Source organism: Coregonus lavaretus, assembly GCF_964263955.1.
Source record: "Coregonus lavaretus genome assembly, chromosome: 33".
Classification (NCBI taxonomy): Eukaryota; Metazoa; Chordata; class Actinopteri; order Salmoniformes; family Salmonidae; genus Coregonus; species Coregonus lavaretus.
In genome coordinates, this window is record NC_140020.1 from 19,412,644 (window position 1) to 19,484,732 (window position 72,089).

Sequence of the window (72,089 nt, forward strand, 5' to 3'; positions counted from 1 at the left end):
TGAATGCTGATTTAAGTCAATACTGTAACTAGGCCACTCAGGAACATTCATTGTCTTCTTGGTAAGCAACTCCAGTGTATATTTGGCCTTGTGTTTTAGGGTTATTGTCCTGTTGAAAAGAAACTGAACATGGTTTTCCTCTAGGATTTTGCCTGTACATAGCTCTATTCCGTTTCTTTTTATCTTATTGAACTCCCTAGTCCTTGCCGATGACAAACATATCCATAATATGATGCAGCCACCACATTGCTTGAAAATATGAAGTGGTACTCAGTGATGTGTTGTGTTAAATTTGTCCCAAACATAACACTTTGTATTCAGGATATAAAGTTAATTTCTTTGCCACATTTTTTGCAGCTCGACTGAGTGACCTTACAGAAAATTGTATGTTTGGGGTACAGAGATGTGGTAGTCATTCACAAATCATGTTAAACACTATTATTACACACAGAGCGAGTCCATGCAACTCATTATGTGACTTGTTAAGCAAATGTTTTACTCCTGAACGTATTTAGGCTTGCCATAGCAAAGGGGTTGAATACTTATTGACTCAAGACATTTCAGCTTTTCATTTTAAATGAATTTGTAAAAACATTCTAAAAACATAATTCCAATTTGACATTATGAGTTATTGTGTGTAAGCCAGTGACACAAAATCTCAATTTAATCCATTTTAAATTCAGGCTGTAAAACAACAAGATGTGAATAAAGTCAAGGGGTGTGAATACTTTCTGAAAGCACTGTATTTACTTGGGACCAGATTCTGACATTTGTCATTTATAGAAGCATGGCGACGTCCCGTGTATGTGCTACACAAAAACCAATTGAATTTTCTGTTCACAGACACCCCTTGTCACGATCGTCTAAGGAAGCGGACCAAGGCGCAGCGTGTTTAGCGAACATGTTGACTTTATTAAATTAAAGCAACCACGAAAACAACAAAACAAATGACGATAGTGAAGTCCACAGTGACAATGACTGAACATGGAACAAAAACCCACAACCACAAGGTGAACACAGGCAGTTTAAATATGGCTCCCAATCAGAGATAACGAGCCGACAGCTGACACTCGTTACCTCCGATTGGGAGTCACTGACCAAACACGGAAAACAAAACCAATACCAAACACAACAAATGAACACACCCTATACCCAACACAACCAAATGAATACACCCTGGCTCAAACAACACAGTCCCGGAGCCAGAGCGTGACACCCCTCGCTAGCACCAGTCACTACTCACGATTTAAATCTTGTAGTGGATAGTGGTTGCTGATCACAGGAGAGTACATTTTTCATGTTCTTAGGCTGCGTTTACACAGGCAGCCCAATCCATTTTTTTCTCCCAATTATTGGCAAAATATCAGATCTGATTGGTGAAAAGACCAATAAGTTGGCAAAATATCAGAATTAGGCTGCCTGTGTAAACGTAGCCCTAGTGTGTACTGTAGTGAGTGGTCTGAATGTTCAGAGTCTCCAGCTGTACATCTATGAAGTCACCACTGAGGGACATAATGTAAAACACCCCTAACTGTAACTGGTAAGACTCAAGTGTGTAAATACAAAACAGACCAACATGAATGTCAGCTGTGCGCAGTAGATCAATTGCTGGGTGTCGACGAACAGTGGCCATTCAACATGTAGAATCATTGGGAAATTATCAGAAATGACTGCCTATATTCTGTGGTCTGAGGCTGCGCAACCACTGTGCAAGGCTGATGTACAGTGGGGAAAAAAAGTATTTAGTCAGCCACCAATTGTGCAAGTTCTCCCACTTAAAAAGATGAGAGAGGCCTGTAATTTTCATCATAGGTACACGTCAACTATGACAGACAAATTGAGGAAAAGAAATCCAGAAAATCACATTATAGGATTTTTTATGAATTTATTTGCAAATTATGGTGGAAAATAAGTATTTGGTCACCTACAAACAAGCAAGATTTCTGGCTCTCACAGACCTGTAACTTCTTCTTTAAGAGGCTCCTCTGTCCTCCACTCGTTACCTGTATTAATGGCACCTGTTTGAACTTGTTATCAGTATAAAATACACCTGTCCACAACCTCAAACAGTCACTCTCCAAACTCCACTACGGCCAAGACCAAACAGCTGTCAAAGGACACCAGAAACACAATTGTAGACCTGCACCAGGCTGGGAAGACTGAATCTGCATTAGGTAAGCAGCTTGGTTTGAAGAAATCAACTGTGGGAGCAATTATTAGGAAATGGAAGACATACAAGACCACTGATAATCTCCCTCGATCTGGGGCTCCACGCAAGATCTCACCCCGTGGGGTCAAAATGATCACAAGAATGGTGAGCAAAAATCCCAGAACCACACGGGGGGACCTAGTGAATGACCGGCAGAGAGCTGGGACCAAACTGACAAAGCCTACCATCAGTAACACACTACGCCGCCAGGGACACAAATCCTGCAGTGCCAGACGTTTCCCCCTGCTTAAGCCAGTACATGTCCAGGCCCGTCTGAAGTTTGCTAGAGTGCATTTGGATGATCCAGAAGAGGATTGGGAGAATGTCAGATGAAACCAAAATATATTTTTGGTAAAAACTCAACTTGTCGTGTTTGGAGGACAAAGAATGCTGAGTTGCATCCAAAGAACACCATACCTACTGTGAAGCATGGGGGTGGAAACATCATGCTTTGGGGCTGTTTTTCTGCAAAGGGACCAGGACGACTAATCTGTGTAAAGGAAAGAATGAATGGGGCCATGTATCGTGAGATTTTGAGTGAAAACCTCCTTCCATCAGCAAGGGCATTGAAGATGAAACGTGGCTGGGTCTTTCAGCATGACAATGATCCCAAACACACCGCCCGGGCAACGAAGGAGAGGCTTCGTAAAAAGCATTTCAAGGTCCTGGAGTGGCCTAGCCAGTCTCCAGATCTCAACCCCATAGAAAATCTTTGGAGGGAGTTGAAAGTCTGTGTTGCCCAGCGACAGCCCCAAAACATCACTGCTCTAGAGGAGATCTGCATGGAGGAATGGGCCAAAATACCAGCAACAGTGTGTGAAAACCTTGTGAAGACTTACAGAAAACGTTTGACCTGTGTCATTGCCAACAAAGGGTATATAACAAAGTATTGAGAAACTTTTGTTATTGACCAAATACTTATTTTCCACCATAATTTGCAAATAAATTCATAAAAAATCCTACAATGTGATTTTCTGGAAAAAAAAATCTCATTTTGTCTGTCATAGTTGACGTGTACCTATGATGAAAATTACAGGCCTCTCTCATCTTTTTAAGTGGGAGAACTTGCACAATTGGTGGCTGACTAAATACTTTTTTTCTCCACTGTAAGTGATGGTCTGTCATGTCCTTAATAGGGAACAAAGTATGATGATACAAGCCATCATCTTCAGCAGTGCATTTGTTGTCAAAGATCTAATTGAACCAGAAGAGGCTGGTGGGAGGAGCTACAGGAGGATGGGCTCATTGTAAAGGCTGGAATTGAATAAATGGAACAGTATCAAACGCATCAAACATATGAAAACCACGTTTGACTCCGTTTCATTTATTCCATTCCAGCCATTACAATAGCCCATCCTCCTATAGCTCCTTCCACCACCCTCCTCTGAATTGAACATTGCCTCCACAGTACTACTATCAGAACACAATAAGAGTTAAATAAGAGTTAAAGTGTAACCCATTTCACCAGGAGGAAAATGTAAACAGGGGGAATCTTTTGTAGTGTTTGTAAGAGAACTGATCTCCCCACAGCAAAGGCAGGAAGTCCTCAGGGTGGTCTGGGTTTGGGGCTAGGACATAAGCCTGGAGAGAGGCACAACAGGACATATGAACATAAGTGGTGTAAGGGGATAGGATAGGATTGTAATCCAGATATTTTTCATGATTCTAGAAAGAGATGTTTCTTCACCTCACAAAATGGTCAGATTTTTTTATGGTTGTCTTGTAATTGTTGTTATTGTCTTGTCTGTATTTCATTTAATATACAGTATGTGTTTTTTTATTGTAAAAACAACTTTACCAACCATGTTCACATAAAAATACAACTGCTCTGCTCTCTATAAAACAAAGATAAAAACCCTCTGCCCTAATATAGTTGGTTTCTAGCATCTTGTCTAAAGGAGAGGATACCTACCCTCTGATTGTTCTCTGCTCTCTCATGGAGACTAGTCATTCCCCCTTCACTCCCACCTGCCTCGTCCCCTCCCTCCTCAACTAGGGAGCTGCAGGCTGCCAAAGTTGAACTCCTGACGGGAAGTGATGTCATTGGCAGACCTGCGCAGACTGGAGAAATGGCTGTCCTCTTCCTCCACAGACTCCCCCTTCTTGTTCTAGTGGATGAATTGCCAGATATGAATAAGAATAGAAACACATCAACTTTAACACAACTAAATGCCAAAATGTTTATCCATTTATGGTTCCTGCCTAAGATCAGGTTCTGCAGCTCTAATCTGAAGGGGCCACTCACCTCAATGCGTTTGGAATTGTGTATTATCGTGTCCTTAGATGGCACCATGCTGTCTGGTTTACGGAGGTTAAACTCCTGCAGGGAGTTTAACGTCCAGACATCTCCATTGCAACCTGGACCACCACCTCCCCCTCCACCTCTGATGGTCTGTGATGAATGGGAGGCATATATAATACACACATTACCACTACTAAAAATAGAATTATACACCTGTTGCACTGTGCATCTTCCCGGTATCGATCAATGTTATTACCTCCAAAAATGGGTGTGCGCGTTGTACCCCCGCTCCCATCTATCTCCTGTGTGTGTGTGTGGGGGTGTTTGTGTGTGTGTTGACTCACTGATTCTCCACCTCCATCTCCACTGGCTGTTGGCCGCTCTCAGGTGGGATGCCTCCTGAATCAGGCATCACCTCCAAACCCAACATCACTACAGAGGAGACAGTAACCATGCTAAACCATCCATCACATCACTAGGGTTTATAATAACAAATTATCAAAAACATATGTTTACTTTAGTAACTTATCTCCATGTGGTACTCACCCCATGGCCATAGGGTATTGAACAGAGCCCCACGGCCCCATCTCTTCTCCTCAGGGGAGATGCCTCTGAAAGACAGGAAAACAACTTTACATTTACCATGTGGTAAACAATGATGACACCAAGTGTACCAATCTCATTTGGAAGATTGATAAGCACTCACGTTCCACTGTGGTATTCGTATTCTCTCTTGCCCCTCAGGTTGAAGCTACCTGTAGTATCCATGTTTCTCTATCCTCCTCCTCTTCCCCCACCCTCCCTCGGACCCGTCCGTCAGAGTCTGCGTATTAGGCTGGCCTGTGGAGAACATCAGTGGGGGTAGAGTTATTCACTGTCTTACTGATGGTCCATATAATAAGACCTTTTTACAAGGCGATGAACAATAAAACGTTTGGCTTGAGCACGAAAGTGGTTGGTCCTGCGTTCCCCGAGGATGGCTCGCCTTGTGACCCTCTCAGCATTCTCTCACCCCTCAACTCTCATTCTGGACCGCTCCCCATCGGACAGAACGTTTACCACCTAATAAACATGGAAATTGAAATGGAATAGAGTCAAATAACTTGTTGTCCATGCATCTACAGATAGAGTGCCTTCAGAAAGTATTCACACCCCTTGAATTTTTCCAATTTTTTTTGTGTTACAGCCTGAATTATTAATGGATTAAGTTGAGGTTTTGTGTCATTGGCCTACACACAATACCCCATAATATCAAAGTTGAATTATGTTTTTTGAATTTTTTACAAATTAATTAAAAATGAAAAGCTGAAATGTCTTGAGTCAATAAGTATTCAAACCCTTTGTTATGGCAAACCTAAATAAGTTCAGGAGAAAAATGTGCTTAACAAGTCACATAATAAGTTGCATGGACTCACTCTGTGTGCAATAACAGAGTTTAACAAGATTTTAGAATGACTACCTCATCTCTGTACCCCACACATACAATTATCTGTATGGTCCCTCAGTCGAGCAGTGAATTTCAAAAACAGATTCAACCACAAAGACCTGGGAGGTTTTCCAATGCCTCGCAAAAAAGGGCATCTATTGGTAGATGGGTAAAATAAAAGCAGACATTGAATATCCATTTGAGCATAGTGAAGTTATTACACTTTGGATGGTGTATCAATACACCCAGTCACTACAAAGCTACAGACTTTCTTCCTAACTCAGTTGCCGGAGAGGAAGGAAACCGTTCAGTTATTTCACCATGAGGCCAATGGTGACTTTAAAACAATTACAGCGTTGAATGGTTGTGATAGGAGTAAACTGAGGATGGATCAGCAACATTGTAGTTACTCCACAATACTAACCTAAATGACAGAGTGAAAAGAAGGAAGCCTGTACAGGATAAAAAATATTCCAAAACATGGCACTAAAGTAAAACTGCAAAAAATGTGGCAAAGACAGGAACTTTATGTCCTGAATACATTTTGCATTTACGTCATTTAGCAGACGCTCTTATCCAGAGCGACTTACAGTTAGTGAGTGCATACATTTTCATACTGGCCCCCCGTGGGAAACGAACCCAAAACCCTGGTGTTGCAAGCGCCATGCTCTACCAACGGAGCTACAGGGGACATATACAAAGTGTTATGTTTGGGGCAAACACAACACAATACATCACTGAGTACCACTCTTCATATTTTCAAGCGTGGTGGTGGCTTCATCATGTTATAGGTATGCTTGTCATCGGCAAGGACTAGGGAGTTGTTTAGGATAAAAAGAAACGGAATAGGGCTAAGCACAGGCAAAATCCTAGAGGAACACCTGGTTCAGTCTGCTTTCCAAGAGACACTGGGAAACAATTTCACCTTTCAGCAGGACAATAACCTAAAACACAAGACGACATTGAATGTTCCAGGCCAAGTTACAGTTTTGACTTAAATCGGCTTGAAATTCTATGGCAAGACTTAAAAATGGCTGTCTAGCAATGATCAACAACTAAGTTGACAGAGCTTGAAGAATATTATAAAGAATAATGTTCAAATAGTGTACAATCCTGGTGTGCAAACCTCTGGTGTGCAAAAGATGACTCAGGGGTGTGAATACTTATGTAAATGAGATATTTCTGTATTTCATTTTCAATAGATTTGCTAGAATGTCTAAAACATATTTTCACTTTATCATGATGTGGTATTGTGTGTAGATGGGTGAGAAAAAAAATAGATTTAATCCATTTTTAATTCAGGCTGTAACACAACAAAATGTAGAATAAGTCAAGGGGTATGAATACTTTCTGAAGGCACTGTAAATGCATCTACTGTAAATGTGCCTTCTCAAATGGCTTATCATGTTTTTATGCACCACTTTGACATTCGGTCCTCTGCTGAACTAGTCAGGCGTGTCACAATCACACCTGTATCTGTTTCCTCATTGGGGGGAATTTGTCCTACAATTTTTTGTGCAAGTATCAAACACACACAAAACTCTCCATGACAGAAACATATTTTATGGCATCACAGTACATTCAAAACTCCCAATGGGCTGTCACTGATGGCCATTCTGAGCCGTCTAGAACTATGACTATAACCTCATAAGAGTAAGACTATACTGAAATCTCTTGAGCTTCCACTGTTCTACTCATAGTTTGAAACTGCAAGTGAAACAGAGTCGAAGCTCACGAGTTCAGGGTGGCCATGTGAGGCTACTATGACTATGAATTTGAGAGCGGTAAACATTTATCCAACCTCATCCTTCAGCATTATGTGTCAGGGCTACCGCTATGTATATACAGTTGAAGTCAGAAGTTTACATACACCTTAGCCAAATACATTTAAACTCAGTTTTTCACAATTCCTGACATTGAATCCTAGTGGAAATTCCCTGTCTTAGGTCAGTTAGGATCACCACTTTATTTTAAGAATGTGAAATGTCAGAATAATAGTAGAGAGAATGATTTATGTCAGCTTTTATTTATTTAATCACATTCCCAATGGGTCAATTAGTATTTGGTAGCATTGCCTTTAAATTGTTTAACTTGGGTCAAACGTTTCGGGTAGTCTTCCACAAGCTTCCCACAAGAAGTTGGGTGAATTCTGGGCCATTCCTCCTGACAGAGCTGGTGTAACTGAGTCAGGTTTGTAGGCCTCCTTGCTTGCACACGCCTTTTCAGTTCTGCCAACTAAATTTCTATAGGATTGAGGTCAGGGCTTTGTGATGGCCACTCCAATACCTTGACTTTGTTGTCCTTAAGCCATTTTGCCACAACTTTGGAAGTATGCTTGGGGTCATTGTCCATTTGGAAGACCCATTTGCGACCAAGCTTTAACTTCCTGACTTGAGATGTTGCTTCAATATATCCACATAATTTTCCTTCCTCATGATGCCATCTATTTTGTGAAGTGCACCAGTCCCTCCTGCAGCAAAGCACCCCCACAGCATGATGCTGCCACCCCCGTGCTTCACGGTTGGGATGGTGTTCTTCGGCTTGCAAGCGTTCTCCTTTTTCCTCCAAACATAACGATGGTCATTATGGACAAACAGTTCTATTTTTGTTTCATCAGACCAGAGGACATTTCTCCAAAAAGTACGATCTTTGTACCCATGTGCAGTTGAAAACCGTAGTCTGTCTTTTTTATGGCGGTTTTGGAGCAGTGGCTTCTTCCTTGCTGAGTGGCCTTTCAGGTTATGTCGATATAGGACTTGTTTTACTGTGGATATAGATACTTTTGTACCTGTTTCCTCCAGCATCTTCACAAGGTCCTTTGCTGTTGTTCTGGGATTTATTTGCACTTTTCGCACCAATGTACGTTCAACTCTAGGAGACAGAACGCGTCTCCTTCCTGAGCGGTATGACGGCTGCATGGTCCCATGGTGTTTATACTTGCGTACTATTGTTTGTACAGATGAACTTGGTACCTTCAGGCATTTGGAAATTGCTCCCAAGGATGAACCAGACTTGTGGAGGTCTACAATTATTTTTCTGAGGTCTTGGCTGATTTCTTTTGATTTTCCCATGATGTCGAGCAAAGAGGCACTGAGTTTGAAGGTAGGCCTTGAAATACATCCACAGGTACACCTCCAATTACCTCAAATGATGTCAATTAGCCTATCAGAAGCTTCTAAAGCTATGACATCATTTTCTGGAATTTTCCAAGCTGTTTAATGGCACAGTCAACTTAGTGTATGTAAACTTCTGACCCACTGGAATTGTGACAGAGTGAATTATAAGTGTGACTTGTGTCATGCACAAAGTAAATGTCCTAACCGACTTGCCAAAACTATAGTTTGTTAACAAGAAATGTGTGGAGTGGTTGAAAAACAAGTTTTAATGACTCCAACCTAAGTGTATGTAAACTTCCGGCTTTAACTGTATTAGGACTAAGGAGTGCACCATTAAGTTGAAACAATATTATGTTACACAATATCAGATGCATAACTTACTGTACTGCAATGCTTCAGAGACACCATTCCTCTTTTCACAGCATTCCTTGCTGATGGATCCCTAACATTTCCCCCTGTCTTGTCTTATTAGCCAATGGTGTACAGTTAGGATTTTAGACCCTTCTTACTATTTCTTGTTATGCTTACCTTTTTTGGACTAATTGAACTTTTCAATTGCTTCCAAATTGCAATCACTATAGTCCCATGTAAACCAATTAGCCTGGCAATTAGCCTGGCAAGAATGTTCATATGTAAATATTTCAATTAATAATTGTGACGCTGAATTTTGAAAGGAGGCTGTCAGATAGTTTCATGACACTTACTTGTGTACTTGTGTTTCATGACACTTACTTGAACCAGCAAAGGAACACTGCAGACTGTGGGACGACTGATTTGATTGCCTTTATTTCTTTCATGTCACAGTCAACCATAACACATCTATAAGACAAAAACAAAAACATTTGTGAAACAAAGTAGTACATCCAATCATTGATTGAATAAAGACTACAATTAAGGTCAGTTAGCAGTCTTGACCCCATTCATATTGATAGACATACAATTTGCTCATGAAACAACCAACAAGGCAGCATCCTGACTTATGAGCCTCTGAGGCTGCTATTGAATCTGATCAGCTTGGCAGGAATAGAGCTCACCCACTGGATCATATGCATCAGCCTATAAGACACTTTGACTGCTAATATGCCTGTGAGGAGCTTTGTTCATGAAATAGCCTACAAGGCAGCATCCTGACTTATCAGCCTCTAAGGCTGCTATTGAATCTGATCAAGCTCTGAGGCTGAAAGCTAATCTGATCAGCCTGTAAATGTAAATATTATCCATAAAACATGTAGTGTCCCTTATAATTATACATATATCAGTTATCCAAGCTAACAACCAGCATAGATAACTAGCTAGCTTGCTAGCTAGCTAATAATACTACATAGCTAACTACAGTACCAGTCAAAAGTTTGGACACACCTACTCATTCAAGGGTTTTTCTTTATTTTTACTATTTTCTACATTGTAGAATAATAGTGAAGACATCAATACTATGAAATAACACATATGGAATCATGTAGTAACCAAAAAATTGTTAAACAAATCAAAATATATTTTATATTTGAGATTCTTCAAAGTAGCCACCCTTTGCCTTGATGACAGCTTTGCACACTCTTGGCATGCTAAGCAGCCCTTCTAGCAAGCTATCTAACAAACACAAAAAGATTGCTTATCTACAACAAATCAATCTGATTTAATATCAGTGATATATCAGTATAAAGTTGCTTTAATTTTGAAAGTTCCTGGCTATATTAACTTTTTTCCTTTAGGCTTCAGCTTTCTGGCTCTGTTTGTGTGTGGCTTAATGGCTAGTTGTTCCTTGCATGTGATTGACTCTGGTCTTGGGGGCGGCATGCAGCCTGGAAGACAGAGCTGCCTGTCAGGCTCTGTTCGTGGCTTAAACGCCCCACGAGCGAAGTGACTGTTGCTGTCCTGGTGCTGAACTTCCGAATTCCGATTGCGTTGCTGTCCACTTCAGTGGTGCTGAATCGCATCTATTAGGTAGTTTGTTTATTATTTAACATCGGCGATTGACAATACTTGTTGTGAGGCATCAAAAATTCCCAACAACGCAAATACTTACAATAGATAAATGCTGCATTGGTGTAGGACCTAGGCTACTGTAGAAATGTGACCCCAGACGATGACTTGAGGACCTCTGTTATTGAATCCCAAAAGATAAAAGTGAGCTAGCCTACTGTAACCCTATGATGTCATTGACAGTATTGTCCCAGGTTGGGTGGCAGGTGTAAACAAGTGTCACATTGAGAGGCAATATAGTGTGTCTTTACTTGACTTTGAAGCATAAACCTCCTGAGGTGCAAAAAGTATATCAGTAAACTCCCCATGACTTTGAAAGGCTTCGTAGGACCCGCTGTCTCCCTCTCTCAAGAGGCTAACCTAGGTTACTGGCTATTAGCTTTGCGCGCAACTGTATTACATTTACGTCATTTAGCAGACGCTCTTATCCAGAGCGACTTACAAACTGTATGGTTTCCCCATTCATGAGGTGGGAGTGATTTCAGGAAGTGCATTTGGCCATTGTGCCACCAATGAATATTTCACGACTCTCATATGGCTATTGCGCGTGTTTCTAAAATAACCCATCATCAGCATTACCCCGTCTTCCCCCTTCATCCCAGCACATGGTTACAGTCAAGTAGGCTATATAAGTCAGGCGCCACGGATAGTGTAGTTAGAACTAGGCACACATGCACATCAGACGGCCAAGGTTTGCTGCTATTGCAGCAGGAGCAATAGGAATAGTCACGGGTCCGCTGTTAGTAAAGGGGAGGAATGGCTTGAAATGAAACAAAAAAAAGCAACGACATGATAAGTATCTGACAGTTCTTGTTGCAAATTGCTGCAGTGCTCTTTTTATAGGTGTAGTGTATTCTCATACGGATTGACTAAACTGGGCAACGGAGCCTCATGTCACATGTGCTTCATAGGAAGAAACTGGGCATCTGCAAGCTGGATCTGGAGGAGGATGCTGCGGCAAATGATACACAGAGGGCTCAAAGCTTCTTTCTACTGGCTGGGCTTATTTGTTAGTAGGCATCCGGTTTTTTTCCTCACCGTTCCTGCAGTCTTAACCATCATTTTTGGATCTACCGTGCTGAGCAGATTCAAGCCCGAAACGGACATCGAGATACTGGTTGCCCCGACCCACAGCTTTGCTAAAGTAGAGCGGAGTCTTGCGAACAGCCTTTTCCCCATCGACCAGTCAAAAAACAAGCTGTATTCCGACCTGCACACTCCCGGCAGATATGGCAGACTGATTCTGCTGGCCAAATCTGGGGGAAATATACTGGAGCTAGCCGACCAGGTCCTGCAGGTTCACAAGCAGGTGCTGGATTTGCGGGTTAATTACAAGGGATTCAATTACACTTTCGCTCATCTCTGTGTCCTGAGCCATCGGGATAAGCGATGCCTCTTGGATGATATAATTACGATATTCGAAGATATCCGCTTAGCCATTCTATCAAATCACACTTTTTCAAAGGTGCCCGTGACCTATCCAAATACAACATTAAAGGTAAGACGGCGAGGATTTTGTTTTATAACACGATAGTCTACAACGTTTCTGCCGGCCGCGGGCATCAATTACCGATTTGAGTATCGTATGTGGCAGTTACCCTTAAAGAGAACATGACCGACGTACTTTGCTACCCCAAACACCGAATGACCTGGATTAGCAGTGGGACAATGTATCTGCAATGAGACCATAACCTACTGTCTGAAGACTGCATTCATTTCTCAATGAGCAGTGGTTGTATTCGCTCAGCCTATTATGTAGGCTGCAGATTTCTTCATATATCAGGCAGGCAACGCAAGGAAATACTCAGAATGGATTGAACAGCCGGTGTAGGCTAGTTATTAGCTGCAGGTTGTGAATTGGCTGCATAGCCTTGCACTGCTCCAATATAGAGGGAATGTTCCCCTTCCTATTCTGATGCAGTGTAGTTCTCCCTCTCCTGCACATATAGAATAACATAGCTGATAGACTAGTATGGATCCTGCATCCTCTCATCACCTGTAAGATGTTGCTATGCCTCCTAAGTGTGTGCTGTGGTTGCAGCCCTCTGCAGATGTATAGCTAGGCTGCTAGGCTACCTCTGCTCATGTCATTTTAGACAGTAGGCTATAAATTAGGTTCATGTTTTAATCAGATGTTACACAATTACAACAGGTAGCCTAATTTTACAACAGGTGACCAGATCTGTTGATATTACCATGACACATTGAGCACATGTGATGAATGAGTGTAGAAAGTAGAATATTCTGTATGATCTGCCTTGAGGAAGACTCACTATAGTGGGTCGTTACTGAGTTGAAAACGGTTCTGTACTAAGTTAGGCCTATGCTTCACAGAGAATCTTAAATTGCAAGGCATATATCTAGCTAGTGTTGTATATCCTCCAATAAGAACATATCTTGTGTCAGATAGCTAATCCTCCCGCACCAGGCCTAGCTGTGAGTAATGCACTGGGGCCTGCTCTGTTCATTCATCCTGGGCTGTCCCTAAATCACTTCTAGATAGCACATCCTACCACTGTTCATTACTCTACATCCAAGGCCACTGTGTTCACTCACTCCGATTGCAGGCAGTTGCTTTATACCCTTTGACTCTGGCCCTTGCGCCCCTTGACGCCAAGCCCTCCCGCCTCATGCGGGAAAAGAAGTTCCCGCTTTAAGGTTAGAATAAACGGACCTTCTTTTACACCCCTCTTGGCAGATACTTCTACAGCGCCGTTCGTCGTGTTGTGTCGCCTGCATCATTGATATTCTCTGTCTGTTTGTGCAGATTGTCTTGACACATTTTTTTGCTTTTCATTCAGTGCTTTGATGTCAGCTGGCAGCTTTCTTCATGTGTTTACAGCACTGTACTACTAATGTTAAATCCCTGGATGGTATGTCAGAATTTCATGGCTTCTGCTTAAATGAGGAGTCCTTGTGGTGAATGTTCTACTATGAATGTTCAAGCCCATTGTTACTGAATATATCAATTTACATGATAATAGGGAAGGAATGGTAATAATATCATGCAATTCCATATTCTGCTAACAGTGCAAGTGATATGTAATTACATTATCCCATGGAATCCTTCATTTGCTGACATTACAGTTGTACAATCAACATAAAACATTGCATTGAAGAGATCCAGGATTGGCTGTACAGTACAGCAGGCTACAGTACAGTGCAGTAGCTACAAACATTGATCAAATCAGACCAGCTAGGGCCCTTGTCTGAAATGAACAAACAAGGCTTCATTAAATTTGCATAATTTCACTATTGGCTGACAAGTTAACTGTTCATCCACTTGTCTAGGAGATCCATCTTCTCTGGAGGGCAGTCAAGTGTTGTCATATATCTCATCTCCACATATCAGTCACCTTCTGGGGGAATTAATGTCACTGCATCCCTATACTAGTGGAGCTCCGATCTGATAGGATACCTACAATATACCTGTCTGAAAACAACTAGGCAGACAGTGATTGGTTTAATGCATTTTTTATTCAACAGTGTTTTAGTGATCATACACTACAGTGCATGTGGTCTGATTCTTTAGTAGCCGTAGTAATGGGATATTCTCAAGCATGAATCCAAGATACACAGTTCAATTTACTATAGTAGAAATAATGGGAATAGCTTGCCATAGCACACATTTACTATTGCTTGGCAAATATGATATAGCATTTATCTTAACGTAAAATGTATCAAATATGGGAATTCATGCATATTGCAATGGTTGATTGTCGGGTCACAGTGTTCAAATCATTTACAAGATATAACCATAATCCACAATAAACTACAAATTACAACCGTTGCTAATATCAGGTAACAGTAACCAAACAGCATATCTCCAGCTATGCTCTGTAGGGACTTGAGATCCCTCTCTCAATGTGTCTGATAGTAACCTGTCTGCTGTGCTCCCTCCCCCAGGACGGTCGTGTATCCTTCATCGGCCACCAGCTGGGTGGAGTGGCCTTCTCGCCCAACAGCCGAGACCAGCAGGTGAAGTTTGCTCGGGCCGTCCAGATCACCTACTACCTCCGCAACCATGGCCCCGTGGTGCAGGACGTCATCGCAGAGAAGTGGGAGAATGCCTTCTGCACCCTCATCACACACCTGTCCACGCTCAGCGAGGACCTGCACATCCAGTCTCTCACCTCCTTCAGCCTGTGGAGGGACTTCCACCAGACGGGCGTGCTGGCTAAAGGGGAGGTGCTGGTCAGCCTAGTGCTCCTTCTGCTGGCGGCCACCATCTCCAGCTCCATGAGGGACTGCCTGAGGGGAAAGCCCTTCCTGGGTCTGCTGGGCGTGCTCACCATAGCCATCGCCAACGTGACCTCCGCTGGCATCTTCTTCATCTCCGACGGGAAGTTTAACTCCACGCTGCTGGGGATCCCATTCTTCTCCATGGGTGAGTGTGGAGCTGCTTAGCCTTATCAGCGGCGGCCATGTTGCCAATTGGGGAGGGGATTAGGGTAATTGGCTGCTGTGGGCTTCCTCAAAGAGGGGCGCCCCGTCCTACGCTGATTGTTTTCGGTTTGTTGTGGCAGTGTGTTGGAAATGTGCAAGTGTGTGTGTGCCTGCATATGTGTATGTCTTACAGCACGTCCTTCAGGACAGTACAACAATGCTTGATATTTCCCAAATAATCAGAAAGCTTCTCATGGACACCATCTTCAGCACCTAGCACTCCGTACAATCACTGCTATCATCCTCAGAGTTTCATCAGTACCTAGGCATTCAATTGTCAATCAATGTATTACGTTTTAATCAATATTCTTATTATTTCTGGCCAACACACAAAATACATACCTAGGGAAGCATGCCATGGGAGAAGGGAAACGGTATCAGTGGTTATGGGCAACCTTGCCATAAACATACCCACAATCCATTGTCATCACTTTGGTCTAGGCCACGGTCGCCACACCCGTCCTCCCAAGGCATGCCAGCCTACACATAGTAGGGGGATCCCCTGAATGAAACAGACAAGCATTTATACATTGGGCTAGGCCCTTAATTACAATGAGGCAAACCTGGGACTTGCAGAGAGGAAAATACGTTCAAGAACAACACATTTCAACAGTTCCAATCCGTTACATCTACAAACATCACCACCATAATTGTCCCATTGTCGGTGGAGGATATGAACGTTTCCCGGCAGAGTTGTCCTCTAATTTCTACTCAAACCATTCTAAGCCACAGTATCACAAGGAGATCTCCTGAGTATGTGGCTTACTGCCCTATAACCTATTTTCCCAGTCTGAAAGGTTCAGAGGTCAGTCAAGCCCTGGAGGCTGAGACTACTCTAGTGTGAAGTAAATCAAGTTTAAGTAAGAAGCAGGAACAGGAGGCAAAGGCATCTTGGTGACCTCGGTTGTGGCTCACCAGGGAAAAGGAGGAGGAGAGACAGAGTCAGGGAGGAATGGAGGAGAACGAACATAGGCAGGGAGGAACATAAATACATGTGACAGGTCCTCAGAGACAACAGATGTCCACCACCCACCTCCTGGGATGACACTGTAGTGTAAAGACTGTACTTGAGTCCATCCTGTAGTTATCCTCAAAATGAATGAAACATAATTATCACCAAATTATATTTTATTTCTGTAATATTAAATCATCTGACAAATCATACTTGAACCAATTTCACTTTCAGACTTCAACTATTCAACAATACTTTTTTGGACTGGGATAAAATCTGCAGGTGGGCAGTTAACTCTCACCATGTCAGTGGACAACCGTAAGATGAGACAGCCGGACAGAGTCTTAACACAGTGAACCTTTTCATGTCTTTCCCCAACTATGTATATCTGGGATGTCATCTTAGTGAAGCCAATTACTGTAGCGCTGAGCTTGTCAGTTCTCCTCTCCCTGGGTAGCTGGAGGAAAACAGGAAGAGAGAGGGCTTTGTGCCAGGACTAATGAAACATACATGACACAGACACATTGGCAGGACACTGCCTGCCATTCTCTCTCTCTGCTCCAAATGAGCTGTGGATATCGACCTCGCCTACTGTATACTCTACCCCTCTCACACACTATGTACTTTACAGCACTGTAAATGAGTACTTACTTTCTGCAGTTCTTCTAATGATTCCTCTGTGTTGGAAAATATGGAATTCTTTATCCTAGAAAGAGTTGACTCACACTCCAAGAACATAAATCATGTCAAGAAATTGTTTTTAATGGACCAAATTAAAATGTGCTGACGCTTTGTGTTTGCAAAACATAATGGTTCTTCAGGCAGGCACAGTGGCCTTCGTGGGAGTTTCACTCTATTTCAAAGTGATTTCTCCTGTTTCGTGACTACTGAACACCACCCTGGAAAAACTGGGCCTTAGTAAAAGCCTATACCTAGTACTTGTATCTAGGGCCGTTACGGTGACTGTATAACCGCCACACTGGCAGCCACGAGTCATGACCGCAGTCAAATTCCATGTGACCGTTTAGTCACGATAACTAGGCTTTTCCAAGCTCTGATGCTGCTGATGGTCATTAGTAGCCTACCAAACTTGATAACTGCCTGGTACTCAGCACTCTGTTGTTCCTCTAATCACTCTGACGTCAATGCAAATGTTTTCGAAAATCAAATCAAACACTTAATGAGAGCCAATGAGCTCATGTTGTGCAACATTTCTATAGGCTATGCAATTGCATAAGAAAACAGAGGTTTGATGGCCTCTATTAAAAAGAGGATCCCATCAGCTTTCTATAGGCTTTGCCTACTATATTTATTGATCAACTCAATTATTAAGCACAGTGCTTCGCTTTACAACAGGAATATAGCCTACCTGGATGGCATGAAAATGATCCACGGGAAAAGCGCCTACATTTCGTTATTTAAGTGCATAGATGTATTTTTTTTCCAATGCCCCTGTTCCGAGACAGGTGCATGATAATGGTCCATTCTAAATCAAAACTAATTTCACACATACAGTAGCAGTCAAAAGTTTGGACACACCTACTAATTCAATGGTTTTTCTTTATTTTTACTATTTTCTACATTGTAGAATAATAGTGAAGACATCAAAAATATGAAATAACACATATGGAATACTGTAGTAACCAAAAACGTGTTAAACAAATCAAAATATTTTTTAGATTTTAGATTATTCAAAGTAGCCACCCTTTTCCTTGATGACAGCTTTGCACACTCATGGCATTCTCTCAACCAGATTCATGAGGAATGCTTTTTCAACAGCCTTGAAGGAGTTCCCACATGTGCTGAGCACTTGTTGGCTGCTTTTCCTTCACTCTGCGGTCCAACATCTCAATTGGGTTGAGTTTGGGTGATTGTGGAGGCCAGGTCATCTGATGCAGCACTCCATCACTATCCTTGGTCAAAAAGCCCTTACACAGCCTGGAGGTCTGTTTTGGGTCATTGTCCTGTTGAAAAACAAATGATAGTACCACTAAGTGCAAACCAGATGGGATGTCGTATCGCTGCAGAATGCTGTGGTTGCCATGCTGGTTAAGTGTGCCTTGAATTCTAAATAAATCACAGACAGTGTCACCAGCAAAGCACACCCACACCATCACACCTCCTCCTCCATGCTTCACGGTGGGAACCACACATGCGGAGATCATCCGTTCACCTACTCTGCGTCTCACAAAGACACGACGGTTGGAACCAAAAATCTCACATTTGGACTCATCAGACCAAAGGACAGATTTCCACCGGTCTAATGTCCATTGCTCGTGTTTCTTGATCCAAGCAAGTCTCTTCTTATTATTGGTGTCCTTTAGTAGTGGTTTCTTTGCAGCAATTCGACCATGAAGGCTTGATTCACGCAGTCTCCTCTGAACAGTTGATGTTGAGATGTGTCTGTTACTTGAACTCTGTGAAGCATTTATTTGGGCTGCAATCTGAGGTGCAGTTAACTCTGATGAACTTATCCTCTGCAGCAGAGGTACCTCTGGGTCTTCCTTTCCTGTGGCGGTCCTCATGAGAGCCAGTTTCATCATAGCGCTTGATGGTTTTTGCGACTGCACTTGACGAAACTTTCAAAGTTCTTGAAATTTTCCGTATTGACTGACCTTCATGTCTTAAAGTAATGATGAATTGTCGTTTCTCTTTGATTATTTGAGCTGTTCTTGCCAAAATATGGACTTGGTCTTTTATCAAATAGGGCTATTTTCTGTATACCACCCTACCTTGTCACAATACAACTGATTGGCTCAAACGCATTAAGAAGGAAAGAAATTACACAAATTAACTTTTAACAAGGCACACCTGTTAATTGAAATGCATTCCAGGTGACTACCTCATGAAGCTGGTTGAGAGAATGCCAAGAGTGTGCAAAGCTGTCATCAAGGCAAAGGGTGGTTACTTTGAAGAATCTCAAATATAAAATATATTTTTGATTTGTTTAACACTCTTTTGGTTACTACATGATTCCATATATGTTATTTCATAGTTTTGATGTCTTCACTATTATTCTACAAATAAAGAAGAACCCTTGAATGAGTAGGTGTGTCCAAACTTTTGACTGGTACTGTATATTATTTAGTATAGACAACATTCAATTAAGAATAGTCTGATGGGTAACAATATTAGCCTAGAACTTGTGAAATATGTATTAGCACTTGTGAATGATAACCTTTGTGTGCAGTAAGGCAAGAAAGAGCGCATGCCTTTTTTTTCAACTTTTTCTAATCGTATTTGCACACCTCATATACCCTAGCCCATAGACCTATATGTTTTGATAAGGTTTGTATCACAACTAAAGTGGCCAAATAACTTCTTGAAATTAAGCACATTAATCTGCTTTACAACCGGTGTAGAGCCTAACTGGCATACATAGGAGACGCGTGAGTTTCAAGTTTGGGGAAGATAATTTTCACCATAAAAATGCACCAAAGCATTAAATGTGTAATCGCATTTGTTTTCCCGCTATTTGATCGCATTTTGGAACATTTGTGCTTATTGCCTGCTGCCATGTGTGCATTGCTGCGCTTACAATGTGAAGAAATAGCCTAATAGTATATCAACATTTTAAGCTAAACTTTCTGATCTGTTGCATCAGCCTCATTGCTTTTAAAAGGTTTTTGATGCGAGTGGTTGTATTAATTTGGGATCTATCGCATATCACAACTGTTCCAGCCTACGTTTGGAATATTTACTTCTTGCACAGAAGGAAAAGTTGACCAATAGAATAGGTCAACCTTTGTACTATAGGGGATAGTAGATTGACATAGGCTAGTGCTTTTGCTGTTCGTTAGACCTACTCATCTTGTTGGCTGACGAAAAGTAGGCAAAATGTGGACAGTTCTTCTAATATCTTCAATATGCACCTCGGAATTCGATAAGAGGGACACGCGCAGTTGCATCCCTGATGTGTCTGTCTTCACTTGTAGCCTATTTCTTAGCTGTGAGAAGGACCCGATCACGTGATGGGCATTGGCTAATAAGAATTTAGATATCTGAGAGAGCCATGTGAGTGAGAGGTGCTTCAGAGCACAGCAGCCGGCAGAAGGGAATTATAATTATTATATTCAGCTCAAGGGCACAACGGCCACCTTGGCCGCAAAAGACATGGATTTTTTATGGGGCATTACGCCACACAAGGGGCATGCCGCTGGGAAACTCGAGGCCTAGTGAGAATATTATCAAGTGCTTGTCAAATTGTGAATGAAAGTCTGATGAAGTGTGTGCAGCCTGCACAAGAAACAAATCAGAACTCATGCCTTTCGTGCAACTTTTTTCAAATCATCATTAGAGTCGCATCATGCAGCCTTAGAATGTATTAAATATCAAAACATGTAGCCCAACATTTGTATCACAACTAAAGTTGCATAAATAACTTTAAATTAAGCATATAGGAGGACCTGTTTCTTTGTTAACCGCTCAACACAGAATAGCCACATGTAGGCACTTCCTTGGAAATCGTTTGGAGAAAATATACTTTCTATTTTATTCATGTTCAATTGAATTGTTCATCCTATAAAATAAAACAAAATTATGCCACGGAATTCAAAGCAAATCTTGTCTGCTAAATGAACTAGTGTAGCCCACAGCCATATGGCATCGCCAGATCAGGGCCTAACGTAAGGACAACTCAGAGTATGCTATTCTGTTCTTCTGAAATAGAACGTAAACATAATTGTTTTTATCAAAATGCATTTTTTGGCAGAAATGCCTTCTGGAACAAGTGAACGTTCATGTGCCTTAGTAACAAACTTGTATTCCATCCATAAATACGAATACAATTTTTAAGTTAGAAGCCTAGTTGGTTTAGCCATGGAAAAAGACAGGAACCTTCCTGCTAGCCATGATTGGCTGAGATAATGGATGGGCTGGACATGCCAGGAGATGAGTTTGGATTGGTCTGCCAGGTAGCATGCTTCTGTCTATAACGTGAGCTGTTCAGTATGTGTTGACAGTCCTTTCTACCGCACCGTTTTTGAAAGATATAACGTTAGCCATCGAGAACTACAAAAGTTTTGCTACTTTTCTCAACAACATTGATGTTCTGAATTTAGCAGGCGCTATCGACTTGACACAACGCTGATGGGCTACTTTCTGCATATGCCACGGTCAGTGTGAACTGGAGTGACTTGACACAACGTTGGCCCAAACAAGATGTAACTACAAACAAAACAGAGTTAAATGGTTCCAGTCTGTCGTGAAGCGTTCATCCATGTATACGGGTAAGAGTCTAGCTACATTTTCAGATATACAGTGGGGAAAAAAAGTATTTAGTCAGCCACCAATTGTGCAAGTTCTCCCACTTAAAAAGATGAGAGAGGCCTGTAATTTTCATCATAGGTACACGTCAACTATGACAGACAAAATGAGGAAAAAATATCCAGAAAATCACATTGTAGGATTTTTTATGAATTTATTTGCAAATTATGGTGGAAAATAAGTATTTGGTCACTTACAAACAAGCGAGATTTCTGGCTCTCACAGACCTGTAACTTCTTCTTTAAGAGGCGTGTACCTATGATGAAAATTACAGGCCTCTTTTTTCCCCCACTGTAGGTTTCTAATTTTGTCAGAAAGTCGTTTTTATTGCAAGTTAAAGCGTAATGTTAGTTACCTAGCTAACATTACGTGTATGATCTGTGTAGTAATATTATTTGAATCAGAAAACCATTTGCATTGCTAGTTATAGCCTAATGTTAGCTAGTGTTGTGGAAAATAATCACTATACTTTATTTAAAATCAAAGTTCTTCCAGGGTTTTTGTAGAATCAAGATTGACTTTATTACAATTCAACAAAGCCGAGCTGGTCTGCAGAGTAGCTCCCCTCTTCCTCTCCGCTCTCCGTCTATATAGTCCCATTCCCACACATCCCAGCTCAAAGCCCCTCCCTCTTAAGTTCTCCTACCATTATCTTCAGTTTCCTGCTCTCTACCGCTCCGCCCACTTCCTTAGTCTATGATAGGGCTAAATTTGACTGTCATTCAGTTTAGAAACAATATTATTACAATCAATCACACCCTTGTCATGCAAAAACAATTATGTTCAGTTTTAAACTCTGTTCAACCCCGGCTCACCCTGGCTTGACCTGAAGATTGATTGTTGGACATGACAGGTCCACACTCAATCTCTCAAACGTACACAAACCCACTCCACTTCTTCCCTCCCGTCATGCTGTAATTATTCATGACTAGTCTAAACTCTGTTAAACTATGGCGCCGCACTTTGTTTGAGAAAAGATGCATTAGGCAACAGTCTGGTTTCAGTCTCTGATAAGGTAGGACAGCCATGGATTAGTTAAGAGCGAGCAATTCTACCCTAGGTCAGATCCCCATTTCACACATACACAAGCCCAGTGAAAGGAACCATTCAAGTTCATGCCTAGCAACAGAGAATCCTCCCCATATATTCGTCACGTCTGTGATTTAACTTTGGTTATTCAATAGTTTACTAAAAAAGTCTTCATCACTAGCTGACATTGAACCTAGTTTGTTAGCTTTAGCTACCTGCAGATTCATACTACAGCTATGACAATGTTTGTATTGGTAGTAGTATGAGTTGGGATTATGCCGGTTCATTGTTTAGCTAGCTAGCTAGGTAGCTAGCTACATATCCAAACAAAAAACTCCACTTTGGCCGGATTATTACATGACCCATCAAATTAGCCAGGTGTTTCTGGGGGTGATTACAGCCATCTATTGTATTTCATGAACATGTGTGCATGTCTAGACAATAGTGACCCATCCACTTAGCTAGATGTGGCTTGGGGCTGGTTATAGCATTTCCTTCACATGACCCATCAATTTAGACAAGTGTGTCAGGTAAACATAATCTAATAATAATAAAATATTTATATGGACACTTTCTGTTTTCGATATTGCTACTATGCAAGTAACCACTTCACTGTACCGTTTACACCTTCTGTATCCTGTGCATGTGACAAATAAACTTAGATTTTATTTGATATAGGGTGTGTTTACCACATGGCCTCACATGTGAATCTTTAAAGAGATGGGTGGAGCTAATGCTTAAGAGGCTGTAAACGATGCTGAATGGGTGTAGACAAAGAAGAGCTCTCCAGTAGGTGTACCAAAACATTCAAGGGCCATTTTCTCAAAAGTGGGGTTACAAGTTTATCAACTTTCAAAGCAGAATTACGTGTAGGCTTGTAGGCTATGCGTGGAAGCCAGGAGATGCTAAACATGTTTATGTTAATTAACGGTCAATTACTGTTAGACCGGCAGTTATTTGCTTGACAATCACCGGCTGACAAAATTTCATGACCGCCACAGCCCTACTTGTATCCCATTCCCATCTTCATTTTGAAAGTGTTCCCCTGCACACACCATGCTTCCTCTCCATAGTCCACAGTCAGATCAATCACAGTTAATAGTTCTCTACAGGAGGTCCTTTCTGATGTATAGTGTTTTGCATTTTCCTTTCTGGGCAACACCATTCTGGAGGCATTGATTTTATCCCGCAGGCTAAGGTGAATAGTGACATTGGACACGGCTGGTCATAGGCTGCACACAATGTGATGAACAGTGCTCCTCTGGGACCCAGCCGGCCGTTGATGGACTGGAACACTGATGACACATTCAGAAATATTATTGTCATGAACGTAGGATGATTATTATGATGTGACGTGACAACTTCATAGCTGTTATGATTATTGCCAAGGGAATAAGATATTCTTTAGGGCTTGATTAACAAGAACCAATGAATTGTACTCAGATTATTGTCCAGGAACAGATGTCCTATCAGAGATAGTGAAACAGGTACAAGAACCATTCTGAGAGAACCCCATGGTGAATAAACGTCAGGATGAGGGATGAGCGATGAGGGGATGCTACAGGGGTGCCCTGTAGCTCAGTTGGTAGAGCATGGCGCTTGCAATGCCAGGGTTGTGGGTTCGTTTCCTACGGGGGGCCAGTATGAAAAAGATATGCACTCACTAACTGTAAGTCGCTCTGGATAAGTGTGTCTGCTAAATGACGTAAATGTAAATTATTATTTATTTACGTAATGTATGTCAATGCAGACATTTGGTTGTTCCATCTGTAGTATATAGTCAAGTTAGAATAATTTAAATGTTTGAGTGGTGACACTGAAGATATATATTTTGTTGGAAAAAGCCTGTCCACCAGGACCAATGAGAATGGAGAGGGAAGCGGTGGGAAATGCTATAGCTAATGTGTTTGGTTCCTAATGATCACACTGATTAATTACCATGAGTGAAAGTGGGGTTTACAGAGAAGAGGGAATAAACACTGTCACATGTCTGGTTGAGGATTGATTTTGATGAGTAGTGTGGTGGTTATTATCATTCATGATCAAAACGTCCATGGAATTAATGAATAGATGTCCCATATCAATACACCACTAAAGAGAGCCCCCACATATACTCATTCCACATAAACACATTGATTCCTAAGAGCAGTCGAAGCAATAGAATAATGTAGGTTCATAGGCAGCTAATGCACTTCTTGGGCTAATTTGTCAGCGCTGTTGCGTCAAAGACAAGTAATTCGTATTCAGTGCTGTGCTACTGCTGCCACCAACCTTGAGTCAGTTGCCTCAGCCAGGATGTGTGTGAAACAGACAGACACTTGGTGGGTGTGGCGTGCTAGTATAGACAATCCAGATAGCTCTTCCTCAGTACGTGAGCTCATTGATCCAACTCATTACTGTTATAGGCCTTAGACTTGGGATGAACGTGTGCTGCATGCACACACAAATTGACCTATTGCCTCCAGGACACACACATAGACACACATACACAGACACACACAGAGGGCAGAGCTAAAAAATAAATAAAGAAGGGCACCTATTGGTAGATGGGTAAACATAATAGACATCTAATATCCCTTTGAGCATGGTGAAGTTATTCATTATACTTTGGATGGTGTATCATTGAATATCTCTTTGAACATGATGAAGTTATTAATTACACTTTGGATGGTGTATCAATACACCCAGTCACCACAAAGATACAGGTGTCCTTCGTAACTCAGTTGCCGGAGAGGAAGGAAACCGCTCAGGGATTTCACCATGAGGTCAATGGTGACTTTTAAACAGTTACAGAGTTTAATGGCTGTGATAGGAGAAAACTGAGGGTGGATCAACAACATTATAGTTTCTCCACAATACTAACCTAACTGACAGAGTGAAAAGAAGGAAGCCTGTACAGAATACAAATATTTTAAAACATCCTAGTGGAAAACCTGGTTCAGTCTGCTTTCCACCAGACACTGGGAGATGAATTCATCTTTCAGCAGGACAATAACATAAAACACAAGGCCAAATCTACACTGGAGTTGCTTACCAAGAAGACAGTGAATGTTCCTGAGTGGCCGAGTTACAGTTCTGACTTAAATCTACTTGAAAATCTATTGCATGACCTGAAAATGGTTGTCTAGAAATGATCAACAACATATTGGACAGAACAAAGAAAGAGTTTGGAAAAGAATAATGGGCAAATGTTGCACAATCCAGGTGTCGAAAGCTCTTAGAGATGTACCCAGAAAGACTCTGTAGCTCAGCTGTAATCACTGTCAAAGGTGCTTCTACAAATTATTGACTCAGGGTTGTGAATACTTGAAGTCGGTAGTTTACATACACCTTAGCCAAATACATTTAAACTTAGTTAGGATCACTACTTTATTTTAAGAATGTGAAATGTCAGAATAATAGTAGAGAGAATGATTTATTTCAGCTTTTATTTATTTCATCACATTCCCAGTGGGTCAGAAGTTTACATACACTCAATTAGTATTTGGTAGCATTGCCTTTAAATTGTTTAACTTGGGTCAAACATTTCGGGTAGCCTTCCACAAGCTTCCCACAATAAGTTGCGTGAATTTTGGCCCATTCCTCCTGACAGAGCTGGTGTAACTGAGTCAGGTTTGTAGGCCTCCTTTACTCGCACACACTTTTTCAGTTATGCCCACATATTTTCTATAGGATTGAGGTCAGGGCTTTGTGATGGCCACTCCAGTACTTTGACTTTGTTGTCCTTAAGCCATTTTGGCACAACTTTGGAAGTATGCTTGGGGTCATTGTCCATTTGGAAGACCCATTTGCGACCAACCTTTAACCTCCTGACTGATGTCTTGAGATGTTGCTTCAATATATACACATAACTTTCCTTCCTCATGATGCCATCTATTTTGTGAAGTGCACCAGTCCCTCCTGCAGCAAAGCACCCCCACAGCATGATGCTGCCACCCCCATGCTTCACAGTTGGGATGGTGTTCTTCGGCTTGCAAGCCTGCCCCTTTTTCCTCCAAACATAACGATGGTCATTATGGCCAAACAGTTCTATTTTTGTTTCATCAGACCAGAGGACATTTCTCCAAAAAATATGATCTTTGTCCCCATGTGCAGTTGAAAACTTTTTTATGGCGGTTTTGGAGCAGTGGCTTCTTCCTTGCTGAGCGGCCTTTCAGGTTATGTCGATATAGGACTCCTTTTACTGTGGATATAGATACTTTTGTACCTGTTTCCTCCAGCATCTTCACAAGGTCCTTGATTTGGGATTGATTTGCGCTTTTCGCACCAATGTACGTTCATCTCAGCTCCGTAGGCAAGTACCAAGGTATTGTTGTGGATGCGAGCTTTGACTGGAAGCTAGTGGAGTGTGTGGGGTGACATGGGAGAACTTGAGAAGGTTAAACACGAGGCAGGCTGCAACATTCTGGATAAGTTGCAGGGGTTTGATGGCACAAGTGGGGAGCCCAGCCAACAGCGAGTTGCAGTAGTCCAGATGGGAGATGACAAGTGCCTGGATTTGGACCTTCACCTCTTCCTGTGTGAGGTAGGGTCGTATTCTATGGATGTTGTAGAGCATGAACCTGCAGGAGCGAGTCACTGCTTTGATGTTTGCAGAGAACGACATGGTGTTGTCCAGGGTCATGCAAAGATTTTTTGCACTCTGGGAGGGGGACACCGTGAAGTTGTCAACCGTGATGGAGTGATCTTGGAGTGGGCAGGCCTTCCCCGGGAGAAGGAGCGGCTCCGTCTTATCGATGTTGAGCTTGAGGTGGTGGGCCTGACATCCAAGCTGAGAGACAGTATCTGCCAGGCATGCAGAGATGCATTTCCCCACCTGGGTGTCAGAAGCGGGAAGGAGAAAAGTAGTTGAGTGCCATCCGCATAGAAATGAAGGCAGCAGATAGATCTAGCAGGATGAGAACAAGGGAGAGAGAGTCAGCTTTGGCAGTCTGGAGAACCTCGGTGACAGAGAAGAGCAGTCTCGGTTGAGTGACCCGTCTTGAAGCCTGACTGGTTAGGGTCAAGAAGATCGTTCTGAGAGCGATAGCGAGAGAGTTGGTCAGAGACAGCACGCTCAAGTGTTTTGGAATAAAAAGAAAGAAGGGATACTGGTCTGTAGTTTTTGATGTCAGAGGAGTCGAGTGTTGGTTTCTTGAGGAGGGGAGCGACTCAGGCCATTTTAAAGTCAGAGGGGACGCAGCCAGTGGTCAGGAATGAGTTGATGAGGGAAGTGAGGAATGGGAGAAGGTCTCCAGAGATGGTCTGGAGATGGGAGGAGGCCGGCCGGACCTCACTAGTCACAGGATTTAATCTGGAGAAAGAGGGGAGAAAAGGTCAAGGCATAGGGTAGTTCTGTGTGAGTGGGACCAGTGGACTCAATAGGCGAAGTGAATGAGGAGTGGATGTCATCCACCTTCTTTTCAAAGTGGTTGACAAATTTGTCCGCAGAGAGGGAGGAAGGAGGGGGTGGAGGATTAAGGAGGGAGGAGAAGGTGGAAAATAGTTTCCTAGGGTTAGAGGCAGAAGGGGGGGGGGGGGACGTCTATATAATCCTTTTGGAATTCAGGCTGTAACACAACAAAATGTGGAATAAGTCAAAGGGTATGAATACTTTCTGAAGGCACTGTACATCTTCCTCAACAAGGACTATCCTGAAGCTGTGCGCCAGAAGAGGAAAGCACTTATCCCAGCCATGAATGCTGCCAGAGCACGTGGGGACATGACAGGCTCATTGTCCACCCTCCCTCCCAAAAGCCTGGAAGGGATGAGACAGCCAACCTGTGGGTTCGTAGTGTCAACCCCGCAGCACACCCACACTTACACACACCAACTGGTTGATGGACCATGAATAATGTACATATTTTCTTGCTTTGTTTGTTAATTTCCATATTATGTCTATCTCTGATAAGCTACCCAGGAAATGACAAAAAAAATAGCCCGTATTAATATACTGCATGTAGCCTTAGAAATTAAGTTCATGAAATCGATAATTTGCTAAAATCAGATAACATTCATATATTAGTCATTTCTGAGACTCACTTAGATAATTCCTTTGATGATACAGTAGCAATACAAGGATATAACAGAAGAGACAGAAATGCCCATGGGGGAGGTGTTGCTGTATATATATATTCAGAGCCATATCCCTGTAATGCTTATAGAAGATCTCATGTCAAGTGTTATTGAAGTATTTTGGTTGCAGGTTCACCTGCCTCATCTAAAGCCTATTATTTTAGGGTTTTGCTATAGGCCACCAAGTGCTATCAGTCAGTATCTAAATAATGTGTGTGAAATGCTTGATAGTGTGTGTGATTTTAACAGAGAGGTCTATTTTCTGGGTGACCTAAACATTGACTGGTTAGCAACTAGCTGTCCTCTCAAGAGGAAGCTTCTAACTGTGACTAATGCCTGTAATATGACCAAGGTTATCACTCATCCAACTAGAGTGCATACCAATACTGTTGGATCTGTGACATCCACTTGCATGATCATATCTTCACTAATGCTGCAGAGCTTTGCGCCAAAGCGATATCCGTTCCTATTGGCTGTAGTGACCATAACATTGTGGCAATAAAAAGGAAAGCCAAAGTGCCAAAGATTGGGCTTGAAGTCATTTATAAGAAATGTTTTCTCATGACTCTTTTGTTGAAGATGTAAAAAATGTATGTTGTTCTGATGTGTATGAGGAAGTGAATCCAGATGCAGCACTGGAAGTATTAGTACAATTATTCATGCCAATTGTTGACAAGTATGCACCTGTTAAGAAATTGAAAAATTGTATGGTTCAAAGAAATTATGTAAAAGAGGTGGCAAACAAGTCAGGCTGCTCAGCTGATTGGTTGACATACTGTTGACATACTGACTAAATTTAACAAAAATATAAATAAATTACATTACCAAACCAAGATAAATGTCATAAAACAATGGGAAAAGACTTTGGAGCAGGGTTTCTGTTATGAAAATGTGGCGCCGGACATTTGACCGGCAGCATTTAAATTTACCAGACATTTGAGAAATGTACCGGACCCATATGCATTGGGTGCATAACCTGATTAGGGCGTCCACCCATGGGGCTCAGAATGACAGAAATCACATTTAGATTATGGTAATTCATCTTAACAGAACATGCAAGTGGAGGAGGCAATGATGTGTGTTTTTACCGCACACTTTTTTTCAGCCAAGAAGACGAGTAACGAACAGCAAAATCACAGGCGGAGCGTGAGTTTCAAGTTTGGGGAAGCACATTTTTACCATAGAAATGCACCATTATAATAAAGCATTCCATGCATCTTTGCATTTGCAGACTTATGTAAGATAGCCTACTATTTGTAATGTGATGAGTAGATTGGATAGTCATAATTTAGGCTAATAATACAACTCAATCCCTGTTCGCAGAAAAGACCTTTCAATGCATGGCTGAGCATGTATAGTGTAGAGGCTGGTATATAGGCTATATCAGATACGTTTCTTCTTTCTTTGCACTGGAAAAACACATTTCATGCAATTCTACTACAATTTATATGACCGGAGACATTAGCAGAATCTTTTTTAACACAACAAATTACAGGGTAGCCTACTCTCCTGACACTGACAAACAATCAATAAAAACGACGTTGTTCATATAATAGGCCTACGAGAAGGGGAGACACGATTAGAATATGACGTCCATCTAAACTGGAGGAGGAAATTATTGTCCAAAAACAAACTTTTAAGTGGCACTGACCAAACAATGACAAAGAGTGAATATGCGCAGTGCGCACTCACCGGGGATATGGCCGATGCTCTACGCTGGTGCCAATAAAATAGGCTATAGGCCTAGTGTTGTTCACGCAATTAAGTTGAGAATTTTGATAACTAAAAAACAGATTAGAGTATTTTCATTGTATTCTCTTTCCAGCAATAGCCATTTACTTTCCAAACTATGTTTTCCCGCAATTTAATTTTGAAATATTGCAATATGCCTGGCCCTCTACTTTTCGCTGACAGTAGCAACTCAACACTTATCTATTTGTTATTTGCAGCACGCAGCCTTTCCTTCTGGCTGTAGGCAATGCGATTTAAAACAATGCCATTTTTTTAAGGCTAGGGGAAGCTAATGATCCTCTGTGGCCAAATCAAGCTTTAGTAGCCTATTTTGAATGATTGTATTTATTTCTGTATAGCCAGGAGTAGGCAATTTAATTTACTTAGGAAAGCTTCCCCTAGCCTTATGGACGCGGCGCTTATGAGCCTATGTCAATCTGCTATCCCCCATAGTAGAAAAGTTGACCTATTCTATTGGTCAGCTTGTCGAGAAAGAAATAGCCCAAACAGACTCTGGGACAGTTGTGGGACAATAGATCCCAAATTCATACAACCAGTAAGGCTACATAAAAGAAAAACATTAAAAAGCAATGAATCTGATGCAACAGATAAACTATTATTTCTTAACATTATTAGCACAGCAATGTGCACAAGGCAGTAGACTACCGGACAATGAAAGGAAGTTGAAAACCAATAGAACATGAGCAAAATAGGCTACTGGTTTCAATGGCATATGGAAGTCTGTATAAAATAATTGCCTCCACGGATATGGTAAGATTTTGCCTAGGCTACTTTGAAGCAAGGTAAAACATGACTCATAATATGTAGCAAAATGTTCAGGTTTCAAACAATGAATTACAGCAATAACTCATTTACAGTTGAAGTCGGAAGTTTATTCATTAAAACTTGTTTTTCAACCACTCCACAAATTTCTTGTTAACAAACTGTAGTTTTGGCAAGTCAGTTAGGACATTTTTCCAAAATTTTTCCAACAATTGTCATTTTTCCAACAATTGTTAACAGACAGATTATTTGACTTATAATTCACTGTATCACAATTCCAGTGGATCAGAAGTTTACATACACTAAGTTGACTGTGCCTTTAAACAGCTTGGAAAATTCCAGAAAATGATGTCATGGCTTCAGAAACTTCTGATAGGCTAATTGACATCATTTGAGTCAATTGGAGGTGTACCTGTGGATGTATTTCAAGGCCTACCTTCAATCTCATTGCCTCTTTGCTTGACATCATGGGAAAATCAAAAGAAATCAGCCAAGACCTCAGAAAAAAATTTGTAGACCTCCACAAGTCTGGTTCATCCTTGGGAGCAATTTCCAAACGCCTGAAGGTACCACGTTCATCTGTACAAACAATAGTACGCAAGTATAAACACCATGGGACCATGCAGCCGTCATACCGCTCAGGAAGGAGTTCTGTCTCCTAGAGATGAAAGTATTTTGGTGCGAAAAGCGCAAATCAATCCCAGAACAACAGCAAAGGACCTTGTGGAGATGCTGGAGAAAACGGGTACAAAATTATCTATATCCACAGTAAAACGAGTCCTATATTTACATAACCTGAAAGGCCACTCAGCAGGGAAGAAGCCACTGATCCAAAACCGCCATAAAAAAGCCAGACTACAGTTTGCAACTGCGCATGGTGTCACGCTCTGGCTCCGGGACTTTGTATTTTGAGCCAGGGTGTGTTCGTTTTGGTTGTGTTTTGTTTTGGTTGGGTGGTCATTGGTTTTGTGTTTCCCTTATTTGGTCAATGACTCCCAATCGGAGGTAACGAGTGTCAGCTGTCGGCTCGTTATCTCTGATTGGGAGCCATATTTAAACTGTCTGTGTTCACCTTGTGTTTGTGGGATTTTGTTCGTGTGGTTTCGTGTTGTAACCTAGACGTCACGCATTCGTTGTTTATTGTTTTGTATTTTGAGTGTGGTGCTTTACTAATTAAAGTAAATATGTTCGCTCGCAACGCTGCGCCTTGGTCTCCCTCATTCGACGAGCGTGACAGAAAATCCCACCAAGACCAGACCAAGCAGCGTGTCCAAGAGCCATCGCTAATAGATCTCCGTGGCAGCTTCGATTGGGTCAAGCCCATGGAGGAGCTGAGTGAAGAGGGTTGGAGACAGAGGAGCGAGAGATGGGAGAGAATGTTGGAGGCCTGGAGAGACCCACAGAAATTTTTTAGGGGGGGGCTCACGACGTCGGGGCAGCAGGAGGCCGCTATGGAGCGGTCCAGCGGGGTTGCAGAGGAGGCCGCCAGGTTACGGGGGCCACTGGTAGAAGAGGGGATGGTAGGTGTAGAGGCACGGCGAGAGGTACTGGCGTTTGTTGCCAGTCCGGTCCGGCCCGTTCCAGATCCCGGTGTAGAGCCAGTGGTGTGTGTCCCCAGTACGGTCCGGTCTATTCCTGCTCCCCGCACCAAACCTGTGGTGTGCGTCGCCAGCCCAGCCCGGCACGTTCCTGCGCTCCGCACCGAGTCTGAGGTGCGCTTCGCCAGCCCAGCCCGGCCTCTTCCTGCTCCACGCACCAGACCTGCGGTGTGCGTCGCCAGCCCAGCCCGGCCTGTCCCTGCTCCACGCACAAAGCCTACGGTGTGCGTCGTCAGCCCGACCCGGCCTGTTCCTGCCACTCGCACCAAACCAGGGGTGCGAGTCGTCAGCCTGGTCCAGCCCGTTCCTGCTACTCGCACCAAACCAGGGAAGCGAGTCGTCGGCCTGGTCCAGCCCGTTCCTGCTACTCGCACCAAGCCAAGGGTGCGAGTCGTCAGCCTGGTCCGGTCTGTTCCTGCTACTCGCACCAAGCCAAGGGTGCGAGTCGTCAGCCTGGTCCGGTCTGTTCCTGCTACTCGCACCAAGCCAAGGGTGCGAGTCGTCAGCCCGGTCCAGCCCATTCCTGCTACTCGCACCAAGCCAGGGTTGCGAGGCGTCAGCCTGGTGAGGTCCGTTCCGGCTCCACGCACCAAGCCTAGGGTGCGTATCGTCAGCCAGGTCCGGTCCGTTCCTGCCTCACGCGCTAAGCCAGGGGTGCGCGTCGTCAGTCCTGATCCAGCCAGCTGGGTCAGATCGGATCGGGGCCGTTATGCGGGGATTGAAGTAGGGTGGTGGTCAAGCCCGGAGCCGGAGCCGCCTCCGAGGAGCAACACCCACCCAGCCCTCCCCTATTTGGGGTTTTGAGGCGCGGTCGCAGTCCGCGCCTTTAGGGGGGGGTACTGTCACGCTCTGGCTCCGGGACTTTGTATTTTGAGCCAGGGTGTGTTCGTTTTGGTTGTGTTTTGTTTTGGTTGGGTGGTCATTGGTTTTGTGTTTCCCTTATTTGGTCAATGACTCCCAATCGGAGGTAACGAGTGTCAGCTGTCGGCTCGTTATCTCTGATTGGGAGCCATATTTAAACTGTCTGTGTTCACCTTGTGTTTGTGGGATTTTGTTCGTGTGGTTTCGTGTTGTAACCTAGACGTCACGCATTCGTTGTTTATTGTTTTGTATTTTGAGTGTGGTGCTTTACTAATTAAAGTATATATGTTCGCTCGCAACGCTGCGCCTTGGTCTCCCTCATTCGACGAGCGTGACACATGGGGACAAAGATCCTACTTTTTGGAGAAATGTCCTCTGGTCTGATGAAACAAAAAATAGAACTGTTTGGCCATAATGACCATTGTTATGTTTGGAGGTAAAAGGGGCAGGCTTGCAAGCCGAAGAATAGCATCCCAACCGTGAAGCACGGGGGATGCAGCATCATGCTGTGGGGGTGCTTTGCTGCAGGAGGGACTGGTGCACTTCAAAAATAGATGGCATCATGAGGAAGGAAAATTATGTGGATATATTGAAGCAACATCTCAAGACATCAGTCAGGAAGTTAAAGCTTGGTCCCAAATGAGTCTTCCAAATGGACAATGACCCCAAGCATACTTCCAAAGTTGTGGCAAAATGGCTTAAGGACAACAAAGTCAAGGTATTGGAGTGGCCATCACAAAGCCCTGACCTCAATCCAATAGAAAATGTGTGGGCAGAACTGAAAAAATGTGTGCGAGCAAGGAGGCCTACAAACCTGACTCAGTTATACTAGCTCTGTCAGGAGGAATGGGCCAAAATTCACCCAACTAATTGTGGGAAGCTTGTGGAAGGCTACCCGAAACGTTTGACCCAAGTCAAACAATTTAAAGGCAATGCTACCAAATACTTATTGAGTGTATGTAAACGTCTTACCCACTGGGAATGTGATGAAAGAAATCAAAGCTGAAAGAAATAATTATCTCTACTGTTATTCTGACATTTCACATTCTTTAAATAAAGTGGTGATCCTAACTGACCTAAGACAGGTAATTTTTACTAGGATTAAATGTCAGGAATTGTGAAAAACTGAGTTTAAATGTATTTGGCTAAGGTGTATGTAAACTTCCGACTTCAACTGTATATGTTTACAAAATGCATACTGCCTCCAGCTCATTGCAAAGTGGTGTGAATGGAAAGCGTGCTTCAATTACCAGTTGAGAAATACAAATATTAGCTATTTTTCATTGTGGCCCAAAAACTATTTTTAAAACACGATTGCATTTGGAATTGTTGCGCAATGATTGGGCTTATAAAAGCGCTGTCTGACAGATTTTCCACTAGAAGGCTTTGTATCTGTGTGTGTGATTAAAAATGATACATACCGAATATACACATACAGCTTCTCCAACACCAGATAGATACAGTGCGGTGTCCCTCATCGAAGTTGCCTTGGGCCGTTACTCTTCTCTATTTTTACAAATGATTTGCCACAGGTCTTACACAAAGCTAGAATGACTACACCACATGACCAGAAGTATGTGGACACCTGCTCGTCGAACATCTCATTCCAAAATCATGGGCATTAATATGGAGTTGGTCCCCCCTTTGCTGCTATAACAGCCTCCACTCTTCTGGGAAAGCTCTCTGGTCTTGTCCCATCTTGATTACTATCCAGTAATATGGTCAAGTGCAACAAAGAAAGACCTAGCAAAGCTGCAGCTGGCTCAAATAGAACAGCACACCTTGCCCTTAACTGCACATACAGAACTAACATCAACAACATGCACGGCAGTCTTTCCTGGTTGAGGGTTGACGAGAGATTAACTGTTCTCTTCTAGTTTTTATGAGAAGTATTGCTCTAATGAAATGTCCAGATTGTCATAATCAAATAACATTCAGCTCAGCCAACCATACATACCCCACAAGACATGCCACCAGGGACTCTTCACAGTCCCCAAGTCCTAAACGAATTCACGGCAACGCACAGTATTATACAGACCCTTCCATCTCCAATTACTCAAGCAAACAGCAAAATTGCCTTAAAAAAAAGATTAAAACAACATTTCATGGAACGGCGGGGACTGAGGGAACACACACACACACACACACACACACAGACACTAACACACACATTATTTTGTTGTTGTTGTATTGTTTGTACTATTTTTGTTGTTGTTTGTTGTATTGTTTTTATATTGTTCTTTTAAAAAATGTGTGTGACTGTCCTTGTCTATCGGTGTATCAGTGTTTTGTTACTTGTCATGTTTAATGTTTTGTGTGGACCCCAGGAAGAATAGATGCTGCTTCGGCAAAAGCTAATGGGAATCCGAATAAACCAATAAACACACTCTCTCTTTCTCTTTCCCTCTCACAAACACACACACACGCATACACACAGAGAGAGAAAGATTCACACAAACTTAATTTACCTCGCAGAGAAAACCAAACTATATACATTTAGTGGATAGGAAAGTGTATGTGTTGAACAAAACCTATTGATCTGGTCCAAGGAGAGCGAAAAATATTCAGGAAGTCATTAGATACATTCTGATAGAGCTACTTATCACTAATGTCCTCAAGCATAACATATTACATGTCATTACGCTAACAGCTATTTAATTTCCCATTGCCGTGTTGGACCAGGAAGCAGAGAGATTTCAGGGCAATGCCGCAATAGCCTAAGTTAGAATGGCATTTCCATGTTCATCCAGGCAGAGAGAGAAACCACTCACCGTGCAATATGGTTAGATGACTTTCCCCTACCTGAACTTTTGCCCATAAAGTACTTGGGTCTGTATGTTTTGCCCAGATTCATTCACGTCATCTATCTTAACTTTGGTTTTATGCCTGTCTAAAAACATAATGAACTCAGAGAGAGGAGCAGTTTGTCAAATGTCTCTTTTCTGTATTTTCTTACCATTGACTCCAGTTTACAGCAGTAAGAATTAGCCAGATGCTGTTTGCTTTGTGGTAAATAAGAAGACGAGTATTGACTGGGGAGGAAGCCACTTTATAGATGAGAATCAATGCAGTGGTATGTTAGGGTAAACCATCTTTAATTGAACTAGGAAATGTGCTTTGACTTCACAGATCTGTTCCTTCCAGGTCTATAGTTATGTTGGCCTCTCAAGACAGATTGCCAAGTTCATAATAAGAGAATAGCTGTGTTACATTGTTCCCATATGTAACGTGCTGTGGTAAAATCGTGTAATCTCTTGTGGATATGTCTGAATAGCTCCTTTATTTGGTCATCGCAGAAGTGGAAGCTTTAAATTAAAAGCAGTAATTTAGCCAGAGATTGCTGGGCCAATCATAAAGACTCTCCGCCCCATGCAGTACAGTATGACCTCTTAGAGAACCAGTGTCAATAAAACTGCATCCAATAAATTGTTCTTAAATTTATATGACCCAAACACTGGTATGAAATGGGTTCGATCCATCCAGAGAAATAATGAATATAAATGTATCTATGTTTGACAGATACATGTAGATATGCATAGACAGAGAATCCACCATTCTGCCCCATATACAGTATGTCATGTTATAGAGCAGTTCTTTGTTAACCGAAAGCAGTCTCAGTCAGATCAATAGAACTAATTAACTGATTACAATGACACAGTTACTATTTGTATTTTGTTCTGCCATGTTAATTAACACCCCGGTTCAACACCATGATGAATACCATGCATTTCTAATGTTCTTTTCTCATTCAAATAAAGTTCCATAGCCAATTCGTGCAGTTTTGCAGGGGACCGTATTTATTCCCTCCCTCCTATTTCAATTGTTTTTATTCATCTCCCATTTGAACTCTAACAGTAATTTATGATTTCCCTTGCATTCCTGAAGTATCATAAATGCAGTTCTAGCTTCCCCATCCCCACAGGGACAGGCTCATAAGGACACATCACACTCCTATTATGAATCTGAAGATTCACTGCAGAAACATAACGTTTCCAGTTGAGCAAACTTGGCCACCTTTGGGGTTTTTAGATTTGCACTCAACGAACAAACAGAAAGAAACACAAAGAGCCACAAAATAAAACAATATTCTCAGATTGTGTTTGTATCTTGTACATTTTATCAAAGGAGTTGGGAATGGAAGATGATTGACGAACCAAATGAAGTGAAAGCTCATATCTTTATTTGCCCATGGTGGCTGTTTTACAGTCAGCGGGTGACAAGTTTTCATATCTTTCATATGTTTTCCACCATGCTGCAGGTTTAAGGAATAGACTGATAGTGGTACCTACAGTATATGTGTGTGTGTGTCTCTCACATCCCTCCACCTCTGACCATTAGTGGTGAGTTTCTCCAGATGGCTGGGTTTCCCCTCTCCATGCCTCAAGGCAGGCAGTGGGTAGATTAAGCTGTCTGGCACCACATGTGATGCCCATGTGTAGGCTAGCTATGCTGCCTCGTGTTTGTGTGTCTGTTATCAGGGTTTCCCTCTCTCACTTATACAATATTGTAGGCTACACTTGCATCTGTAATCCACTGCAGAGGGATTAGCTCACCTACAGAGAGAACACTGCTGGTAACTAGGCCAGGATTTGGAAAAAAGGCAGCAGTAGGCAGCATTGGGAAATCAGCATCTGTAGACTAACGAAAGCCTATCGAAAGACATGTTTCAAAAATCTAACAAGAGCTAGTATGTTGCTCAGAGGGAAATTGTCACGCCCTGACTCAGGGGACTCTTATATGTTGAGTCAGGGTGTGTATATTCTTTGTTGTGTGTTTTCTATGTTTCGATCTATTTTGTATAGATCTATGTTGGCCGGTGTGGTTCCCAATCAGAGGCAGCTGTAGCTCGTTGTCTCTGATTGGGGACCATACTTAGGCAGCCTATTGGCACTAGTGGGTTGTGGGATCTTGTTCCGTGTAAGGTATGTTGTGTGTGCTACCTTGGACTTCACGTGTCGTTGGTTTATTGTTTTGTCGTGTGTTTATTCAGTGTAAATAAACATGTACGTATATCACGCTGCGCCTTGGTCTGACCCGTCCTTCAACGAACGTGACAGAAATAGAATGATACAAACAGATTATAAAGTCAGTTATTATCTAAACACCTGATTTGATTTTAGATTCTGTCAGGATATTGATTTGACATGAGTTTACTTCGATGTAGGTAAGCTATACTCCAAAAAGCCACATTCTTTATTACATAGTACTACTCATCTGTCTTTTTATCGAGTTTGATACATTCTCGAAGAAAGCAGAACTATCTTTCCGATATTTGCTCTCACATCACCTGTGAAAAATGTATGCGAATAAAAAATCGATGGCGAGGTGTTTTCCTCATCTGAGATTGATGTGTTTTCTGCCTGTGTGCCATTGAAGTTTAAGAGCTGTAATTTGGTTTAATGACTCGGGGCCGATGCGACTCAGGCTCGGGGATGCGGCCTCCCTCCTGCCAATAAGGGTTCCAGGTCCTTTGTCATGCCTGAAATGGTCCACCAGAGGCCTTTGACAAACTGCCCCCTTAAGCTCAGTGGAATGTTGTACCTGTCTGGGAGCTGCAGTGGAAATGAGATACAACTTTTCATCTAACCGCCTACTCCTGAGACACCGTTGGCTACTGCCGCATGGCACGCCGCTCCGCTTCGGAGATCGGCGGCAGCAGATAGCCTAGCGGTTAGAGAGGCGAGCCAGCAAAGGGTTGCCAGTTCTAATGCTGCGTCCGAAAGGAAAATTCTGTCAGGAAGTGAGCTGGCAATCGGGTTGCTAGCATCAAATCCTAGATACCATTGCCTGCCGTTTTGCAGCAAGGCACTTAATCCCCCACAACAACAGATCCCGGGGCGCCCAGTGTGGCAGCCCCCAGCACCTCTCCAAAAACCTGTATGTGTATGTATGTGTCTTTCGAAGGGGTTGGGTTAAAAGCTGAAGTCAAATTTCGGTTTGAACTGACAATTGACCAATAAAGTGATCTTAATCTTAAAGTTAATGTCCTCTGTCCATCCGGAACAAAATTTACGGTGGCAGGCAACATCGTGAGAATGGGATGTTTAGATCATGTCTGGGATTACAACATAAAGTGCCTCCCTCCTCCTGAGAGAGCATGGCTGGTGTGCCTCCCTATAGCCCAGGGATGGGCAACTTTGATGGGGGTGGGTGCCACAAAAAAACAGAACTCATCATGCGTACCCACATCCAGTTTTACAGCAAATTTCCTGCAATTCTACACATTTTGCCATAGGGTGGAGGCAAATATTTGCCGTTTTTTATATGATAACTGATGATCAATGGGCCCCACCCCGGTCGGTAATTAGACTATGCTTACTACAAGTTTAGATAGCTGGCCGCTAGGCTAACTTACAAATTTAAAATGTTTTTGCTGACATAGGCTAATTAAGTGACTGATTTCAACCAAATTTCGAAATTGAACCTTGTGTATTCTATTATGCTAACTCTCAATAGTAAGTTGAGAGACCCCGATTGAGTTTCCCTCCCACTTATTGGTCCGCGGGCCTACAAATGGGGGGCCGCCAGTTGCCCTTCCCTGCTGTAGCCTATTCCTCTTGACTCTAAATGTCCTGAGATGTGTGGCTGTCCGACTGTATGGCTAGGGGGTGTCTGTCCCTATGGTCATAGGACAGTCATTAAAATTAGATTGTGAAGGATCAAGAGGCACTGGTTTTGTTTTATTGGCAGATTGGCAGATTGAGCTGAGTTGAAGCCATGCTAGGCCTTCCACACATACCGTACTGTATGTGCTGCCAACAGTATGGCGCTACAGCACATGAGGGACATGGCTGGGAAGGCCTGTGGACTGTAAATCAACTCCTCTCTCTGAAGCTTATGCAGTTGCAAGCGTGCTGTAAGCTACAATTTGGCTTTTCAGTTTTGCAACCATCCTTGAACAGTCTGAGCATAACTGAATGAATATCACAATCAAGAATGTTGTTTCTGAAAGTTCTCTCACACCTTAATTTGAATTCTGTTACATTCCCTGCTTTACTTAGTTGTTTCTTGCTAGTCCTTTACACCCGTAACCGTATTCTGGTTGAAAATTGCACATTTGGGCACTGATAAGCACCTAAATTGGAACACAGTGTTTATAAATGACGTCAGAGCTCTGGCTCTGTGCTTCACAGCGCTGTATGGGTTTTGACTGACAGACGTTCTGAACTTGAGCACCGTGTGCGACAAGAGGTTGCCCCCATGCCTCCTGCTAATTGGGCTACTTTTGCACATTTTTTGTTGTCTGAGTGAGAGAAATGCTGCATATTAATTTTTGAAAGATGAGACGTTGAGGATTATAATATATACCGCTTTAATGTCATACAAGCAAGCCAAACACCCGTGAGTCCAAATGTGCACTTCACATTTCCATATCATAAAACTTATGTCATACACAGTATCAACAAGATAACATGGCGTCATACCCTGGATGGTTCTGAACAGAATGAGCTTATGTTTGTCTATTCTGAAGAATATTTGCTGCAGAACACGCACCTGAATGCACGCATGACTGCTTTCTATGTGCATCAAAATTAAGATCTGTTTCTCTGAATTGCCCTGTGTAAGACTAACACTGTAAGATCATATTTTATAACTTAGCTAGTCATGTTGGCAATAGAACAAGCTTTCAAATTTATAATGGTCAGTTTTTGGATTGCGTAAACAACTAAAGTAATTGAGTGATGGCGAGGATGCAGCAGAATTGTGTTCCAAACAAAACTACAAGTGTGCTTGCTGTAGTTCCTCAACGGCACAGCTAGGAGAGCTCAAAAAAGCACCTTATAGTTGAAGACTCTTCTTTGAGTCATAAAAGTTCATTGAAATTACTTAGGAATTGTGCAGACTTTGGAGAGGTGTGTGGCCACTTGGAGACACCAGTTAGTCCCCTCACTCAAACCTTTGTAATTTTTTTGTCTTATGTTGCACCTACCCCACATCTTCCAGGAATATTCTTATCATGTTACTGAATGTATACAGAGTTTATTTCAGATTTTGTTATCTAATGCGGTGTAAAGTACAGTAAATGTAAAATGCACATAAAATCTACAGTGTAATGTTTGGATTCAGTCTTGTGTCAGATGAACTGTTGTGTCCTCAACTTTGGTCAAATAATTTCTCTATAATCTCCAAAATGTTCCCTTTCAATTTCTATCATGCCTATTGTGATTAGGTGATGTCGAAGGAGTCAGGCGCAGGAGGGTAAATCACAGAATAACAGGCTTTATTCTGCAAATACAGAGTGAAGCAATAATGCGTCAAAAACACTCCAGTGCGCAAAACAGGCGCACTGGAAAATACAAGGCACACAGGGAAATATCCCGGCAATGCAAAATACACGGAGCTCCACCGAGCTTCTCTCTCCTCCACAATAAACAATCACACACAAAGACAAGGGGGCAGAGGGAACACTTATACAGGTACTATTGAGGGGATATGAACCAGGTGTGTGTAATGAACAAGACAAAACCAATGGAATGATGAGATGAGGAGCGGCAGTGTCTAGACGGCCGGTGACGACGACCGCCGAAACCTGCCCGAACAAGGAGAGGAGGCAACTTTAGAGGAAGTCGTGAGACCTATGTATATGCCTTTCATATTTCTTCTGTATAAAACATTTCAATTTAGCCCTATCCATATAGGCCGATTCCCACAAGTTAAAGGGTTTAAGTAGCCTCAAAGTAAGCCTCAAAGTAATCAAAGTGAAACTGTAATCTTCCAAGTGTGTATTCATGAAACAGTATTATATCAAGTTTTTGCCCAGAGGCAGAAATGGATCGAATGCAATCCCAAAAAGGTCTTGTTCTTCACAAGTCTACCTGTACAGAATGATGAGAAACTAAAGAAGAGCTATTCCTCATGTGCTCAATTATTTATTATCTTACTGGTGAACTACCAGCTTCCATAGTCCTGCATTCAAATAGCAAAGACATTCCACCATACCTCAGAGAGAGTCACTTTAAAAATAGAAAACTAGTTGAAGATATTATCAAGCATCTTCATTACTGGGGGGTGGATCCCCTTCCCTCCCCTTTCCCCACCCACCCTCCCTGCTTATCCTTCCTGGTGCTTTCCCTCCTATGAGTTACTGCAACACAGGCATGCGCCATGTCCTCCCCCTAGCTTCATCTCCTTCCACACACAGCAGTCCAGTGAGCATGTAGGCATGGTGTCAGAAGGAGGCAGAACAACAGACTTGTATGAATCTAGCAGCCAGCAGTGCTCCTGACTTCGGCCAGCCTGGCACTACTAGAATGGAACATTGATTCATGTTACAGGAGGGGGTCGCAGTTCCAGAGCGATCCACTAGGTATCATCCTCCACCTCCTCACTCACAGTCTGGACTAATCATTATCTTATTGGTGTCACCTGTGTCTACCTGTTCACCTGTGTATGTATGCCCTCACTTCCCTGTGTTCCCTTGATCAGTTTTCTCTGCTAGTTTCTCTATGTCCAGCAGTACTACGCAGTGTCTGATCAAAGACCTATGAACAGGTACTTGAAAAGTGTTCTCCCTGTTTCGTTATTTGTTTCAGTCTTAGGTAGTATTTCGTATTTTGGCTGTCAGACGGTTTTTGGAGACTTATTTGCTCTACCTTTCTTTTATCGTGATAAGTCCGTTATTTTGTATTCTAGCTTCGGGACCACCAGTAAAGATCCTTGTTTCGCCATCTCTGCCTACTTCCTACTGTATATCCTGCACCGCACCATGGTCACACCTCACACCAACCCTTACAGATTCATAGAGCCATGCAGGAGACAAACTCATCCGTGTAACGCCTAGAGTGCGTCCTCAAGCCTACTTATGGCCTGCTTCACACCTTACAGTAGCTAACGAATACAGCATTTTAGCAGCATCTGAGGGGAGTGATAACATACATACCGCTGCTGTTTCTGACTGATGTTGTTGTTGAATAGGAGGACCAACTGGCTGAGTCCCAAGCACCATTTTATACGCCTGCCCTTCTAATGCCTCTCTGAACTTGTATTATTTAACCCAATCATTAATGTAACTGGAGTTTAGTGATAAAGGACCTGTCAGGGGTTCAGTGGAGTGGAAAGTGTGGCACTTTGGTCTGTGTGTGGAGGCTCATTCATTCCCCTTTCTGTTACACACATGTTAGTCGGCACAAACGACTCTCCTTTTCATGAGAGAGAGAGAGAGAGATCTTTAATCTAAGGGATGCCCCTGATGACGATATGGATGAGCCAGACGTCCTATAGAGTCAGGTCCTGTCTGTACCTGCAGGCTATTACCTGGGTATTAGGCCTCAGAGACTAGCCTACAACCCAGTCATGACTCTGCCATGTAATCTCAATGTACAGTATATACCTAGTATTCATATATTCATGGTAGGCATGAATTTCTGTGCTGTACAGCTCGAATTCAAAATAGCCCTAACTATCTCAATCTTTATTGTGTCTGAGTGGAAACCCTGTCCCTGTCAGCCTGATTGAGTTTGTAAGTTGTGTATGCACATAATCATATATTTATTTTATATAGTGCTTTTCATTACAAAGAGAATCTCAAAGACGCTGTAAAAACAAATAAAACAAATGTAGAGGTCTGGCAGGTCTTTGGTGACATCAGACCAAAGCTTTGGTAATGGAGGATGTTTTCACAGTCATTCTAGTGGAGATATTATCTGGGGATATTTACCAGATGGGCCCAACACTATTATCCATTCCCCACCTGCAACTCATAAATCACGTTAATGTAACCCAGGGCTTTTCCAATCATACCCAGAAATGCAATGTGTTTTCATGTCAGATATGTAGGAAATGGCGCCAGATATGTAGGAAAGGAAGAATGGTGCCTGAGGGGATGGCTGCATTTTACGGGCTCCTAACCAATTATGCTATTTTGTGTGTGTTTTCACATTGTTTGTAACTTATTTTGTACATAATGTTGATGCTACCATCTCTTATGACCGAAAAGAGCTACTGGATATCAGAACAGCAATTACTCACCTCAAACTGGACGAATACTTTTTTCTTTAATGAGTCGGACGCGAAGGATATAATGTTGCTCCCTGACAAGGCCCAAATCCCCGTCATTTGCATGAAGAAAATAAGGAAATACAGGGGCGGAGATCAGGGTGCCTTATGAGAATTCATCGGTGAGTGGGTAAGCCGTCTCTACCATCCGTTCTAATAGACAACGTGCAATCACAGGAGAATAAAATGGTGCGCGATGTCTAATATTAATGTAGTCTCAAGGTATTGCTCGCCTGAGGTAGAGTACCTCATGATAAACTGTAGACTACACTATCTACCAAGAGACTTTTAATCTATATTTTTCGTAGAAGTCTATTTACCACCACAAACCGACGCTGGCACTAAGACCGCACTCAACGAGCTGTATAAGGCCATAAGCAAACAAGAAAATGCTCATCCAGAAGTGGTGCTCCTAGTGGCCGGGGACTTTAATGAAGGGGCCGCAGACTTTAATGCAGGCAAACTTAAATCCGTTTACCTAATTTCTACCAGCATGTCACGAGTGCAACCAGAGGCAAAAAACTCTAGACCACCTTTACTCGACACACAGAGACGCATACAAAGCTCTACCTCGCCCTCCATTTGGAAAATCTGACCATAATTATATCCTCATGATTCCTGCTTAAAAGCAAAAACTAAAGCAGGAAGTACCATTGACTCGCTCAATACGGAAGTGGTCAGATGACGCGGATGCTATGCTACAGGACTGTTTTGCTAGCACAGACTGGAATATGTTCCGGGATTCATCCAATGGCATTGAGGAGTATACCCGGTCAGTCACCGGCTTCATCAATAAGTGCATTGACGACGTCGTCCCAACAGTGACCGTACGTACATATCCCAACCAGAAGCCATGGATTACAGGCAACATCCACACTAAACTAAAGGCTAGAGCGGCCGCTTTCAAGGAGCGGGACACTAATCGGGACACTTATAAGAAATCCCGCTATACCCTCAGATGAACCGTCTAACAGGCAAAGCGTCAATACAGGACTAAGATTGAATCCTACTACACCGGCTCTGACACTTGTGGCAGGGCTTGCAAACTATTACAGACTACAAAGGGAAACCCAGCCGCGAGCTGCCCAGTGACGCGAGCCTACCAGACGGGCTAAATGCCTTTAATTCTCGCTTCGAGGCAAGCAACACTGAAGCATGCATGAGAGCACCAGCTGTTCCAGAATACTGTGTGATCACTCTCTCCATAGCCGATGTGAGCAAGACATTTAAACAGGTCAACATTCACAAGGCCGCGTGTAAGACGGATTACCAGGAGGTGTACTCCGAGCATGCACGGACCAACTGGCAAGTGTCTTCACTGACATTTTCAACCTCTCCCTCACCGAGTCTGTAATACCTACAGTTGAAGTCGGAAGTTTACATACACCTTAGCCAAATACATTTCAACTCAGTTTTTCACAATTCCTGACATTTAATCCTAGTAGAAATTCCCTGTCTTAGGTCAGTTAGGATCACCACTTTATTTTAAGAATGTGAAATGTCAGAATAATAGTAGAGAGAATTATTTATTTAAGCTTTATTTCTTTCATCACTTTCCCAATGGGTCAGAAGTTTACAAACACTCAATTAGAATTTGTTAGCATTGCCTTTAAATTGTTTAACTTGGGTCAAACGTTTCGGGTAGCCTTCCACAAGCTTCCCACAATAAGTTGGGTGAATTTTGGCCCATTCCTCCTGAAAGAGTTGGTGTAACTGAATCAGGTTTGTAGGCCTCCTTGCTCGCACACGCTTTTTCAGTTCTGCCCACACATTTTCTATAGGATTGAGGTCAGGGCTTTGTGATGGCCACTCCAATACCTTGACTTTGTTGTCCTTAAGCCATTTTGCCACAACTTTGGAAGTATGCTTGGGGTCATTGTCCATTTGAAAGACCCATTTGCGACCAAGCTTTAACTTCCTGACTGATGTCTTGAGATGTTGCTTCAATATAGCCACATAATTTTCCTTCCTCATGATGCCATCTATTTTTGAAGTGCACCAGTCCCTCCTGCAGCAAAGCACCCCCACAGCATGATGCTGCCACCCCCGTGCTTCACAGTTGGGATGGTGTTCTTCGACTTGCAAGTTCCCCCTTTTTCCTCCACACATAACGATGGTCATTATGGCCAAACAGTTATATTTTTGTTTCATCAGACCAGAGGACATTTCTCCAAAAAGTACGATCTTTGTCCCCATGTACAGTTGCAAACCGTAGTTTGGCTTTTTTATGGCGGTTTTGGAGCAGTGGCTTCTTCCTTGCTGAGCGGCCTTTCAGGTTATGTCGATATAGGACTGGTTTTACTGTGGATATAGATACTTTTGTACCTGTTTCCTCCAGCATCTTCACAAGGTCCTTTGCTGTTGTTCTGGGATTGATTTGCACTTTTCGCACCAAAGTACTTTCATCTCTAGGAGACAGAACGCGTCTCCTTCCTGAGCGGTATGACGGCTGCATGGTCCCATGGTGTTTATACTTGCGTACTATTGTTTGTACAGATGAACGTGGTACCTTCAGGCAGTTGGAAATTGCTCCCAAGGATGAACCAGACTTATGGAGGTCTACAATTTTTCTTTCTGAGGTCTTGGCTGATTTCTTTTGATTTTCCCATGATGTCAAGCAAAGAGGCACTGAGTTTGAAGCAGTGGCGGTTCTAGACACATTTTACTAGGGGGGCCAAGGAGGGGCCAGTGTTTAATCAGGGGGGCACACATAAAAAAACTGGCAACACATGATATTCAAAGATTATAAACTTTATTTTACTTTAAAATCATATGACATTTATTATAACACGTATTTTGTACAAGAGTGCAGATGCAAGAGAGATAGTGCCATAAAAATGAAAAAATAAATAAAATAAAAAAATAAAAAAAGTACAGGGTACAAATACAGGGTTCATATTCAATGTGAACAAAACTCCAGGATACAACAAAGGGTACAACAATGTGCCATTTCCTATTTATGGAAGCCCCACTACTGTGGACAGTTGATTCCACATTTTGTTTTAAGAAAGAAAACTTTCTGAGTGATTTATAAACAAAACACACTACCCTGTATCCATTTAGGTAAAATAAACCAAATCAGAAAAGAAATTCAATTCAAAGAGGCTTTACTAGCATGACCATATTGACATACAGTATTGCTAAAGCACATAAACAGGGAAACATGTTACACATTAACATCCAGTAGTCCAATAGGATGCAGACAATAAACATTAAGTTAACATTCGTTTAAAAGCAACAATCATGTCAACACAATGTAGCAATATGAACAACACTGATGGATATCAGCAACAACATGAAAACAAGAATATTACAGGTGTCTGTGTGTGTGTGTGTGTGTGTCTGTGTCTTTGTGTACTTCACTGTCAGTTGATGAGCAGGTGTACAAAAAAAGGCTTTACAACATATATGGGCAAGTCCATTTAGGACAGCACATTTCCACCATAGTTCACATTAGGAAAAAATGACAGCATGAATGCTCACTAAACAAACATATACTACATATACCTTTTTATATACATTTTTTTCCAGTAATTTTTTAAGAGTGAAAGGGAAGTAAGCAATCGCTCATCATAGGATCATACATATTTCAGTTACAATATTAGTTACAATATTAGTGTTAGTTAGATCATCATGTCAAAGCTGGACCTGCAAAGTCTGAACGACACAAGTGTGCAATGATTGGAGTGATTTTGTTTCTTTTTTTTCTTGCTTTGCTTGTTTTCAAAAGGAAAAATCATAGTTGGTAAAAAATAAAATAAACTTTCGTTGAAAGGTATCACACTGTATAATTTACAAATATCTAAAGAGGTTTAGTGGATGCCATAAAACATCTGTGGAGCTTGAAGATTTGTAGTACATAGATGTTTGGCAGAGATAATTCAAAAGAATTAAATCATAAACTCTATCTATCTATCGAGAGAGAGAGAGAGAGAGAGAGAGAGAGAGAGAGAGAGAGAGAGAGAGAGAGAGAGAGAGAGAGAGAGAGAGAGAGAGAGAGAGAGAGAGAGAAGTGTTTCCTTAGAGCAGTACATGCAGCAATCACTTAATGGAGTGATGTCATAATGGGCCACAAAACTTTGGGGATGTGGATGGAAAGTTACAGGCAGGAGAGGGGAACCAACAGAAGCAGGTCTTGAGACATGAGTTTGCCCCTTTTTGAAAACCTCTTGAGAGAGGATTGGTGGGATATATATACATACATACAAACATACATACACTCTAGTAGTGTGTGGAACTACTGGTACTGTGAGGAAAAAAAGATAGATGATGTAAAATGAAAAATAAAACAAGCTTCAGCTTCTTAAGACACGGTGGGTTCATCTAAGTAGACACATGTAACTTCATGTGGACACCAGACTGTCTTTGTCTACACATCTAACTTCATATGGACCCCAGACCGTCTCTGTTTACACATGTAACTTCATATGGACACCAGACTCTTTGTCTACACATGTAACTTCATATGGGCACCAGACTGTCTCTGTCTACACATGTAACTTCATATGGACACCAGACTGTCTTTGTTTACACATTTAACTTCATATGGGCACCAGACTGTCTCTGTCTACACATGTAACTTCATATGGACACCAGACTGTCTTTGTTTACACATTTAACTTCATATGGGCACCAGACTGTCTCTGTCTACACATGTAACTTCATATGGACACCAGACTGTCTCTGTCTACACATGTAACTTCATATGGACACCAGACTCTTTGTCTACACACGTAACTTCATGTGGACACCAGACTAACTCCATTCATTTTACCGGTGGTATTGAGAACAGATAAACCCACCGTGTCTTAAGAAGCTCAAGCTTGTTGTTTTATTGTTCATTATATCTATTTTTCCTCACAGCGGCACTCATACGCTACTAGCGTATATATCATATAGATACACTACAGCAACAGGATACGGCGGTTGTGCTGTCTGGCAAAACGGTCCACAAATACATCAAGATCCAGAGCCTTGGCCCTTCTGGACTCTATGCTCAGGACACCAAGATCACTGAGTCTCTCATCACTAGTGGTGGACCGCAGGAAGGTTTTTATCAGTTTCAGTGTGGAGAAACTGCGTTCGCAAGAGGCTGAGCTTACAGGAAGGGTTACAGCAATCTTGCACAGTCTAAAGAGCTCAAAGAAAACTTCCCTGTATGGCTCAATAAAACAAACCAGCTCAACTGTACTGCATGGCTTTTTGACTTCACCACTCTGTATTTTTCTGTCCAAAACTCTCTTAAATTGATGGAGCTCATGCCCTAAATCATCAATGTCTGCATTATACAAACGGCCAAATGAAAAAACATTGCTCTCCTTTAAAAAGGTATCACTCTGGGGACTGAGAGACTGTATGCTTCTCATGAGCTCACAGTTTGTATTGGAGAAACGTCTGTTCAACTCATTGAGCATGCTGTCAATTACAGGATAGAAAAATGATGTGAGAAACATATCTTTGTCACGTTCTACCTCCCTCTGACCAACAGTGCTTAGCGTGCAGTAGCCACTGAGTCTAGAGCTCAGCATTTTCTGACGTTTCGCCACTGACCTTGTTGCAGAATCACACTGCTCACAAATATTCAATGCTTCATCCCACAACTCATCAAAGAAAGACTCCTGCCTGTGGTCTTTCAATGTCAGGACTAAAGCATTTACTAAGTCAACAGCACTTGACAGATCAACAGTTTGTGACTGTAACATGTCAGACAATAGCTTTGTCTCCCCAAACAACTTACGCAGAGTAACAAGATGCACAACAAATTCTAGGTCAATTTGAGCAAGAAGACCTCGGGCCTCAACAGTTCTTTCACCATGACGTTCTTGAGCAATCTCTTGCAGTAGTCGTTTAAGGGCAGGTAGAGTGTCCATGATATTACGTAGGGCTAGAAATCGGCATGACCAACGTGTGTCGCTTAAACGTTGCAGCTCTCTGGTTCTGCCATACATTTCTCTTTGGAGAGACAGCCATTTTGGGTGCACATATGAGGAAGAAGTAAACATATAAAGACTCTGTAACAAAGAAAAAAACTCCTCCGTTTCTGGGACACTTTTGACTACATCAACTAACACTAAATTCAGACAATGAGCACTACAATGGACGTAGAAGGCAAATTTAGCCTGTTCTTTGATCCTTGCCTGAACCCCTGAATGCTTACCGCTCATAACGGCAGCGCCATTGTACGCTTGGCCTACGAGGTTATTTTTGTAGTCCAGGCCATAACGTTCCAGTAAGTGTACTATTTTTCCAGTAAGCCCTGCTGCATCTAACCTCTCTGCAGATTCAAAATGGAGAAAACTCTCCTTAATGGCCCCATTGTAATAGTACCTGAGTGTGAAGGACATCTGTTCTTTTTTTGAAATATCCTTTGTTTCATCTGCCATGACGCTAAAAACCTCACTTTTCTTCACTTCTTCTATGATTTCAGACCGAACCATTTCTGCCAAACAACCCAAAACCTCATTCTGGATGATCTTGCTTGTGTACTTTGCATTGTGAATGGAAGTTAATCTTCTCTTAACAAGTTGGTCGTGGTTAGCAACTGTGTTAAGAATTTCCCTAAAGTTTCCTTTGTTAGTGGACCCTTCAGATTCATCATGTCCTCTTTGTGCTATGTTTTGTGTAGCTGTAAGCAACAGCACTTCCCCAACTGTTTTAATGTATGCCTGATTTTCTTGTACTTGTTTAGTGTGTTCTTTGTCAAGGAGATCTGTTAGTGTTGCGTCAGTTCTAACAGCTCTTTGATAATCCCTCCATGCGATCATTGCACACTTGTGTCGTTCAGACTTTGCATGTAGTGAAAACCCTGCATTTCTCATAGTTGCCTTTTTCCAGTTTGTAAAACCAGGTGTTGAAACAAAAACGGTGTCTGGGGCATTTGGTGTGCTAAAATGTCTACATGCATAGCAACATGTAGAGTCCGTCATTACAGAATACTCAAGCCATGGATGAGTAGTGTACCAGTTTGGTCTGAAGCTTCGTCTTCTGTCCCCCATCAGTGTGGTTGGGAATATCTTCAAGTTCGGCTGTACTGGTACGTCATACTTAGACTTGCTGATATCTGAAGAAGATGGACAGTAAACATAGGGCACAACTACAACATTTATTTACTGTATATCTGCATGTATTTCAAAATGTAGGCAAAGTATTTACTTTAAAAAAAAAACAGAGCCATATTGACACAAAAAAGAATTAACAGCAGAAAGCAGCATTTTAAGGACACCCAGCAGGCCTACCATTACATTGTAATTGCATTGCTTTGCAAATAGTAAGAACCTTCCTCATCACAAACCTGATGGTGCAGTACTTGATCCACATGGATCCACTTGCTGTCCCTCTGGCTGTTCATCTCTCTGTCCCTGTATGCTTTCTTCTTCATGCTTCTCACCCTCTTCTTCATTCTCCTCGCCCTCTTCTTCATTCTCCTCACCCTCTTCTTCATCCTCCTCACCCTCTTCTTCATCCTCCTCACCCTCTGGAATTTCCCTCTCTTTGTCAGACCCCTCACTTTCATCACATGCTGGCTCTCCCTCTTCCTCAACTTTCTCAAAACCTCGATTTGTTTCTCTCACTTTTTTGTTTGCTGGGGCAAAAAATGACTTTATGTCCCTTCCTCGTTTCATGATAACTATTAGAAGAAGAAAAAACGTAGGGGCATGCATTACATTTTGTTACCTAACCATCCCTCCCTACTTAACACTGGCAGATAACCTGTTGATTACTTTACTAAAAATGTATTTGTTATCGCGATGCAACAGCCAAGACGGATGAAGTTACGTGGTTAACATCACAACATTGTGTAGACCTAGCAAGGATAGCCTACTAACATTTGGATATTTGCTTCTGCTTCGATGAGTTTGCTTAGATATGATTACATTTCTAAACAAATCGAGACCAGACATTTAAAAACTTGATTTGATTTATGTGTGAGGAACAAAAGGAACATGTAGGCTATGTGCAAGAACAACAAGTCACTTATGATATTAAATCGTTTTCCTTACCTTCGACTCCTGCAAATCGTAGCTCCTCTCGCAAATAGTAGTTGCTGAGCTCTCATTCACCGAAGCAGCACCACACGTGGCAGGCAGGCAGATGGCAGGATACAGTTTTTGGGTGCGCCACTCTAATTTACCCGTGTAGAACGTTGCCGTGTAGAGCGTTGCATTAGTTCCGCTTTTGGCGCTCGCGTGTAAAATAGTTATAAATTCATAATTTTTTATTTGGTCAGCACGGGGGGGCCACAGGGGTGGCCAGGGACATTTCCAGGGAGGCACGGGCCTCCCCCGGCCTCCGTGTAAAACCGCCACTGGTTTGAAGGTAGGCCTTGAAATACATCCACAGGTACACCTCCAATTGACTCAAATGATGTCAATTAGCCTATCAGAAGCTTCTAAAGCCATGACATCATTTTCTGGAATTTTCCAAACTGTTTAAAGTCACAGTCAACTTAGTGTATGTAAACTTCTGACCCAATGGAAATGTGATACAGTGAATTATAAGTGAAATAATCTGTCTGTAAACAATTGTTGGAAAAATTACTTGTGTCATGCACAAAGTAGATGTCCTAACCGACTTGCCAAAACTATAGTTTGTTAAAAGGAAATGTGTGGAGTGGTTGAAAAACAAGTTTTAATGACTCCAACCTAAGTGTATGTAAACTTCCGACTTCAACTGTACATGTTTCAAGCAGACCACCATAGTCCCTCTGTCCAAGAAAGCGAAGGTAACCTGCCTAAATGACTACTGCCCCATAGCACTCACGTCAGTATCCATGAAGTGCTTTGAAAGGCTGATCATGGCTCACATCAACATCATCATCCTGGAAACCCTAGACCCACTCCAATTCGCATACCGCCCCAACAGATCCACAGATGACTATCATGGTCCAAACACACCAAGAAAGTTGTGAAGAGGGCACAACAACATATTTTCCCCCTCAGGAGACTGAAAGGATTTGGCATGGGTCCCCAGATCCTCAAAAAGTTATACAGCTGCACCATCGAGAGAATCCTGACCGGTTCCATCGCCGCCTGGTATGGCAACTGCTCGGCATCCGACCGTAAGGCGCTACAGAGGGTAGTGCGTACAGCCCAGTACATCACTGGGGCCAAGCTTCCTGCCATCCAGGACCTATAAACTAGGCGATTTCAGAGGAATTGTCAGACTATTATCTATGCATAGTCACATTACCCCTACCTATGTACAAATTACCTAGACTAACCTGTACCCCCGCACATTGACTCGGTACCGGTACCCACTGTATTTAGCCTCATTATTGTTATTTTATTGTGTTACTTTTATTTTATTTTTTTACTTTAGTTTATTTAGTTAATATTTTCTTAACTCTATCTTCTTAAAACTGCATTGTTTGTTAAGGGCTTGTAAGTAAGCATTTCACGGTAAGGTCTACACCTGTTGTATTCGGCGCATGTGACAAATACAATTTGATTTGATTTTGATTTGAAATGTAAATCATAGCTAGCATGTACTGTATGCAGCCTGAATTTCCCACACACCTTCTAAATGAACTGACACTAACTAATTGACTTGTACCACAGCTTAGTAAAACTAAAAGCAAGCAAATTCAATCCACCTCATTCATTATTTCGGCGTAATCCTTTATAGTTAATTAACTTTTTTTCCTTGTGTCAAATTAGTCCAATTGTATGACGCCGTTGAGAGCAAGGACCCAACCATGCAGATTTTAAAGGAAATATTTAAAACAGTGTGGAACACAGCATGCAGACGGGCCAAATCCACCACTCTCACTGAAATATTTAGGAGACGGAAAAGCGTTACATTTATTAAATTGTTCAAAAGCCAACATATTCACGGCAGGAAGCTCCCAGACAGTAATATGGCTGTGACCCGTCACTACTGAATGGGTGTGCGTGTGTGTGCTCGCATGTGTGTGTGTGTGGATGAATATGGAGCATATCCCCTGAGTGCGTCTATTTACGGCTCTTTTTATAGCTCATGAGCAAGCCCACAGATTTAACTCGTGTATTTTTGCATTTAAAGAGGCAATCTGCAGTTGCTACATAAATTTTTGGACTTGTTAATTAATGACATATATCAATTGATTCTTGAAGAATATAACTTAGAAATGCCTCATGAGCTTAGTTCAACTGTCATACCCCATCAGAACCCCAAATATAAGCTTGTTTTGCTCCAATATTTGTAAACAAAGTGTAGTGGGGGTAATAATGATCAGATATATATATATATATATATATATATATATATATATATATACACACACACCTCACATGCAAATCATAATAAGACTAAGCAATTAGCCTATTGAAATGTTTATTTGACTCCATAAAATAAATAGGAAAATAGAAGGAGACTATGGTTGAGTTACAGTAATTGGCAATCAAGAAATGTCTGAGAATTGAATTCTAAATAAAAGTGTATTTAATTAATTTGTCAAATGAATGGATTCACATACAAGGCATAAAGCCTAAGTTACAAAGCATTAACAAGCATAACAAGGCATCATTCTAAGCATGAACAAAGAGATGCCTACTAGACCAGAGGAAATGAGAATTGATCATACAACCTTCCTCCATGGACTGGATACAGGATAAGAGAGAGAACAAAGGCATTTCATTCCATTCATAACATCTGAAGGTGTAACCTTCACAACCCAAAACCAATAACCATTGACCAATCAAACAATACCAAGTTTACAGTAACCTGACCACCAAGGCCCAATCTCCACAGGGTGTCACAGCATCTAAAGGTGTTTGTGGGGGATGAGACTAATGTAAATAAGACAGGATTCCTTTGCATAGAGTAATTTAGAGTTCACCCTGTACAGAAATAAAAGTTACCACAGAGATAATACATACATATAAATAACATCAGAGTTATCCCCAGTGAACAAGTTTCAGATTGATATCAGACATAGATACTATAGTACTATTCTATCACACATTCAATAGTCAGTCCTCTGGATACTGTAACAGAGAGATACATTGTGGCCCTTTAGAGGGGGAAAGGCTGACTAGTCCTTGGGCATTGTCCTTTGTGTTTTCCTTGTTGTTTCTGGACCATTTGCCATGCATCTCCAGGTAGCAGAGTTTAGGGCCTACAAAATTAAATGTAAACAAACACTGTATAGCCTCAAAACATGGTTAAAACTATAATTTTGATATCATGGATGGTTAATACTTGCATCCATAGCTATGTCTATGAATTTCAGAGTGGTTACATTTCTCCAGCCCCATCCATCAGCTTTTTACAGAAACGGGCGAAATAACGCTTTGTTATCGTTTTATCTGCTGATTGCCGCTTTAAATATTTTACTTCAGGATTACAATGCATGTGCTGTATGGTATGAATTTTAAAATGTTACCATACTGAAAAAAATAGTATGAATAATGTGTATTCACTGGCCTTAGCATTGACAAAGTATGTGTTCCTGTCATTTCAGGTCATGGAACCAAAGGAGTGTTTGAGCTCCTGGCGGGCTGGAGAAGAACTCGAGAAAGTCTTCCCTTCAAGGAGCGTGTGGCAGACGCCTTCGCTGACGTCATGGTGTGCTATACTATGACCAGTTCCCTGTACATCATCACCTTTGGCATGGGTGCCAGCCCCTTCACCAACATCGAGTCGGTGAAGATCTTCTGCCAGAGCATGTGCGTGGCCGTCGTGGTCAACTACTTCTACGTGTTCTCTTTCTATGGTTCCTGCTTGGTGTTCGCTGGTCAGCTAGAGCAGAACCGCTACCACAGTGTGTTCTGCTGTAAGATCCCCTCAGTGGAGTACCTGGACCGCCAGCCCACCTGGTTCAAGACCATGATGAGCGACGGCCATGACCACGTCACGCACCACGAGGTCCTGCCCTACCAGAACCACTTCATCCAGCATTTCCTGAGGGAGCACTACACGGAGTGGATCACCAACACCTACGTCAAGCCCTTCGTGGTCATCCTCTACCTGATCTACGCCTCCTTCTCCTTCATGGGATGTTTACAAATCAGTGATGGATCCAACATCGTCAACCTCCTAGCCAGCAACACGCCCAGTGTGTCCTATGCCACGACCCAGCAGAAGTACTTCAGTAACTACAGCCCCGTGATCGGCTTCTACATCTACGAGCCCATCGAGTACTGGAACTCCACGGTGCAGGAGCACCTCACAACGCTTAGCCACGGCTTCAACAAGATCTCCTGGATGGATAACTATTTTCAGTATCTGAAGGTGGTGAATGTGAGCGCCTCGACCAAAAGTGATTTTATCACAATCCTGCAGGGCTCCTTCCTGCGCAGCCCGGAGTATCAGCACTTCATGGAAGACATCATTCTGTCCAAGACAGATGGAGATGAAATGGAGATCATCGCATCCAGGATGTACCTGGTGGCGCGGACCACGGAGAAGACACGGGAGGAGGTGGTGGAACTGCTGGAGAGGCTCCGCCCCCTCTCGCTCATCAACAACATCAAGTTCATTGTCTTCAACCCCACCTTTGTCTACATGGACCGTTACAGCTCCTCCGTGGTGTCACCCATCCTCACATCGGCCTTCAGCGTGCTCACCATCCTCATCCTCACCTTCTTCCTGGTCATCAACCCTCTGGGGAACTTCTGGTTGATCCTGACCGTCACTTCCGTAGAGCTGGGGGTCCTGGGCCTCATGACCCTCTGGAATGTACACATGGACAGCATCTCTATCCTGTGCCTTATTTATACTCTCAACTTTGCCATGGATCACTGTGCGCCCCACCTGTACACCTTCGTACTGGCCACTGAGCACACCAGGACCCAGTGCATTAAGATCTCTTTAGAGGAGCATGGGGCGGCCATTTTGCAAAACGCCTGCTGTTTCGTTATCGGGATGTTGCCCTTGGTGTTTGTGCCTTCCAATCTGACCTACACGCTGTTCAAGTGCTCCCTCCTCACCGCAGGCTGCACAGTGCTGCACTGTTTCGTCATCCTGCCTGTGTTTCTAACGTTTTTTCCCCCATCAAAAAAAAGGCACAAGAAGAAGAAACGGGCCAAACGGAAAGAGCGAGAGAGGGAGCGGGAGATGATGGAGCGGGAGAGAGTGAGGGAGAGGGAGGAGATAGAGTGCATTGAAGTCAGGGAGAACCCTGATCATGTGACTAACGTCTGAAAGGCTGTGTGTCTGTGAGCGGCGAGCGGTGAGAGGCAGCGGGACGGTCTTGTTGGAAGCATGTCCTAAAGCGAGGGTGGCCATGTATTGTAGCCCCTCACAGGGCCAGAATGGTCAAAGCTGACCGGTCCTCAGAGGGAGGAGGTAGGGAGAGATAGACCAGCAGCCATGACCCAGCCAGACAGCCAGCAGCCATACTGTCTAGAGTAGAGACCAGACCAGACCAGACCAGATCAGACCCATTGATCAGCTACTCCTTCAGACTGGATGGTACAATGTATCTTATCTGCACAGTCTGCGGATGGTTCCCTCTGCTGTTCATACAGACACATTCACACAACCAGGATGAAACTACAATATTCTACATTTACTTACAGCGTAATGTGTAAGTGAATAATATATCTTATTCTAACAATTGTAAATCTACTGTACCATGAGCAAAGCATGGTAGCATAAGAATGAGAGCCATGTCTACCTCCAGGATGGTGGTCAAAGTTATCTAAATTGTTTTCTACAATTTGCCATATTAAATCATTTTATCATCTACACAGGCTTATACTACCACCATCACAAAGACCCCCTTATAGTATGATTAGTATGATGACAGACAGACAGACAGACAGACAGACAGACAGACAGACAGACAGACAGACAGACAGACAGACAGACAGACAGACAGACAGACAGACAGACATGAGGTATACATTTGAATTTGTTTGAGAGTACACAGAAATAAAGCATACCCACAGTAGATTCCATTCTTTCTTTTTGGTAAACACCCGAGCGAACAGCTGAACTGGGCAGATGGCATACACTGTGTCCATTATGAAGAATTATCTTGCACATTACGTTGTGTGGGTACAATTGTCAAGGTTCATTTTATAGGAAGACAAATATATCGGCTTTATTTCCATTTTCACATCTGTTCTTAGCCAACAATTACAGTAGAACTGCAGCAAGGTACATAATTTAGGGCTTTATTCAATCTGTATCCTTGAAGCGTAACTGATTGCATGATAGAAATGTAAAGGTAATTTCCAATTGAGCCGACATCTGCAGCGCTTACCGTGAATGCAGTCTCCGCTAAAGCGGGAACATTGCCTTTCAATTTCAACCACGCTGTTACTTCTGCAATACGGATTGAATAGAGCCCTTAAGAGTTATGCATGTTCTAGAAATCATAGCAGATGGCTTAACTAGGTGGGAAAGGGCAACTTTGAACTAGTGAAAGCAAAAGGATGAAGTACTGCAGAGGTTGAATATCGTATTGCCTTTCTAACTGGGCTGATATGAGGTGTATCGAGAAATAATCTGAACATCATGGTTGACAAGGTATGGTCAGTGTTTAACACGTTTCAGTGTCACACGTTTCAATGGCGCATGATTAAGAGGTGATTATGGGTCATCATGAACAAAATAAATGATTGGGCACAACAGGCTACCTGGGAGGTCATCATTTAATCAGAGATACATTGTCTCTTTTTGTTTGTGTGAAAGACTATGGTGCCAAATAAGAGAGAAAAAAACATTTTGAGTGCCGAATCTTTTGGTACATGTGGATATTCTGTCAAATCAAATCATGATGTAAAAGACATCTTATTGGTTCAAACCTCAAAGCAATGCCATACATCACAATTATGCTTATTTAAACAACAATTGGTGATGTCTATTTATATTCCAATGACTTTCATGGTCCATTGCTTGATGTACTTTAGAACTCTCCAGAGTATATCAACATTCTCCTCCAGTAGCCTCTCTACTATCCAGAGTGGCCAGAATGGAGTCCCTGTCCCCTGGGGAAAACCAAGCGAATTATCAAGCTAAGTCTGATGACGCTGGATAAGATCTCTGTAAGGGCCAACAAGCACACTCTCAAGGTCAGAATGCAAGAGATAGTCATCACTGACCTCTGACACGTTATCTTAGGGTGGCTTTTGGGATGTAAAAGAATGCCTTTCATGTAAAAGGATGTGGCTGTCCATAGGTTATTCTTAATTGAAAGTTATGACTTTGAGAGGACATTGCTGTCTTTATATGTTGCTGGAAAGGGTTGAGGGCTAGCAGGGCAGCTGAAGCAGCTTTATGTGTGTTTGGACCAAAAGTTAGAGAAGCTTAGAGTACAATTGTAAAATAGTACAATTAACCATCATGAAAGCATCATGTTGTAGGCCTACATATTGAAGTAAAGACAAGAAGAGCAGTTTCTACTTCTGTATGAAATAATAGCTTGCTAGTTAGCTTGCTAGTTATCAAGATGATGCCTTTACCTGCTCATGGGATTTCCCACTCCTCCTTCAGTGAAATAAATGGGATAAAAAGGGTCGTCTCCCTCATGCAAGAAATCTCCCTCCTCACAAAAGACTAGAGACGGTCATTTTGTCTCAAAGTTAGCAAAGAATGAATCTCTCATGTAAAAAATGTTGACAAGGTAAATTCCTCATTTCATTCTCAAATCTCTTATCTGTGGTGATGATTAATCCTAAGCGTTAAAGCCTAAATAGCAAGAGAGAATCTCACAACTTTTAACCAGACATAGTTACTCCAAAGTGAGAGGTATAGGCTAGCTACAACAACTGCAGCTGTTGGTGTCACTGCGTTTTGTAAAAGCCATGTCATGTATGTACAGTAAGAAGGTATGAACGTTTAATATAATGGGGACAAAATGCCAATTGAAATCATTGACTTCCCAAAATGACTGTGTACGCATGGCACTGTAATGTATTGATGCATGTATTTAATTTATGTATATTTAGTATGTGTATCCTTATTTTGCAACGCTGTGTTAACCTATGTTTGTTTTTTAAATGCATATTCTATAACATCTTGTGCAACAAAATAACAAAATGTCCTTTATGTTCAACAAAACAAAAGCCAGAGGATCATATGTACATGTAATATAATTGTATATGATTTTTTTTAAATATTTTCTATGAAAAAAAGGAAGAAACCTCTATGATATTAGATTTTTTAAAGCTGAAATGTTCTTATAAAAAAGCAATAAAGAAAAAAAAGGTTGAACACAGTAGGCCAGTAATAAATTGTGGAATGTCAACAGTAAATTGACCTATTGCACCTGCAGTGGACCTACATGTTTGTGGTGCATCAACAAATGTAACATGTTCTCTATGGGGAGACATGGGATGGGATTCTGCTTGTTTTCTTTGTTTGTTTATTCCTCACTACCTAGCCATTATATTACAGGGAGCTATTACATCCTCTTTTTCCTACACTGCAATTTTATCTGGCTTGGTTATAATTATTTTATTTTTATCTGAATAGTTTGCAAAACAACAAACAACGACAAAGTATTTCGATTTTATATGCAGAAAATGTCTAAGACTGAGCTAAAAGGCTTGCTGTGCTGTTATGACCCATACTTACATAACTACTGTTGAATATTCAGATTACAATATCATTATATATTATCCATGAACATGCTTAACCCTCCAATAACTTTAAATGTTTTTTTGCAAGACTGATAGCCGATTCATGTTTTGAAATACTCAGCTCGCTGTGCTTACTGTGTACAAGTCATCTCTGATGAAGCTATGTTTAATGCTGTCTTTCTGAGTCTTGTATGTGTTCTAATGTGCGACCGATCATCACTTGTCTAACAACTTCACTGTCTGCTCCACTGAGAAAGTCATTACCTCCACCAATGTTTAATTTGCCAAACTCCCTTGCTTATGGTTTTGTCTAACTCTTAAATCAGGCTGTCTGATGCAGTGATTTGTTGGTGCTTATTGTATGTGTGGTAGGGTGTAATTTTGTCGGTGAGTGTCAACTCACTGTTCAGATCAGAACGTGGTCATTGATTGATGACATCAGTGATGAGGTCATTATCTGAGGTTTGGTATTGATGTGGTGTCTGATGCTCTGTGTGTGAATATAAAAACCCAAACACTGTTAACGAGTAGCACTTTGTTATACTAAGGATGGGCTTCAAACCTGATGCAGTTGCCAGGAAAACAATGTAATAAGAATATGTGTGAAATAACTATTGAACATGATCACTGAATTAGAATATTGCATAGGAAAGTCAGAATAACTCAAGCAGCAGATGAACTAAAGTCTCCCCCTCGATACACCAGCATAGTTGAGTTTGCATGTTCAGGTATACCACAACACAACAACATACAATACGTTTATGCAATTCTAAACTGTGGTTGAACAGGCATACTGTTCCAAAACCACACATCAGAAATGTAACAGCAAGAACACATCCATGCTGTATTGTCTGTTATCCATTTCCACAATGGTTGTAGCCCAGACAATTTCTGCTCATTCAACAATTCTGTAGTCATCCCCTTTTATATTTTCAATTATCATACAGCATTTCAACCTCACATGTCAATGTCAACAATTGACAATTGCAGTTGGATTTCCCCCCTTAGATTAAGGAAACTATTGCATAAGGATTTGTGTGTCGTTTGGTGCTAGGCCATCTTAACTACAATACTACCAACATAGTGAACATGCATGTCAGGCATCTTTCAGAGAGTGCATGGAGACAAAGTGCTCACTGTGAAAGATAGAAAGTCTTGGGTGAATGATTTATGAGGATGTATTTGGGTCTGGATTAGGTTTGAAAATGCCAAAGTCTGAGCCCTAAGTACTGTGGCTATGTACAGATGTAGGATCTTAATTTGAGCCAGTTTGCTACAGCAGGAACATAATCTTGCAACAGCAGGAAATGTGAATTATTATGTGGATTATAATTCATGGACATTTTTGTAGGAGTTTATAATTCTTTCATAAGGGAAAATCAAGTCTGACATTTCAAAGTGGACATTACAAACTTCAGAAGACTTTTTAAACCTAAAATACACTACAAGTTTGACATTTCCTGCATTGTAGGAAGGTTCCTCTGCAACAGAGTGATCGAATTAAGATCCTACATCTGTATATGTCGTTATTATTATAACATGGCTATGTGCGCGTTATAAGTGCTACATAAGGCTGTGGGTCCAGGATAGATGCACACCATTCATCTACAATGGAATTACTCTTGATTTGTCAGAATGGCTTGGCTGCATTGCCTTACTTTTCAATGCTTTGTGTCTTTTACGCAAAGGAACTGTTTGGATTATGCTGAATGGGCTGTCAGTGCTGTTGTCATCCAACTGTCAGACAGAGTTGATAACTGGGCGGCAGGTAGCTTAGTGGGTAAGAGTGTTGTGCCAGTAACCGGAAGGTCGCTGGTTCTAATCCCTGAGCCGACTAGGTGAAAAATCTGTCGATGTGCCCTTAAGCAAGGCACTTAACCCTAATTGCTCCTGTAAGTCGCTCTGGATAAGAGCGTCTGCTAAATGACTAAAATGTGAAGAAAAAATAAATAAACTGGTGGTGGGTTGAGCTGACTGTATACCAATGAATACATAGTGTTTGGAGTTTGATTGTGATTGTGACTGTCAAGTTTAAATGTTATGTTGGATATACATAGATAGGATACATAGAATGTTAGGTCTAGAATCAATCAAGCAGCTAGTGTAAGGATGTGGTTATGACAACAATGCTTGTTCGTGTATTTAACACACCCTAATCCATAAAATCACACTGTTACTTTGCATACACCAACTGTAACCACTATGCTGCTATGAGGCTGATTGTGAAAACAGATGACAGTGCATGAGGAGTGATCACAGCTTTGTTTAAGTGCACATGTTCTAGCTAATTCACTTATCCTATTATTTTTGTTTAAACTATGATAGTGGGACTAAGGGGATTTCTCAATGTATAATCACCCCAAATGTAATCAATGTACTCTAGTGTAAAATGTACTGTAGTGCAAATATGGTCAGTCACCAATTAGGTCTTCTCATGAGAAACTTTACTCCCTGCCTCGGACGCAGGTTGCATTTATTGTCATGGATCTTGTCCTGGAGGCAGCTCTGCAGAGTGGTCACTAGCTGGCACAGCCACAAAGTCATAGTTTCAACCTAACCCCAACCCTAACCTTAACCACAATGCTAACCCTAATGCCTAACCCTAACCTTAAATTAAGACCAAAAAGCAAACTTTGGTTTTCATAAATTTTTAAGATATAACCAATTTTGACTTTGCAGCTGGCCCATCTAGCAGAAATCTCTCAGTTCTGTCTCCAGGGCAAGATTCGTGACAATCAACGTCAACCTGCACCTCGGACCGACGTAGAGGGAAGAATGGAGGGAGGAGGGAGGCACAGGGGTGTGAAGTGAACAATTCTGTAGGAACACTGGCTAGTGACACTGTGATGACCACAATGTTCCTTCCTACTCAGTAACATAGGCAAGGGAGCCTTCAGACCAGGCCATTAGTGTTGAAATGTAGAACCATCATTTCTGACTGAATGGTCTTTTCTAGGCTCCAGTGCTGTGGTAGCTATAGCTGGCAGGGCTGGCAGCAATCCTCTCTCTCTCTTTCCCTCTTTCCTTATCCTGTGGCAGCATGAGAATATTAAAAATATTCAGATAACCGGAGAGGTAAGCCCTCATTTGAATCTCAAAAGATTTTAGCAGCTAGAGCAGGCAGGAAACTGTGATAGTCATTACAGAAGATGACTGCAAGCTGTCTGATTGCTGCAGCAGTAGAAGGACTCTCAACCCGCAACATGTTTACTCCTAATGTTGGAGAGTTGTATCCAAACACCCAGAGTTTCCACACACTCTTGTTTTTTCACCATAGACTTTATCTGAGAGGAGAAGTTGGCAGAATGAAAGGTGGTTGTGTTATGTATTTGGTTTGTGTATTTACTGTTCTCTATGCTGAGAGGGATATTCTTGGCTCCTCTGCCATGTCATAATCCGGTCTTGATTCTGGTGGGGCTTATTTGTGCTGTGTCTCTGGCTCGCTTTCCCTCGTCACCGGCCTGTCTGTCTGTCTGCATGGGTCCAGTCTGGCTACTACAGCTTGCAGGTTGCTGATTCAATGAACTGCTCTGATCCCACACTGGTGGTGGCAAAGTGCTTCAACCAAGTTATATAAGCTATCTGCAGTGATTTCCTCCCCCTCACTTCCGCCCAATCTTCAAAGGGTGTCAACAGGGGTGGACTTAGTGATTTGGAGGTCGCAGGGCAGAGGCCAGTCAGGTTTTTATAGTAAAGACATGTAATTTAACTGTAAAAATGTATTACCTTTTAATGTGCCATGAACACAACCAGTCATGATGTTATCTGATTGTCAAACAAATCACTTCAAAAAGATAGGTTACATCCAAAATAATTCCATCCAAAATAAACAGTGCACTGCGTACCCGCGAACTTCACTTCAATCGCAAGTGGCTGAAACTATCTCAACGGAGAAAGCATCCGAGCGAGTGAAACAGCGCCCCTCTGTCTTGCTATATGTAGCCCATGTATCTGATGCTGTCTGGCCAGAAAAAGTATGACATGCCATACTCTTTTTGGCCAGACAGCATCAGACACAGTGAGGGAAAAAAGTATTTGATCCCCTGCTGATTTTGTACGTTTGCCCACTGACAAAGAAATGATCAGTCTATAATTTTAATGGTAGGTTTATTTGAACAGTGAGAGACAGAATAACAACAAAAAAATCCAGAAGAAACGCATGTCAAAAATGTTATAAATGTATTTGCATTTTAATGAGGGAAATAAGTATTTGACCTCTCTGCAAAACATGACTTAGTACTTGGTGGCAAAACCCTTGTTGGCAATCACAGAGGTCAGACGTTTCTTGTAGTTGGCCACCAGGTTTGCACACATCTCAGGAGGGATTTTGTCCCACTCCTCTTTGCAGATCTTCTCCAAGTCATTAAGATTGAGGCTGACGTTTGGCAACTCGAACCTTCAGCTCCCTCCACAGATTTTCTATGGGATTAAGGTCTGGAGACTGGCTAGGCCACTCCAGGACCTTAATGTGCTTCTTCTTGAGCCACTCCTTTGTTGCCTTGGCCGTGTGTTTTGGGTCATTGTCATGCTGGAATACCCATCCACAACCCATTTTCAATGCCCTGGCTGAGGGAAGGAGGTTCTCACCCAAGATTTGACGGTACATGGCCCCGTCCATCGTCCCTTTGATGCGGTGAAGTTGTCCTGTCCCCTTAGCAGAAAAACACCCCCAAAGCATAGTGTTTCCACCTCCATGTTTGACGGTGGGGATGGTGTTCTTGCGGGTCTTAGGCAGCATTCATCCTCCTCCAAACACGGCGAGTTGAGTTGATGCCAAAGAGCTCGATATTGGTCTCATTTGACCACAACACTTTCACCAAGTTCTCCTCTGAATCATTCAGATGTTCAATGGTAAACTTCAGACGGGCCTGTATATGTGCTTTCTTGAGCAGGGGGACCTTGCGGGCACTGCAGGATTTCAGTCCTTCACGGCGTAGTGTGTTACCAAATGTTTTCTTGGTCCCAGCTGCCTTTAGATCATTGACAAGATCCTCCCGTGTAGTTCTGGGCTGATTCCTCACCGTTCTCATGATCATTGCAACTCCACGAGGTGAGATCTTGCATGGAGCCCCAGGCCGAGGGAGATTGACAGGTATTTTGTGTTTCTTCCATTTGCGAATAATCACACCAACTGTTGTCACCTTCTCACCAAGCTGCTTGGCGATGGTCTTGTAGCCCATTCCAGCCTTGTGTAGGTCTACAATCTTGTCCCTGACATCCTTGGAGAGCTCTTTGGTCTTGGCCATGGTGGAGAGTTTGGAATCTGATTGATTGATTGCTTCTGTGGACAGGTGTCTTTTATACAGGTAACTGATTGAGAGGGGGTCAAATACTTATTTCCCTCATTAAAATGCAAATCAATTTATAACATTATTGACATGCGTTTTTCTGGATTTTTTTGTTGTTATTCTGTCTCTCACTGTTCAAATAAACCTACCATTAAAATTATAGACTGATCATTTCTTTGTCAGTGGGCAAACGTACAAAATCAGCAGGGGATCAAATACGTTTTTCCCTCACTGTACATGGGGTACACATACAGTCCTCTGCCTCGATATTTACTAAAGAAATTAGTTAACTTAAGTCATTTTCCTGTTCAAATATTTTTTCTTTTCTCTGCCACGCTCTGAAAGCGCCTCATTGCTGCAGTTTAATTTAAATGAAAGTGACGTTTGCAATCATTTCGCGTGAAACAATGCACGGGAACTCTGTCATTGTGGAATAGTCCATTATTATGAACCAGTCCATGGGTGATTAATGACACTTGTTTCTACTATTATGAGAAAAATGTGGATAATATTAATATTGATATGAAATACAGTTGAAGTTGGAAGTTTACATACACTTAGGTTGGAGTCATTAAAACTCGTTTTTCAACTACTCCACAAATTTCTTGTTAACAAACTATAGTTTTGGCAAGTCGGTTAGGACATCTACTTTGTGCATGACACAAGTAATTTTTCCAACAATTGTTTACAGACAGATTATTTCACTTATAATTTAATGTATCACAATTCCAGTGGGTCAGAAGTTTACATACACTAAGTTGACTGTGCCTTTAAAAAGCTTGGAAAATTCCAGAAAATGATGTCATGGCTTTAGAAGCTTCTGATAGGCTAATTGACATCATTTGAGTCAATTGGAGGTGTACCTGTGGATGTATCTCAAGGCCTACCTTCAAACTCAGTGCCTCTTTGTTTGACATCATGGGAAAATCAAAAGAAATCAGCCAAGACCTCAGAAAAGAATGTGTAGACCTCCACAAGTCTGGTTCATCCTTGGGAGCAATTTCCAAATGCCTGAAGGTACCACATTCATCTGTACAAACAATAGTACGCAAGTATAAACACCATGGGACCACGCAGCCGTTATACCGTTCAGGAAGGAGACGCGTTCTGTCTCCTAGAGTTGAACGTACTTTGGTGCGAAAAGTGCAAATCAATCCCAGAACAACAGCAAAGGACCTTGTGAAAATGCTGGAGGAAACAGGTACAAAAGTATCTATATCCACAGTAAAACCAGTCCTATATCGACATAACCTGAAAGGCCGCTCAGCAAGGAAGAAGCCACTGCTCCAAAACCGCCATAAAAAAGCCAGGCTACAGTCCTCTGGTCTGATGAAACAAAAATAGAACTGTTTGGCCATAATGACCATCGTTATGTTTGGAGGAAAAAGGGGCAGGCTTGCAGGCCGAAGAACACCATCCCAACCGTGAAGCACAGGGGTGGCAGCATCATGCTGTGGGGGTGCTTTGCTGCAGGAGGGACTGGTGCACTTCACAAAATAGATGGCATCATGAAGAAGGAAAATTATGTGGATATATTGAGGCAACATCTCAAGACATCAGTCAGGAAGTTAAAGCTTGGTCGCAAATGGGTCTTCCAAATGGACAATGACCCCAAGCATACTTCCAAAGTTGTGGCAAAATGGCTTAAGGACAACAAAGTCAAGGTATTGGAGTGGCCATCACAAAGCCCTGACCTCAACCCTATTGAAAATGTGTGAGCAGAACTGAAAAAGCTAGTCCGAGCAAGGAGGCCTACAAACCTGACTCAGTTACACCAGCTCTGTCAGGAGGAATGGGCCAAAATTCACCCAACTTATTGTGGGAAGCTTGTGGAAGGCTACCCGAAACGTTTGACCTAAATTAAACAATTTAAAGGCAATGCTACCAAATACTAATTGAGTGTATGTAAACTTCTGACCCACTGGGAATGTGATGAAAGAAATAAAAGCTGAAATAAATCATTCTCTCTATTATTATTCTGACATTTCACATTCTTAAAATAAAGTGGTGATCCTAACTGACCTAAGACAGGGAATTTCTACTAGGATTAAATGTCAGGAATTGTGAAAAACTGAGTTGAAATGTATTTGGCTAAGGTGTATGTAAACTTCCGACTTCAACTGTAGATGTATACAGTGAGGTCCAAAAGTGTGGGGACAGTGACAATTTTGTTGTTGTTTTGGCGTTGTACTCCAGCACTTTCGATTTGAAATAATACAATGACTATGAGGTTAAAGTGCAGACTGTCAGCTTTAATTTGAGGGTATTTTCTAGCACTTTTTGTACATAGTCCCCCCATTTTAGGGGACCAAAATTATTGGGACAAATTCACTTATATGTGTATTAAAGTACTCAAAAGTTTAGTATTTGGTCCCATATTCATAGCACACAATGATTACATCAAGCTTGTGACTCTACAAACTTGTTGGATGCATTTGCTGTTTGTTTTGGTTGTGTTTCAGATTATTTTCTGCCCTATAGAAATGAATGGCAAATAATGTATTGTATCATTTTGGAGTCACTACTATTTTAAATAAGAATAGAATATGTTCCTAAACACTTTACTGATATTTATGCCTCTGTAACTTTCTCACTTATCATTATTCACATCATCATCCGTAATCATGGTAGCATCCACATTAATGTAGAAGTGTTTAGAAACACTATATATAACAGTGACTCCAAACTGACACAATGCATTATCTACCATTCATTTCTATTGGGCGCAAAATAATCTGAAACACAACCAAAACAAAGAGCCAATTTATCCAACAAATTTGTAGAGTCACATCCTTGATGTAGTCATTGCGTGCTATGAATATGGGGCCAAATGCTTAACTTTTGAATACTTTAATACACATACTGTATAAGGGAATTTGTCCCAACACTTTTGTTTCCCTAAAATGGCGGGACTATGTACAAAAAGTGCTGTAATTTCTAAACGGTTCACCCGATATGGATGAAAAGCTGACAGCCTGCACTTCAACCTCATAGTCATTGTATCATTTCAAAACAACAAAAAATGTGTGACTGTCCCAATACTTTTGGAGCTCACTGTATGTATGGAAATAAATAATTGATGTATTATGAACAATGTGGCCTCATTAACCTGGGCAAAGTAGCTAGGCAAACCTCCCCACCCTCCCAATTTCCTTTGCAACTTTGAAGCTTCCCTCAGATTTAGCTGCTGCTGAATCAACATGCTGAAGCAGGACAGAATGAGAGCGATGAGCTGAGCAGCCCATGACAGTGGGTCAGTTGTTGGGGGAAATTATATATACTTTTTAATGATTATTTGTTTAATTATGCCCAGCTCACGAGGCTCCTTGATGATGTGAGGCGTGAGGCAATTGCCTCTTCTGCCTGGTAAGTCCGCCACTGGGTGTCAATACAGCTGAACACTGTGTTTCTGGGCAGAGAATGGACCGTTTAGGAGTGTATAGAGAATATAGTATGAGTGAGCCTTGTTGTGGTCAGACAATGTTCTGATTTATGTTTCACTGTGCTGGGTTGTACTATGGCTATGATGACAGTGGTTAGAGTGAGTTGCATTTAAACTAATCATGAGTTAACACACGTTTTTGTCTATGACATCTCGGCTTGTGCTGTGTGTGTTCGTGTGTTCGTGTTCGTTCATCTGCTATTCGAGGTCACATTCTGTACCGTGGTGGTTGAAGAACTACAGTAAGAGTATAGGTGAGATTTTATGTTTTTTTAAACATATGGCATTACTCTTCAATGATATATCTGCTTCAGCAAAATACTACAAATGGTCATAGCACTAAATGAACAACAGTCTTCCAAAAATGCAGAAATCAGTGTAATAAATGGCAGAAAAAACTTATAGGACAGCATACGTTCATCTCACCTGACGTACTGTGTAGACAAACGTTTAGATACAGTATGCAGGTGTCTGGCTGAATTGAAGTGATCCAACTCCAGGAACATCTTTACATTTAAATTGTAGCGAGGAACAGTATAATCACCTGACCAGCCAAAAATAGAACCATTGTGAATTGATTATGTAAAGGAATGTTTCAGTCTGAATTTATTAGAAGTTTGCTTTTGAATGCTATGAATATTTTCAATGTAAGCAATTTTCTACTGCCTGCTATGTTGAAGCTATAAATAGTATGCATATGTGACATTTTTATACAACAAAAAAATACAATTTTCATTAAAACCTTTGTCTATGAAATACTGTCTATGAAAGACCTTTATCTTTTTCTACTGACTGTGATTCTTTACTCTCAACCTAACTTTATTTATCCTAAACTACAAGTGAAAATGATTAATCTTTAGTATTAGCCAACAATCTTCTCCTATTATACAGCAGACAGCAAGGTCCCTCACACACACCATTTAGCTCTCATTTGACAGACCAGTTTCTGCTCTGAGTAATTGGCCCATATTCTCTGTACACCCGTTTGCCTTGATATCATTTTTATAACATTACAGGCCAACCCAACCATTTTCAGAACTATTTCAGCGGAACACATTTCCACATCAGTCTCTGTTCTAGACTGGAGCTGTGACCCAGACAGTAACTCTGCTCTTCTGAACAATGTGTGTATTAACAGCATCGCAGAGTATGGAGGGGACTGACTGAATTAACGCAGACACGCACGCATGAACACGCATACATGCACATGCACGCACGCATGCACACGCAAGCATACTGTTATAGGCCTTAGACTGGGGATGAACGTGTGCTGCATTCACACACAAATGGACACAAATTGACCTATTGCCTCCAGGACACACACACAGGCACACAGACACACAAACACACATACACACATACACACACATATACACTCAAACAAATCCCGGAGTCTCTGTGTCCTTGTTTGTTCAATGTGCAGTCCAAACCAACACGTCCATCTGTCAGGCTGTCCGTCCAGTAGATGTGATGACAGGCTGCAGCCTTTGGTTGGCAGTTGGCACACACCTCTGATGTATTTTTTATTTATTTTTATTTAACCTTTATTTAACCAGGTAAGACAGTTGAGAACAAGTTCTCATTTACAACTGCGACCTGGCCAAGATAAAGCAAAGCAGTGCGATAAAAACAACAACACAGAGTTACATATGGGGTAAACAAAACATAAAGTCAAAAATACAAACAGAAAATATATATACAGTGGGGAGAACAAGTATTTGATACACTGCCGATTTTGCAGGTTTTCCTACTTACAAAGCATGTAGAGGTCTGTAATTTTTATCATAGGTACACTTCAACTGTGAGAGACGGAATCTAAAACAAAAATCCAGAAGTAATTAATTTGCATTTTATTGCATGACATAAGTATTTGATACATCAGAAAAGCAGAACTTAATATTTGGTACAGAAACCTTTTTTTTCAATTACAGAGATCATACGTTTCCTGTAGGTCTTGACCAGGTTTGCACATACTGCAGCAGGGATTTTGGCCCACTCCTCCATACAGACCTTCAGGTTTCGGGGCTGTCGCTGGGCAATACGGACTTTCAGCTCTCTCCAAAGATTTTCTATTGGGTTCAGGTCTGGAGACTGGCTAGGCCACTCCAGGACCTTGAGATGCTTCTTACGGAGCCACTCCTTAGTTGCCCTGGCTGTGTGTTTC

At 42.0% G+C, this 72,089-nt stretch overlaps 1 protein-coding gene across 1 annotated transcript; it reads left to right on the top strand.

Moving 5' to 3' along the window:
• Window positions 1-11,871: 11,871 nt before the first annotated feature.
• Window positions 11,872-57,809, top strand: ptchd4 (patched domain containing 4; the record flags this gene model as incomplete). The annotated part of the gene is made up of 3 exons (XM_084151433.1): window positions 11,872-12,471; window positions 14,880-15,360; window positions 56,128-57,809. The coding sequence occupies 3 exons, from the start codon at window positions 11,872-11,874 to the stop codon at window positions 57,807-57,809; spliced, it is 2,763 nt and encodes a 920-aa protein (XP_084007559.1).
• Between the last annotated feature and the right edge of the window lie 14,280 nt (window positions 57,810-72,089).